The sequence below is a fragment of the Gymnodraco acuticeps genome, unplaced genomic scaffold, assembly GCF_902827175.1.
Source record: "Gymnodraco acuticeps unplaced genomic scaffold, fGymAcu1.1, whole genome shotgun sequence".
NCBI classification, from domain to species: Eukaryota; Metazoa; Chordata; class Actinopteri; order Perciformes; family Bathydraconidae; genus Gymnodraco; species Gymnodraco acuticeps.
In genome coordinates, this window is record NW_022990981.1 from 1,351,927 (window position 1) to 1,424,015 (window position 72,089).

Sequence of the window (72,089 nt, forward strand, 5' to 3'; positions counted from 1 at the left end):
AAAGAGAACCAGCTTCGTAGGACCGGAAAGCCGGAGTTTTCCCTGAATTTAGCAGGCTAAGCGAAAATCCTGCTTCGTAGTATACCCCCAGGTGTGTCGTATGCATGTAAATTGAAGTTAAATAAAAGTGTGAAATGTAAAATAAAGTGTAAGTAGTTTCAAAACAATGTAACAGTGGCAATATATATAGCAGCAGACACACCTTAGTGCAAGTTAGGTGTCAGTATTACAAAACAGTGGCAATATATATATATATAATAACAATAGAAAATCGTTACCACTCTTATTATTGTGGTCTTTAATTTTTTTTATAGTCCTGCCTGAGTTTCTTTATTTTTACCCGGCATCCGTGTGCACTGTGCACGATTCCCAGCTCAAGTAGCTTTTGCGAACATCGCTCAAAACATTTGGAGTTGGGAACTGCTTTCTGTAGAAGCTGCTGCATCCCGTCCTCAGAGTAAATTGCCAGAAGCGCAGACACTTCCTCATCATTCCACCGCTCCGGTGTTGTAGTACGTGTGGTCATAACTGCTTTAAAGTACAAAAAAACTACTCGCTCAGGTGTGGATGTTGTTTTATAGCGAGGACAAAAATGGCTGCCTAACAAAGAAAATTCAGAGTCTAACGGGGCGTGGTTTGCAATTCGCCCAGCCAATAGAAATAGAATAGAAATTGGCACTCTTTTATCACCAGGTTCGTACCACCTCTCTAGCAGGGACTGAAAATGGCCAAAAGAGTTCCCGGCACTTAGTAGTCCCGGCGGTGTGAACGCGACATTATTGGTAGCCTACTAACGGAACTAAAGAACCAAAGTACCAGGGAAAGTCCTGCGGTGTGAATGCGGCTAATGCTTCCTTTATCGCTCCCCAATGGTCATTGGCAGAAACTACAGTCAGCAATTTCAAAATGTATTTGGAACAACAAGCGGCCTCGACTCCAAATGTCCACTACTCAACGGAGGAGGCTTGATGGGGGGCTGGCAGTACCACATTTTAAATTGTATTTCTGGTCCTTTTCATTAAGACTTTTGATTAATTGGTTTGACCCCCAAGCTGTGGTTTCATGGCGGGCTTTAGAAGAGAAGTTAGTCTCCCCATGGAGACTTCAGGACATCATTTACACAAACATATCTATCAAACAATGTCAGCTTAGGTTTGGCCCTCTGATTACTCATGTAATTCAGACTTCGCGAAATGCACAGAAAGTACGCGCTATTCAATGCCCCTAGCATTTCAATTCACCAATATTTAATAACAACCAATTACTCATAGGGCGGAGGCCTATTAATTATTCCCAATGGGGGAGGAAGGGTCTTCACACCTTGGGAGATATTTAAAGTGACAGTGGAGCCCTTCCATCCCTCCAACTGCCTCTTCACCCTCCTGCCTTCAGGGAGGAGGTTCCGCAGCCTGAGGTCGAGCACAACCAGACTGAAAAACAGCTTCGTCCACCAGGCTGTCAGGAGGCTGAACTCTCTCCCTTCTCTCCCCACTGGACTATAACTCCCCACACACTCAGACACTCAATTCCAGCACCAGACACTTGTTTACTCTGCTATGGACAATCTTGCACTAATGTACATTCCCTAAGTATTGAAGTGACTGTTATTTTGTATATATTGATTGTTGTGTTTTATCTTAATGCATATGTGTAAATGTTTCTGTTGGTTGTATATATATAGGATATACATATTTTATACATATTTTTATATTTGTATTATTGTATTTTTGTATTCGGGATTGTTGCAAACGTTATTTCGATCTCTCTGTCTGTACACACAAACTGAAAGATTGACATTAAAGTTGACTTTGACTTGACTTTTGACTTAATACCTTTAGTTACTTTACAGATGTGGATGAATGATGTGAAATATAATCAAGTGTTAAATCAGACTTTAGTTCCACCTGGAGTAAATCCACAAGCTACCCTGCAGTCTACAAAGTCATTCAAACTAGCTGCACCTTTACCAGCTTTGAGAACACTTTCATGATCAATCATTATAAAACATATCATATATATATGATATGTTTTGAAAGCTGAAAGTAGTCATTGTGCAGATTGGTCCATTTCAGAATAATATATATAATATTCTGAAATGGACCAATCTGCACGACTACTTTTACTGTTGCTACTTTCACTATATTTTGATGATAATACTTTTGTACTTTTACATGAGTAACATTTAGGATGCAGGACCTTTACTCGTAACAGAGTATTCCTACACTCTAGTACTTCTACTTTTACTGAAGTACAGGATCTGGTGGGGGGAGTACTCCCCCTCTGCACACTGCCTGTTCCCAGTCTCTCCCAGGTCCCTGGCTCATGATCCCTCTGCTTCCTTTTTCTTCCAGACTTGTCTTTTGCTGTTTGGGTTCTGGCATTGTGTGGGCACATCATGCAGGCCATGCCTTGAGGTGTGAGCTGATGCATATAATATGTGGTATCAATAGAGACTCTGTTGTGCATATTTAAAAAAAGATTCAGAGTGTTTTGTACTTTTTCAGAGTCATGCATGCAGTCAACAGTTTCCAATTCTTCATCAAAATGTATGAAAGAGCTTATTATTGGTTGTCCCTTATCAAATATATCTGCTGCCTCTTTGTCGTACTGAATTCAGCTTAGTTTAGCTTTATCTCATCCCCGACAAAGTGGTGTCACGGTCATGCATGATTCAGGTAGCAATAGAGAAGCTGGCTATTGTAGCAAATAGACAAAATATAGTAGCTCCAGCTGGTGTCGCGGCTCCGTATTCCTTATTCACTGAATGTAGTCTGCAGATGTGATGTCATTGAACATTACCAAACATATGCTGTATTATTGCAGTGGTACCACTCTTTACATTTAACTATCATTTATAACAACCCTTCATTACTCAATAAGTTTCTATAGAGCCATGAAGTGAATATTTAAAGGGATACTTTCACATTTTGGGAAAAAAAGACAAAACAAATATATATATTGCAATAAGATATAAACATTTAAAATGAAAAAACAAATAACAGTTTATCGTTTGTGTCCGATTGTGTTGTAGCATTATTTCCACCATTGTTGCTGCATTTCATCTTGTTTTGCATAATACTTTAAACTTTTTGTAGAGTACATATTGCATATTTTCTGTGTGGCTTTTCACGACTTCTGTAGCTCTTCCTGCTCCTGCAGCATGACTATCTCTTTCTCCACCTCATTCCTCAGCTGGACAACATGCACAAACAGAAGCAAAGGCATTTTATCATTTAAAAGTGTAAACCCTTATGAAACTTTGGATTATAACCTGCATCAGAGAATAATCAGAATCAGACATGCTTGCAGTATCTTTAGATGTAAACAGACTTCAATTAGTAACCTGAGAGTGAATTACATTCCAAAACAGGAAAAACCATGTTATCAAACAAATCAGTAACATTTCACCTATCCACAGTCCTTAGTTTACTTACTTCATCAGGCAATGCCATTTTGAAGCATTGGAATTGAGATGTTACCTTCAGGGTGCTCCAGTTTGCCATAATAGGCTGCTTTGTTACAAATATGATACACTTCTCTACAATGAAGCGATTGTGTTCCAGGAATACCAACCCAGTCTCACAAAAAAACGTGTAATAACTACGTTGGTCCACAGCGTAGGACGTAGTATATCTACAAAAACGCCTCTGAAATAACGGCCCGTCTACACTACAGGCGTCAAAAAATGCTTTCAACGCTTCGCCCATTCATTTGAATGCGGTGACGTAGGATATTTTCAAACTTCGCCGAACTGCATTGTGGGTAGCATGGCAAGCATCGCGAGCGTCTATCGGCGTCAAAAGTTGAACAATGTTCAACTTTTGAGGCTCGATGCTTGCTCGAAGCTGGCGTCAGCCAATCAAATCCCGTTTTTGAAATTCCCGCCAGTACAAGCGCTAGCCAATCAAACCGCGTGCAAGCTGGGAGAGCCAGACCGCAGTTCATTTCCTCATATTCCAAACAAGAAATTACGGTAGCAAATCACCCGGTTCTTTCCGACCAGAACTATTTACCGGGATACAAACCGGAGGAACCAGGCATGGAGGGAGGTGGCAGAGACAGTGGGTGAAACTGGTAGGTTTTCGCCTGTTTGGGGATTTTATATCCAGTTTACTTCGTTTTAACATTGCTATTGCTTTGTATGTCGGGGGCGGGAGATTCATGTGATTGGTTGTTGGTCGCGTTGCTCGCAAAAAATCGCCAAACTTCAGACACGCCAAGCTTCAAGCTTTTTCGATGCCTGTCGTGTAGACGGGCCGTTACAATTTCAGAGGCGTTTTTGTAGATATACTACGTCCTACGTTGTGGACCAACGTAGTTATTACACGTTTTTTTGTGAGACTGGGTTGGGAATACATGCACATGATGAAAAAGTGCATTTAGCATTGATAATATTTGACCCAACATGGGGCTGCTGCAGTGTGTGCTGCTGCTCAGGGACGCTAATGTTTCCCGGGCAACGGCCCGTTTTCCCTTTTTGGCTGACCTGCCCATCTGGAGAGAGCAAGAGTTTTTTTTCTTTTTATGTTGTGGCTGAATCAACATGATAAGCCCACAATTAGTTTGTCAGCGCTGTCATCTGCCCCCAGTCACGTGACTTTGTTTACAATCTGACAGCTGAAAGCAAAGGAAAGCCCTCCGAGTCCGGCCTCATGGCCATGGTGATCATACCAAATGCCTGCCCGGGTCAATCCGTCCCTGGAAATGTCCCCGTTTTTAAGTATGCTTTAAAAACACATAGCAATTAGCAAGGTAAAATAAAATTGTAACGAAGTTGATGTTTCAATGGCGTGGTGCTTGTTCGCAGCAATACAATTATTGTAGCCTTAGCTTTAGCATTTAGCGTTAGCAGCTTAATTCTTCTTCTACTACTTCTTTTACTACTTATTCCTCTCCTTCTTAGTCTATGTAATTGCGCACGAAATGTTGAATGAAGAACTCGTTTCAGTGAACTCATTCCGCATTAGTGATATGTCGCGAGCGAGCGAGCCGATTCTTTTGAACGGCTCGGTACGAACGAGGGGAACCGAGTCGTACTTGGTGAGAGCCGTTCTTGTTATCGTTCAATCGTTGGTCCGCACTCACTGCCTGCCAAAATTCACTCGCCTTTTAAAAAGCTTGATTTTATTCCCCAAACGTATTCTGTGAAGATCCGCCCCTACTCTGATTGGTAGGTTTCAGCACGAAGAGTGAGATGGGGTGGGTCTTAACGGAATACACGAGAGAGAGAATTTCAAAATTCAAAGTAGTACATTCACTGACATGAATGTGATGGATATGGCGCCACCTTGTGTCATGTTTACAGTCCATCATTATCCTGGTGATTATTTCGCAGATAAACCATGGATGTATTACAGTGGCGTTTCTAGGTGTACAAAACTGGGGGGGGCAGAAAGAGGTCGGGGGAGAGAGAGAGAGAGGGGGGGGGGGGGGGACAGAGAGAGGGAGGAGAGAGAGAGAGGGGGGACAGAGAGAGGGGGGGAGGAGAGAGAGAGGGGGAGTGTCAAATTACATACTGAAGACCACAGGAGCAACACTGTGAGCGCATACATTTACGTACACAGCGTGGGGATGTCATAGTAATGCACCTTCATACATGGAGTAAAGGTCACCATCACAAAGTAATTCTTAACAATAACAACAACCGTAATGCTTTAGCATTAAAACACCATAGACTGTAAATATAAGGAAAACACAGACACTCATCATCGAGGTCACAATATCAATCGATCCAGCAGAGGCAAAACACAGAAGATCAACAAAATATATGACATAAATGAACTTACCAAAGCTGAAGGCTCACTTGAAAGAAAAGCGGCACGGCGGTCCTTCCTCTGACAGAATGTGTCTATCACTTTGGGGATGAAGTCCTGTAGTTGCTGGATCAACTGGCTTTCAATTGAAAGCATGGCCAATGCGTTAAGTCGCGGCTGTCCCATGGTGTTGCGAGTGAAAGTCTTTATCCTTTTGAGGGTGGAAAAGTTCCTCTCTGACTCGGATGTCGTCATCGGAGTTGTCCCTATTATTTTGACCAAAATAACAGTCTCAGCAAACGTTTCCTCCAAGTTGTTCTCGTGAATGGATTTCAACAGAGACAGGGCAGTGTTTCCAGTGTGAAGCTCACTGTGGCGGTAGAGCGTGGTCAGCTCAGACTTCAACTTCTCCTTGTTTCCCAACGCAGGCCACAGTTTCACGGCGCAGTCAAGCTCAGGTGTAGGAAATGACAGGACATGCTGTGGGAAGAATGAGCTGTCAACAAGCTTTGCAGCGATCAAATGATCACTCTGTGAGAACCTCTGTTCCACCTGTGAGATGACTGTGTCACAAGCCTCCTTCATCACCGGCGCTGTGCTGCTGACTCGTCGGCCTGGCTCGTCTGTTCCATCATGAGCAGTGGCGGCCAATGCATCAGTTTTCTGCCTCATTTTCTGAACATTTTCCTTGAAACGGCAGAGCGCGCTGTTGATCCCAGGTGCATCGATGCTTCGTTTTTGCAGAGTGTTGTATAGCACATCCACTTCTGGCATAAGCAACGAAAAAAACTCCAGGAGCTGCATAAATGCCCGGTCCCGCAGTTTCTTTGACAGGCCGTATGCCTCACTTATGGTGACTGCATCCCATCCTGGTTGTGCGCGTATATGCTTCATACACTGAAGTAGTGCATCTCGGGTCTCCCAAACCGCGTTCACAGTTCTGCTTTTAAAGTTCCATCTCACAGCCGGTGGCCGTGGGATGCGTCTCTGTGTTGCCTCTGCAAGAGCTGCAACACGTTTTGGAGCACCGGAGAAAAAAGTGGAAAAAGCAGTTAGAACTGCAAAAAACACCTTCAGGATGCTCATCCTTGCTGAACACAGTTGCTGCAGGGTCAGGTTCAGTTGGTGGGCGTAGCAGTGAACAAACTGAGCGTTTGGGTACGTCTCCTTCATCACCGTCTGTACCCCGCGCACGTTACCGCTCATGACTGCCGCCCCGTCATAGGTCTGAGCGATTAGCTTTTCTTTCAGCTTCAGGGGTTCCAGAACAGCCTTGATGCTGTTAGAGAGACCTACACCAGTTTTGTCCTTTACTTCCACAAACTCCAAAAAACGCTCTGTAACTGTGAGGTCAGGCATAATGTATCGCAGCACAATCACCATTTGCGATTTACAGGAGACATCGGTTGTCTCGTCGGCCTGCACGGCAACAAATGATGTGTTGTCCACTTGCTTGGCTATTTCCTCCCTGTACACATCATACATGCAGTCCAAGAGTTCATTCTGTATGGTGCTTGATGTCCCTTTGAAAACAAGCTGAGCTTCGTAGTGCCGTTGAAGCCTGGAATCGCCCTCACACATTGTCTCGAAAATTGACCTGAATATCCCTGGATTCAGAGAGTCCGCCGACTCGTTGTGGCCCCGCAGTGCTGTCTCACATTTCCCACACAGTTTAATACAGGTGATGATCCGACCAAGCACGTACCTGTTTTCTTCCACCTTCCTATTATGAGAATCAATGCCGCGTCTGTAGGCGCTGTCAATCTGAGCTGCAACATTCACCCTTCCAAGTAATCCCAATTTTACGGCATTTTCCAAATGACTGTTGCTGCTCTCATGCTTCATTGTCCTCTCCGAAAGATGCTTTAAGTCCTTGTAACCGGTCCTCGACCAAGTACCTTGATCTTCACCAAAAAGCAGGCAAGGAAAGCAAAAGAGGGAATTCTTCTGGATGCTCGCCGTTAGCCATTTCTTTTTAGCAAACCACTCAGCGTTAAACCCACGTTTAACTTTGCCCGCAGTCTGGACCATTTGGAAATCCGGTGGATGGTGGGCACCGAGGCGCTTTACCTCCAGTTTCTCTCCGAGACTAAGTGTCTCAAATGTGTGCTCCAGTAAATGGTCAACTTCATTCATTTTCTTTCAGTTTTTTACTTCTTTTAATCGCTGGTGATGTTAGCTATATGCTGCTCTCTCGTCTCCTCTTCAAACTACACGTGACGTTTCGCAGCACTGCACACGTGAGTACTTACAGCCAATCAATTCTGAATTATGTGAGATGACGTATGGTGGGGATGGGAGCACTATGCCCCTACGGTCATTATTTTTTTGCCACACACATTAAATAGAAAAATACTCTGAGCATGCGCAGTGTAGTTTTTACAATCACCGTTCACTTAGACCAGTGGTCCCCAAACTAAGGCCCGCGGGCCGGGTACGGCCCGCCTCCACATTTGGCCCGGCCCCCTGAACAATACCAGAGACGCATTATGATTTTTTTATTTTTATTTATTTATTTATTTATTTTTTTTATTTTTTTTTCATTCTGGCCACGCGAATCCCTGTCAAAATGATGTGACCTGCTCTATCGAAATCAGTCGCATTGACCCGAAGACACCTTTTGAGTTGTATACACTGTTGGAAAGAGGAGATTCCTAGCTTTCTAATGATATCAGGATTGTTTTTGTACTTCAAATATTAAGCGAAATATGTCACATTATATAATGACTGTCACCGAGTCATCATTTTGAGAAAAAGGCCTTCAAAGTTGTCTCTTCTCTGGAATCCATCGATCCGATTGATTATTAGCGGAGCAAATGATCAAAATATTACCGAGGGAAGATATCTTCGTTTGGAGGGGAAGCTCGCGAGTGTGTGTGTCTATACGTGTGCGTGCTTGTGTAATTTTGCGTTTGTGTGTATTGTGTTTGTTTCCCGGGGAAAACACTCACGAGAAACACCGGCTGTTGTTATGCCTGCCGTTCTCCGCTTGTAATTATGCCGAAGCTTCAAAGTTGTATTTATCATCTGAATTTGCCGAAACAAGTTTAATATTCTGAAAGCCAAGACTTTGTTTATTTGAAATCAGATGAAAACAAACTGTAACGGACCCTGCAGTGTTATCTATGATTACTATACTCTTACATTCATAATTTCAGCGGAGTGAGGGGGGGGGCGGCGCTGCGGAGGCGCTGCGGAAGAGCAGATTGCGAGTGAGAAATAAATAAATTGGAAATAAAAGTTTCATATTCTGAAAGCCAAGACTTTGTTTGTTTAAAATCAAACAAAACACCCGAACCCCGAAAAAATAGTTTTTTTTTACGTAAATCCACGTTTATTTTGAGAGATTCTGCTCTGATAACTAAGCTAAACTTTTACCTGTTAAGATTGTGCATGGCACAACAGAAAGTTACAGTAATTTTCAATGGACTTTTTTTCTGTGAAGAACCCAGAGAGGGTTATTTGGTTATTATTTATTTCATAAATAGTGTTATTTATTTCATTAATAGTGTTATTATTTATTTCCTGACTTTTTTTCTGTGAAGATCCCGGAAAGGGTTATTAATATTTGGTTATGTGTGGCTTTCTAGAAAACAATAAATGTTTACGTTTAGACACCCATGCGATCGTCACACTTTTTCTGTTACAAACTGACCCGGCCCCCATCAGAGAAGGGAAAAGTGATGTGGCCCTCACAGGAAAAAGTTTGGGGACCCCTGACTTAGACTGTGAGAGGGAGGGGCAGGATCGGGTTTTGTCCCACATGGCTCTAAACAGCTCAAAACGGCACTCTAGACACTAATTAGAAGAACACAGACTAAAACAGAAATGTACAGACGAATCAGATTATTAAACATGACCTTAAAATATATTTTATATGTTTTTTTATTTATTTTTTAGTATTTTTTTGTAATCATTATTTGTAATACTTTCTTCTGACACTAGGTGGGGCTGTGCCCCACCTGCCCCTAATGACCCGCCGCCACTGGATGTATAATAAGAATGAGATAAACCTACTAACCCCGCCCCCTTTAAAAAAAACGGCTCTTTTGAACGGCTCTTTGAAAGGAACAGAGCCATACGATCCGGCTCCCTTCAAAGCAGGGGCGGATCTAGACAAATATTCATGGGGTGGCAAGACGGTGGCAGGAGATTTTGAGGGGTGGCATCCTCTGGCAGAAGTATATGCTGATTTAATCGCAGTCATATCAATCAATGTTAACTCGGAAAGCTACAATATTAATATTTTAACTCAATAACATTAGCTGACATTATTGTGGCACATCAGTAAAGCCTTAAATGGAAATATATGAGGTGGCAGACATAATTGAATGAATTTTAACTGAGCAATAACTGAATGCATTTGTTTCACTCTTAGACCAGCAGGGGTACCAAATGTATGCAGACTGCTGCAATAAGTACATGAATTAACTGTCTCATCGATGTTTGTCTGAATGAATATGATAATATTAACAATCATATTGTTTTTTCATATTATCATTTTCTGTGCTGCAGCACCTCTTTTCACCCTCTGTCTGAAACAAGAGCCCAGTCTGCTCTGATTGGTTAGCTGGCCGGCTCTGTTGTGATTGGTCAACCGCTTAGAGATGTCGCACCCATTAGCCTATCACTTACAATGTGTTAGAGAGCTAGGCAATAGAAGCATGAGTGTTACATAGTGATGTCACTATATTACTGAAGTAAATCAAATAGTCAAAAACCTATAACACACTACAGTGAAGGGAACAGCCTAACAAGAATAATATGACCCCTTTTAAAATGGTAGAGAAAACCTTGACTTTTATAACTTGAATACTTGTTTTTGGCAAATTCCACAATATTTTTAGTTTTCAACCATTTAAATCGGATTTAGAATCACTACTGTCTTTCTCACTTTCCTCTCAGTAAAAAAAGAAAAAAACAGATTTTCGAAATCCCCCAAAAGATATATCCCTTGCTGTTGTGTTTAAAGATTATAGAACTACAAAATAATTAAGTTCAGGATTACCGGACAGTATCGTTTTTACCTTGTAATTTGCCTAAATCTGCTCCCAGCAACTAACAGGCATAAATGGGTCAGTCTAAATAATGTTTCACAGTGTCATTGCACAGGCTCAGCATGAAAACATTAGTCATCACATTTACATAAAACAAGATGAAAACCAGGACAGCAGCTATTTACAACCAGCATATTCTCAGAAAGGCTGTCCTTAAATAAATGTATCTTTCCATATGTGCTGTGAAATACTTTGAGGAAAATCCCAGCTGCTGAGTCATCGAACCAACCTCACAATCACTTACATTAACCATCTGTTACTAGAATAATTCAGGCTTGAATGCCACTCTATCACACTAACTAATGATACAGTGCTTCCTCCATATATCTCACAGCAGGTAAGAGTTTTTCAAGTATGTCAAAAAATCAACAATAATCAGTCAACCCATGTATAGACGCCTGGCCTGGCCTGAAGCCGTTTCAGCCCAAAGGCCATTGAAGAAGATGCATAAGATGGTTACAGATAAGCACTTACACAAGGCAAAACTATGTATAAAACGTGTTGTGCTTTTAGCCATGCAACAGTGAGAACCATTCATGTGTTTATTGGAATGAAGCTCTACATCAAAGAACAGGAAGAAACATCAGGAGATTCTTATACAATATTTGTCTTATTGGAGAAATTCACCAGACTTATATTTTACAACTACTACAACTTTGCTTCTCACTGAACAGCTTCTCTCCCCCTTTAAAAAAAAATATAATAACAATACTAATACACTATTTTAAATGCAGTAGGCTACTTCCTAATACTGGGATAGAGTGCCATAATAATAGATAATTTATTTGGGAGAGCAAACAAAAAAATGCATTAAAAAAGCCTCAGTCTTATTTATTTTATTTTTAAATGGTCCTACTTTAGCTTTGTTTCTAACGTTTTCTATCACCTTATTAATGTAGGACTTTACGGTTAAAAGTGTCTTTAAAAGTTAAATCCGATAAAGGGACATCATACTGAAAAGGTTTGCGTGGTGTGATATCTCTTCATGCTTCTAGCTGTTGACATTTACAGAGTGAACCCACTCCCACACATCCTGAACACGTGTTTTCTACCCATAGTGACTGCAGAGAGCTGGATACAGCTGTTAACCTGTAATACAGGAGTGTCACCATGAGGGGGGGGACTAACATCAGTTATCTATCTGTGAGTCTGCGTTCTAACGTCAACAAAGCAGCTTTAGGAAAGCAATCTGTGAATAATGTTCCTATTTCAAAATCATAACATCTATCATAAAGATGTCTGCAGTGCAGGTTCAACTTGTTCCAGATCCCATACAGTCGTGATATTATCTGTGGTCGGCTCTGTGACAGACGTCATGTGTTACCTTGGCTACTTATTGGCTTGTGATGAATTTAATGGAGCAACAAGCTAAAGAGCAGGTGCTAGAGTAAACAGGGATTAGTGTTGTTATGTTAACCGAAGGTAAACCGGATTAAGGATATAAATTCTTGCAGATGTTTTATAGTTTTATCATTCTGAAGGTTACGTTTGTGGAGAAGGCTTTCATTATATAATACATTCATTGAAATAGAAGTCTTACATATTCCATCTCAGCATTTCTCTGATATTTTCTTGGTGCTGCTGCCTCGGTCACGGCGTCAGCAAGGTTGCTGTTTGTTTGTTCTAATATGGGAATAGATTATTTTTTATCTGCCCACTCAAAGTGCCTCAAGGTAATCAGCATTACATAATCACAGGAAATACCTTATCTGCATCCACTCTCTGTCCTCCAGGCTCAAACAAGTCTCCTCCAAACTACAAGCTCCTCTTCCAGAAAATCCAATATTCCAGGCCTTGATGCCAGTTTTGTTTCTTTTAATATTCTCTGTATAAAGAATGTATATCATTTGCTGTTGTGCTGCATGCATTCTTATGTCTTGTGCAATAACATCTGTCATTTCAAGACACATTGAATCTGTGCTTTCACACATGCCAATTTTGTTTCAATCACAGAAGTCAGTGTTGTCTGCTCTGATGGATGATAATGCACACGTTGCACGTTAATCTGTTATATAACTGAGTGCACATTACCTTTGATGGTGCGTTCCCTCGAGATGCAGTCTAACAGTGTTCTCTGAAAAGATGCCAGCTAGAGAGATCTCCCTTCCCACTGCGAGTCCAGTACAGACACTTTGCAAACATTGCAGGGAAAACATTAGAAATCTCCACATTTCAGGCAGCTCTTTCCAAAACCATAGACAGATTATTAGTGTGATATTTATGCTTTATTGATGCAAATCTCCATCTGAGCATGATGAAGAGGATCGTCTAAGCATGTTCCCTCTGCTCTCCAAATGTTACAAAAACAATGATGAAATACAACATATGCACACAATAGGTTAAACCCTATGGACTGGATGATGCCAGTGGTGCATTCACTTGCTCCTCGGATGGTCCTATTTGCTAAATTACCCGGTAAATAATGAATTACTACAATATTTTAAATAGGATGGAATTATTCATGACTCCATTGTGGTGTTCAAGCTGAAAACACTTCTCATTATGTGTCCTCCTCCTGACACAAGCTGAACTGTGAGACATCATGACCCTGCAGAAACATGTGTCTCATCTCCCAATGACACTTTGAAAGTCAGCCTCAAATGACTTTTGTCATGTGGTTTTAAACCAGCAAGGCCCTACAAAGCTTCCCTGCGGCCAGATTTTCTGGAAATTGAGGTAAGGTATCGGCCATTTGTTAGCTTTAATAGGAGGTTACTTTTTCGGTTTGATTCGCTGGTTGGAGTGGATCCAAATCACAGGGGGTAATACTGTACATGCGTTATTTTTCAATTATGGGAACTATAGTACGCTAGTGGCAGTTCTAGACCAATTTAACTTTGTTTCAGGTTACAGCACAGTATTTGCAGCAACAAACAAATGGTATCATAGACTCCCCCCATAAAAACCCCCATGGCTAGTTGGTCTACCGTTATCACTCTTTTGAGCACTACATACTGTATGTCCCTCTATCTTCACATAAAGCTAAATTACATTTATATATATTGGACAACTGTGATAAAAATGTAGTAAGATCCTAAACATTCATGCATTTAACCATTTCACATTGATAACATGATGTAGTGTTATTACATTTTGAACATCTCCAGCAGCGACAAATCAACAATCATTTGTATTTTTTTATGGTCACTACATCACTGAAAGTCCCATATTCTCCACCACACCCTGAGGGAAATATCGCCCTCTATCGGCTCAATGCTTCACGGTGTTCACCAGCCGCTCATTTGGTCTGTTTAGCAGTTGGTTCTGAAAGGCTGTGTGCAGAACAGTAGCCTAAAGCTATAAGTGGATGTTAAAAGTGTTTACGCCTGGCTGAGATTGACACATCACTTAAGGCAAAAAAAAAGACAAAGTGCACTTTAGAGAATTAATGATGATGAAGCATGTGACTTTAATGCAATGTAATGTCAACACAATTTCATATTTCAATCCAGTTACAGTAACATGGTTTCTCACCATTTATGCTTTGCACTTTAAAGGTCCCATGTCATGGCCATTTCTACTGATCATAATTCCATTGTTGAGGTCTACTAGAATAGATTTATATTGTGCAATTTTCCAAACTCACATTGGTTTCTCATACAGCATCTCTGTATAGTATGTGTATTCACTCTCTGTCCACGGCTTGTTGGAGCTCCTGCCCCCCCCCCCCCCTCCCTGTGAGCCCAGTGTGCTCTGATTGGTCAGCTCGTCCACTCTGTTCTGATAAGTCCACCACCGTTACAGCGGAACATCAGTGATTATGTGTTACAATGGCAACCAGAAAATGACACCAGTAATGACAAACAGATGAGAATGCTGCGTGGGTCTCAGGGGCGGACTGGGACTAAAATTCAGCCCTGGAAACTGACCCAGTCCGGCCACATGAAATGTCAAATGTTAGAAATCCGCTGTTTATTATTTTAAGTTTTACGTCCGATTTGCTCCTTTTTTCCTCTCTGTACACAGCTCCAGTTTGGGCATTGGCCTGTCATCAGATTTAATTTTTAGTTGCTGCTGTAGCGGAAGTTTAGTAAAATTATTTTTGATGAAATACTCCAAATCTCCACCCTCCATAATTGCAATTGCTTCAGTTGCTTGCTACTTTTTAAGGGCGGTGATCACAGTTACGGTACGAACTGAAGTTGATGCGATTTGATTGGATTGTGAGGCATGACGTGAGCCTCATCGGATTGGTCAATCCCTCAATTTCTTTTCACCAAGGGAAGCTAATTTCGGCTAGCCTCCTCTCGCAACAGAGAGTGCAATCTACTGTTTCATCATAACATCTAGAGGGGCGCTGTTTCACTCTTTGTAAAATACTCAATGAGAATGGGGGAGAGATGGGCCGGCAGAATAATTACCGAAACTAAACAAAGTGTTTTTATTTATTTATTAAAATTATAACTACAATCCAAAAAAACAGGGGAAGCCTGGCTTCCCTTGGCCTCCAGGAGAAAACGCCACTGAGTTCAAGGGATAATTCTCACCCACCTCTTGCTCTTGTATGTGCCAGTTGAGCCAACCCAGTCTCATAAAAAAACGTGTAATAACTACGTTGGTCCACAACGTAGGCAACACATCCTCACTCCCAGGTCGGCCTACAGTATGTTGATGTTATGTCAAGTCCTGTGTCGGCTTTTTCCAACGCAAGGGGGGGGGCCTTAGCGTCCATTTTCAACGCAAGGGGGGGGCCCTTAGCGTCCATTTTCAGCTTTCCGGGATGTCCATATGCTTCTATGGACGCTCATGGAAGCACGGCATTCGTTTGTGTCGGCTGCCCTTAAAGGCAATGTGAGCGTCCATTCTCATTGGATAACGGAGAATTGTACACCCGGAAGTAAGTATTCCCCTTACTGTCGATTGAGTTTACAGTGATATCTGCACTACTCATCGACTAAAAAACACCTTATTATCCTTGTTAATTACACAACATTGATTGGTTTAAATTGTGTGCAATGCTTTTGTATTTTTCCCCTTCGATTCGGAGAAACAAATATTTTTTCGGAGTAAAGGATGGCAGAAGACACTACACTACCCAGAATCCCCAGCTATCGTTTGGACTACACCATGTGCTCTGTTTGACGTCACGTGATCTTCAAATTTCTCCCTGCAGAAAAAAAAACATGGCCGAACTTCGTTTTATTCTCGGTGTAAAATGCCTATTTTAAAGTTAGTTTGGCCATTAAAATGCGTTTTGATGTCATTTGATGCGAGAAATATGAGTTGTTATTTCAGATTATGTGTGCAGTGGATGTACATGATCTTTAGTTTGCTAGTTATTACGAAGATTACTTCAGGAAGTTTTCATTGTTACCAAGGTGGTTGCTAGGGACGCTGCTATCGATATTAATTATGTTATGTTGTGTAACTGTTTAATAGTGTTATCTTTATTGCTACCCCCTTCCCCGTCAATGTATAGTGTTGGTCCACAGCGCAAACATATTAGTTTAACAAAATCCGCATCAAAAGATAGCCTACGTTATTTTCCCCTGTGCAATTCCAGTCTCACATCTCACAGCACATCGTCATTAACAAATACCGGAAACAGACCGAAAACATTTTTTAAAAATAAAATAATACTTTATTCCGAGTGTGCTTGCTTTTCTCTTTGAAAGTCATCACATAACGGCATTGTAATACACGGTTCGGCTGCATTAAATATTACATATCTGTCATAGTTCTGTATTTATACAGCCCTGATGAGAAGACTTCTAGACAAACATGAGGAACTGAAAACGTGACGTGGATCATAAATATATCAGCCATTAAACAACATCTTACATTTATTTTCACACAATACGTCTCCTTGCAGTATCAACACTAATTCGGCTGACTTTTATATTTGATCCAATTGGTAGATATGCTGTATTTACACCATAAAGGTGCACAGCTGATATAAAGGGACACCTAGTGGTCAAAGCATGTTATTGAATTTCATTATTTTTATTATTAGATATTAATAGGATCCCTATAAAGTATATTCATTACTCGTTATTCTCTACTAATAGTTAATTGAAGACTGTATATAATGACTATTTTGCACATCCCTTTCAAGATTTCAAGATTTTCTAAGGTTTATTTATTGACATATCATATACACAAACGGTGTAGTTATGCAATGAATGAAAAACTTTGTGTATACCTCCAGCAATGTTAACTATGTTGAAGCACTTATTTTAAATGATATTATACATATGTATTATACTCTTATATAAGATGTATGTAGATAGTATAAGAAATGTGCAGAATATGACAGTTTAATGGTGGAGGTATACACACATATTGATCAGATGTCTTGTAATGCACTGTTGAGGAACCTGCGACCAAAGTTTTTCATCTCCGGCCTTGTCAGGTATTGAACAATCAATAAATAAAGAACAAATAATTATTAAATATAAAACACAGAATTTGTGTGATTATACTAAATGATTTACAAATAAACACCACTGCATATTTACAACTGTTACACATGCTGATGTAACGCAAATGTTTCCAACTTGGGATCAATGATGGCTACTGTCTGTCTGACGGGGTGGACCCGTTCAAATCCAGTTTTGGACAGTCTGCCGTGGTTCCATCCCATTTCAAGTGCTGTTCGAGGCTCGGCACACTCTCCAATCACAGAGCTTGAGGACTATCACAGGGTTTGTCAAGCGAAGCGGAGAGAATACTTACTTCCGGGTGTAATATTCTGTAAAGCAAATGAGCTGCTCCGACCCTCGGTCCTGACGGACTCCGACTTGTGTTTATTAATCAAACAAATAAATAAACACAAGGATAAATGTATGTGTTATTGTTGAGTAAATGGAGAATTGCACAGGGGAAAATAACGTATCTATGCCACAATTTTAGATGCGGATTTTGTTAAACTAATACATTTGCGCTGTGGACTAACACTATACATTGACGGGGAAGGGGGTAGCAATAAAGATAACACCATTAAACAGTTACACAACATAACAGAAATAATATCGATAGCAGCATCCCTAGCAACCACCTTGGTGACAATGAAAACGTTGTATAGACACAATTTCCTGAAGTAATCTTCGTAATAACTAGCAAACTAAAGATCATGTGCATCCACTGCACACATAATATGAAATAACAACTCATATTTCCCGCATCAAATGACATCAAAACGCATTTTAATGGCCAAACTAACTTTAAAATAGGCATTTTACACCGAGAATAAAACGAAGTTCGGCCATGTTTTTTTTTTCTGCAGGGAGAAATTTGAAGATCACCTGATATAGATGCCAGCCATTGGAAATGAATGGTGAAAAAAAACATAGGGATCTTACAATTTCAGAGGCGTTTTTGAGGAAATACTACGTCCTACGTTGTGGACCAACGTAGTTATTACACGTTTTTTTGTGAGACTAGGTTGGTTAAGCTGGTTCTTCCACCAGCTCAACTCTCTGTCCCTCATCATGAACGCAGGAGGCTGGCTGTATATCTGAACTCGCGCCCTCATCATTCTCTTCATCATCTTGCACTTGTTCTAAGCTGCTGCTGATAGTGCTTGTAGCAGCGCTGCTGCCAAAAGGTCTGTCAATTTGCGACATTGATATGCTTCACCTGCTAGTGACTTCACCTTTTTCTCTCTTGCCTTCTCGGCCCCACCTTTTTCTTTTCGTTTTCTTTGATATTTATCCATGTTTTTTCATTCGCCCTGTCTGCCGCGGCGTCTAATCCCTTCACTTCGTGTGGCCGGTCTTTTTTCTTCTTCGTGTGTGATTATTTGACAGATAAGAACCACACAACTGCATTAGCGGCCGCTGTCGCCCTCTGTCGGCCGTCAGCGCAATTTAAATGATGACGTTAAACTTTTTTTTTTTAAAGGGCCGGCCGGCCGTCAACGGCCCTTGACGACCGGCCGTGCTGTGGTTCTCCAGATTCTACAGATGGCCAGTCCGCCCCTGGGTCTGGGTGCCGTGTTGGCGGGACGTTGCGGGGCTTGCTGCTCCGCCCTTTGAGGCTTGAGGAGCGGACAGTGTGAGCTGTATTACTGGTGTCGTTTCCTGGTTGCTGCGTGGGGTCTGCGAGACAGCGAGACACAGAGACACCGCAAAACTCAGCCTGAGCACACACACAGCAAGGCTGTTCGCCACACAGTTCGCCACACTCATAGCCTGAGAAAAGATAAGGCTGAGTGAGTGTGTGTGCCGGCGAAACTGCGCGGGGTAGCGCGGCTGAGAAAAGATAAGGCTGAGTGTGTGTGTGAGGAGCTCCACGGATTGGTCCATTTGGACCTGGGTGGTCACGTCACTATACTCGGGAAGAAAAAAATGGAAAAAGAAAAATCTCCAACGAGGCGTTCTGGGGCAGCATAGACAGGTCTTTTCTGTGTCAGAGTTTTACTCGCTACAGGGTGTACTTTGAGGGTTTGTGACTTTGCAGACCGTTTACATGCATAAAAAGCTACATAACACACAAGGGGCCCGTTAATAACTGGAAAAGCATGACATGGGACCTTTAATGTTGGATTCTGTTTGTAGATTTTCTCAAAATTGAAATTACTTACATCACTAGATCCATTGTTTAAACAACATATTGCTTAGTGAAGACGAATGAAGCAGTTTACTTAGAACAGAATCCGTGTATCTACCGTCCTTTTTTTATTTTTTATTAAACAAGTAAACGGAAGAGCGTCTGAGAGGCCTTTTTGCTTTTTGCCTCACTAAATGGTCTAATGGTCATTGGAGCGAGGGGCGGGGCGAAACACACAGAAGTGATTTCAAAACAAAAGCACTCATTTGCTTGGAACTGTGATAATATTGTAACGATCACCAAGGGAGTCGGAAACAGGCTGCTAGTTATTAGGCTTTAATAACTCTTCTTCTTTGCAGATGATCACAGGTTCAGGAACAGCTTGTGGGATCAACCTCACACTAACACTAACTTCTACACATACCCATATATATAACAGTGTCTACGTTACAACTTCCCGCCCTCCCCCGTCTGCTCCCCCAAACCACAGGCCTGCACCTCAACCAGCATCACTGTGCAGCTCTATGATTGGCAGAGAGACGGGGGATGCCTGAGTGACACCCTCAGCATCCTATACAGGGTCGCTACACTACCCCCCCACTACAAAGTTCCTCGCCCACGAGGAACAAATAAAACTCAGCACAAACACTATAACTACACCTGTACTTTGACTAGGAAGGTCTGGGTGGACTACCATCCCTTCCAGTGAGACCAGGGCGCATTCTTGCCCTCTACAGGAACCGAGGGGTCTCACTATAACTTTACTACCAAACAAAGTCTCTGAAACGACCCGGGGGTCGTGACTGCCTTCTCGGCAGGGGGACTGGGGTCAGGAGGACAGGGGTTGCCGGTTCTGGCCCAGGCGACGAAAAAATGGGGGGACACTCAGTCCCTGATGGGGGACTGCTGCTCTGCTCGCCGGGGGACCTGAGTGGGGGTGTCGAGGGGACGGCTGTGGGCCCCGATGTTCCTTGGGCCTGTGGAGAAGCGACTCCTCTGTACGGAGCCAACCTGTCTCTGTGGAGCACCACTTTTCTCCCCTTTGGTGGCAGCTGCACCCTGTAGACCACTTCCCCCACCCTCTCCAGTACTCTGCAGGGGCCAACCCACTGACTGTCCAGTTTTGGGCACCGGCCTTTCTTCCATTGTGGGCTGTAGACCCAAACCAACTCCCCGGCCCGGAAATGCTGCCCTCTTGTCCTGGTATCATAGTTCCGCTTCTGTCTCACCCCAGCACTTTTCTGCTGATCGCGGGCAAAGGCGTGAGCGGAATCAAGGCGGTCCTGAAGTCTCCTGGCGTACTCAGGCCCTGGAGGAGTGTCCAGGGAACCTGACGGCTGACCAAACGCCAAAACAGCAGGGGTTCGAAGCTCTCTCCCCAACATGAGGAGGGCAGGAGAACAGGCTGAGGACTCCTGGACTGCAGAACGACATGCCATGAGCACAAGGGGCAGATGTTCGTCCCAGTCGCGCTGATGCTGAGACGTGAGGATGGCCAGCTGCTGTCCCATGGTGCGATCGAATCTCTCGACTAGTCAGTCGCTCTGAGGTCGCAAGGGGGAGGTGCGTGTTTTGTGCATGCCCAGTTGTGAGCACATGGAGGCGAACACCCGGGACTCGAAATTTCTCCCCTGGTCACTGTGCAGGGTCTCCGGCACTCCGAACCGGCTGAACATGCCAGCCACCAAGGCATCTGCGACTGTCTCTGCTTCTTGATCAGGGAGAGCATACGCCTCTGGCCATTTTGTGAAATAGTCTATGGCCATGAGAACGTAGCGGTTACCCCTGTTTGACAAAGGTAGAGGCCCCACCACATCAACCGCTACTCTCTCCATCGGGGCCCCCACGGGAAACTGTTGCAGCGGAGCATGGGAACGACCAGGGGGGCCCTTCCGAGCCATACACGGATCACAGGGCACTCCGGCACTGCCCCCAGTAGCAGCCCTGTCGAAGGCGCCGGAGAGTCTTAGTGACGCCAAAGTGCCCAGAGCCTGCCGTTCCATGCCTGGCCTTGAGTACGACCTCTTGCAGACCCCTCGGGACCACCACCTGCCACCTCTTCTCCCCCGTTGCTGGCTCCTTCCACGCCCGCTGTAGTACGCCCTGACACAGACGTAGAGTCTCAAACTGAGACCACAGCCCCTTGGTTGCTTTGGAGAGCACTGCCACTTCCTCCCACGGTGGCCGCTGCTGCGACTCAACCCACTGCAGTACAGGCTGTAGAACGGCGTCCAGCTCTTGCTGTTTGCTTCCACTCTGCCACGTCCACTGTCTGGAGCTCCCGGCAGATAACCTCTTCCACTTGCCGCGCTGCCGCACAGACGATGTCCTCCTCCAGCAGCTCCTTTTCACGAGTCTCTCTCTTCTCGCAGTAGTGGCATCCGCCGGCGGCACACGGGCGGCGGGAGAGAGCGTCTGCATTTGTGTGGCGCACCCCAGCCCGGTGCTCCACCCTGAAGTCGAAAGCTTGGAGCTCTTCTAGCCACCTGGCGACCTGCCCTTCTGGCTCTTTGAACGTCATGAGCCAATGTAATGCAGAGTGATCAGTCCTCACCGTGAACGCCTGCCCACACAGGTAGTACTTAAAGTGTCTGATGCCCAGCACCACTGCCAAAAGTTCACTGCGGGTGACGCAGTATCGTCGCTCTGCTTTGTTGAACGCCCGGCTGAAGTATGCCACCACCCACTCCCCCTCTGGTGTAGTCTGGGAGAGCACTCCGCCTACACCAATGCCGCTAGCGTCTGTGTCCAGGGTGAACGGCAGCCTGGGGTTGGCTGGGGCGAGAACCGGGGATTCACTCAAGGCACGCCGAAGGCTGTCAAACGCTGCTTGACATTGCTCAGACCACAGGAAATCCATGTCCTTCTGCAGCAGCTGGAACAGGGGTGCGGCAGTGCAAGCAAAACCCCGTACAAACTTTCTGTAGTACTAGGCCGGGCCCAGGAAACTCTTCAGCTGTTTCTGGTTGCGAGGATTTGGCCAGCCTGCGAGCGCCTGCACTTTCTCGTGCAGGGTGCCGATGCCCTCACCCCCCACTTTGTGGCCCAGGAAAGGGACCGCTCTCTGCAGGAAATGACACTTATCTGGATGTAGCTTCAAACCAGCGGCTCTGATCCTCTCCAGCACCACTCTTAGAGATCCCAGGGCCACCTCAAACGAGCTGCCATGCACCAGGATGTCGTCCAGGTAAACCAAACACTGCTGGCGGGGAATCCCAGACAGCACCCTGTCCATCAACCGCACAAAGGTGGCCGGGGCATTACACAGCCCAAAACTGAGGACCTTGAACTGCCATAGTCCCCGGCCGGTGCAGAAAGCCGTTTTTGGTCTGGCCTCTGGGGCAAGAGGAACTTGGTAATACCCGCTGCGGAGGTCCAAGGAAGAGAACCACGACGACCCTGCGACCAGGTCCAGAGACTCATCGATGCGGGGAAGGGGGTATGAATCCTTCTTGGTGACCCCGTTCACCGGTCTGTAGTCTGAGCACAGCCGCCAGCCACCTGTCTTCTTCGGGACCATGACTACAGGTGCTGCTGTCGGAGGGCTCGATGATGTCTGCCTGCAGCATGCTCTGCACTGCCTCGTCGCAAGCCTGCTGACGAGCAAGGGGAAGTCGGCGCGGGCGACACCTGATGGGACGCGAGTCCCCTGTATCAATCTCGTGTTCTACCAGATGCGTTCGGCCCACCTCCTCCTCCTTCATGGCGAAACTGCCCTGGAACTCTAGCAGAAGCTGCCCCAATTGCTCTTGCTGCTCGGGATTCAGGCCGCCACAGTTCTTCCTCCACACCTCCAATACTGCAGACTGAGCCTCTTCCACCTCCGTCTGGGGTAACTGGGGGGGGCTGTGATCGGGTGGCACAGTCCGGGGGTGACAGATGGGGAATTGTCCTGAGCGGGCGTCACCGGGGATACGGGAAAGGAGGGAGGGTTTTCTTCAGTTCCTAGGGTACTCACGGTGGGTATGGAGGGTCTCCCCGCCGGCTCAGCAGGGTTGTGGATACGGGTCATAGTAATCACAGGCCCCCCCTGGAAACTCACTGTGCCTGCTTGAAGATCCAGGAGGCAGCCAGACGCCTTCAAAAAGTCCAAGCCCAGAATACACGGGTCCTGTACATCCGCTATCCACACGGGGTGCTGCACTTCAACTCCCCCCACCGACACAGTCAGCATGCCTCTTCCTTTCATAGGCGCCAGCTCTCCTGTGACTGTGCGTAGACGCACCGCTGTCGGCTCTAACATAGTCCCACTGGGCAACACATCTGCTCTCACCAGGGTTACTGTAGAGCAGGGCTTTTCAAACTCCGGACCAAGGTCCGGATCCGGACCGAACTGCAAATAAATCCGGACCGAACCCTGTGTCCCATTATAAAAAATAAAATAAAAAATAATATAAAAATAAAATCTGATTCTGATGTAAATTAAAGTGGACCTATTATGCTATATTGGAAAAAATATATTGTAGGGCCATACCTATACAAATATAGGTCTGTGAAGTTTTTTGCTTAAAATACCAAACAGTTCACCCATTGTAGCCATGCCTCATACTGCTCATACCCCTCTTGTGCAGCCCTGTTAGAGAAACGCGGATTTTGGGTCCTTAGCTTGAAAAAAAAAAAGAGGAGGTGGAGCTAATGCCTGATCAGAATTCTACCGGAGATAAAGTTAAATTCTGTTGTAATAAAACACCATCCTGTTCTTATCCACATCAAGGATTATTTCTGAAACTGTATGGATCTCAAATGCTTTTTCTCTTGCGGGTTTATCACAAGGTGAGTTCCTTTTTTGATTTCCTGCTTTTTAAACACATGTGCTCTGCAGTACAGGTTAGCTCTGAGTGTTAGCGAGGCTTGCTAATGTAAACAAAGACGAGATTACGTCCAAAACACGTTCAAAACGCGTCAGGCATTGTTTCTGATAGCAATTTTCTGTGGGTCCGCTGCCGATTTGACGTCAGATTGGCAGCAAATCTGTATCTGCTCGTTGTACCCCTGTTTTTAAAAGATTTGGGTACGGAGGAAAAGAGAGCGGGTTTTATTTTCTGATGCTGCGTGAGTTCCCCGACGCACCGGTGACACATGTTTATGTATAAAAGACATCACAAAGTGCATTTTGCATGATAGGTCCCCTTTAATGTATATTGTCTTGTGTCTGACGCGTTCTGAGAATGAACGTGCATATATTTACTTGTGTGCGCGAGTGTCACACGCATTTAAGTTAACCACAAGTTTACCTTGACTTTCTAATGCTTCTAATGCCATTTTTGCCGAGGTTCAAGGCATTGGCTACAGACAAACAGTGCCATTTCTGCCACTAGTTCAAGCCATGATACTGTATGTATGTATGTATTGAATGTCTGTGTGTATACAGGGGCGCCGTTTACCGACAGAAGGGGGCCCCCAAATAAAGTAGATTAATCCAATCCAATCCAATCCAACTTTATTTATATAGCACTTTAAAACCTCCTGACTAAAGTACATGCATAGTGCTCCGAAACTGCTTCTTAATTTCAGTTTTGTTGCTCCGCTCCGGGGGTGTGGGGGGGGACTTTACTGGCATTGATCCGGACCATTGACCTTGTATAAAATTCACAAGTGGACCTTTAACAAAAAAGTTTGAGTACCCCTGCTGTAGAGCCTGTGTCCACCAGTGCAGTGCAGGGCACCCCTTCCACATCGACAGGGACATAGCAGGAATCCCCACCACCAGCACGGCCCACCGCGACGACAGGCTCCACGCATGTGCTATCATCTTCTTCAGGAAGCCGTAGAGTCTGGCTCCCCCGGCTGTGCTGTCGGGCTCCTTCCTCGGATGTCTGAGTTGGTGACAATAAAGCTGTGGTTTGGTTGGGGAGTCTTTGGGCTTGGTTCCGCATCTTCTCCTTTATGCGGGCCCCCCGTCGTTTCCCTGGGTCCGGTGTGCCTTGGGGCAGTCTCTGGCCAAATGTCCTGGCTGACCACACCCCCAGCAGACCCTGGTACTTGGTCTGCGTGTTGGCTGCAGAGAAACAGCCCTTATCATTTCAGTCATCTCGGTAACCCATGCAGGCTTCTCCTCCTCCCTGCAGCTCCTCACAGCCGGTGCTGCCGGCCCTCCGTTGCTCCTAGCAGCTCCACTCCACACCTTCTCTCTCTCCACAGCCATCTCCAAGGCCGCCTGCAAGGACTGTGGATGCTGCAGCTGTACCTCGACCCTCAAGTCCGCAGGGCGAAGAGCCCTGATGAATTGATCACGTGCCAGCTCACTCTGCACTCCGGGTGGCATGTGTGCATACGCCCGCCGCGTCAGGCTCTCCACGTCGTTAGCCAATGCACGCAGCGTCTCTCCAAACTCCATACAGCGGTTACTCAACTCGTTCCGGAGCAGCTCTGGCGGGAAACACTGTCCAAACCGCCTCTTCAAAGCCCCCGCTAACGCTTCATAGCTGAGTCGGTCCTCAGGGCTAAGTAGTAGCAGACATGAAAGAGCCTCGTCTGTGAGGCACAAAGCTAGCTGTAGTGCTTTAGTCTCTATTGACCACCCCCCGGCATGTGCAAGTAGTTCAAATTGGGCATGGAAAGCCTCCCAGTCTGCCTTACCCGAGTATTTGGGTGTTTTCACAGACGCGGCGGCTGCTACTGGTTGCTGGGCGCCACCATTGTTGTTTACATCCAGCTTGGAAATGGTGCGAAATGCCGCTGAAGACGGCGACATTCCCGCGTCTCTAGCCATCTTCACCGCCGACTCTCTCAGGCGCTCGCTCGCCTCTCGTGCACTCATGAACTCTCCACTCATGTCCTTCGACCACCCGCATGCTCCATCTTCCTCTCCATCACTACTTTCCTGCTTCACTCCCATCTTGCTGAACTTTTCCATCTCCGCTAGCTTACCGGCTAGCTCCGTGACGCAGTTACGAACTCCCGTCAGGATAGACGTCCTCCGTTCGAAAAGTCACTTCTGACACCAATGTAACGATCACCAAGGGAGTCGGAAACAGGCTGCTAGTTATTAGGCTTTAATAACTCTTCTTCTTTGCAGATGATCACAGGTTCAGGAACAGCTTGCGGGTTCAACCTCACACTAACACTAACTTCTACACATACCCATATATATAACAGTGTCTACGTCACAACTTCCCGCCCTCCCCCGTCTGCTCCCCCAACCACAGGCCCGCACCTCACCCAGCATCACTGTGCAGCTCTATGATTGGCAGAGAGACGGGGGATGCCTGAGTGACACCCTCAGCATCCTATACAGGGTCGCTACAATATTATAAACAAGGGGAATTTAGCGATCAGAATGAAATCGGCCTAAAACTAATGTTATTAAGGGCTGTAAATATAATAAGCCTATGTCTAAAATGGACAACATTGTAAGGAGATTTAAACTGCAGCGATTCTGCGGTCAACTCAGCCGTCTCTCGAGTTTGTTTTTTTAAATCAGCTGCATGCATTGCACTCCCACTTGAATGTTATGCACCCTCTATTAAAAAAAGAGAACAGAGCGAAAAATACAAACAACAAATTGTGTCAGGTGCGCGTGACCTGCTTCGCTGCGCGTGCATCATTTCCAAAGTGCTTCCACAGCAGTGACACACATCTGTGTGGATAATCATGGATATACGAAAATGGTTAAAGCAACCATCACTAAACGCCAGCAACACTGCATCTACTGCAGACAATAGCAACAGGTCAGATGGGGACATCACGTTACCCACCGTCGTGGACACTAGCTTACTCCCGCCTGACTCGCCGCCCTCGCCCCGGAGCAGCAGTCTTCGTCGCCCGAAACAGCCCGCAGGTGCCAGGAGACCTCGGCAAAACAGAGCCTGCCCAGGTATATCTAAACAAGTACCCAACTCGCCTGTACATGTTAAGGTTCGGCAAAAGGTAAGACCCAAATGCAGATTAAAAGGGAAGCGGCTTTCAAAACAAAAGTGAGCTTTAATTAAAAAAAAGCTGATGAACATAAATAACATAGCATGAAACACATAGGTAACACGAGGAAGATACAATACCAAAAACGATCGTGACCAACATGGAGCGAGACAGAAAAAACAATGAACCGACAAGGCACACAGGGGAAGACAAGCCTAAATACAGAGAGGTGTAATCACAGGACAAGAAACAGCTGGGTAAGGGAGGCAGAAACACAAGGGCAACAGGTGAACACAATAGGGGCGTTCACACCAAGTTATTTTCCCACAATAGTTCATGAGAACTCAGTTCATGAGAACTCTTTTAGTTCTGATGAACTAAAGCAGATCGCGTTCACACCGCAATGAGTTCCTGGGGGTGGATTAGGCAAATTAAGCCGCTGACGTCACTTCTTCTTCTACTTTGGGTTTACTGGCAGGCCGCAAACAACTTCACGGCATATACTGCCACCCGAAGTCCCCGGCCGGAAGACCCCGGAGTTGGGGACTGGCTTTCATTAGAAACTGAAGTCTGAAGACTACTGAAGTCTTCCAAGTAAATCGCCAGAACGCCGACACCTACTCAACTCCACCGCTCCCATGTTTTCTTTTGTGTTGCCATAAGTTAGTCTCTCTGCGTTTCTGCGCTGGGCTAATGCTAACAATGCTAATGCAAGGATAATAAAATGGCGGCTTCACAAAACGTTTTTGGAGTTTTACGGGGCGTGGTTTGCATTCCGCCGAGCCAATCAGAAATAGGAACCTTTTTCTCCCACGAAAGTCCCTGCTCTCTAGCAGGGACTGAAAAGGGGGTAAAAATGGTTCTGATTAACTAATTTAGTTCAGGGGTCTTTTTGGTGTGAACGCATATATATCTGAGTTCTGATGAACTATTGTGGGAAAAGTACTCCTAATGAGACAATCAGACACAGGAGGAAAAACATAGGAAGGAAAACAAAAGACAGGGAGAACAGAACAGCAAAACAAAACCCATTACGGGTTTATCACGGCAAGACGTGAACATGTGAAGATGTACCATGCTGGGAGATGTGAAGATGTCACGATTTCATCCCTTCAAATGTGACAGTTACACGGTATTGTTAACATGGCCAAACCAGTGGAGAAATACCCGGAAATGCCAAGCAAATCCTCTACCCCGACGGTCGGTTGTTATTGTCAATATTAATATAATAATGATTTATTTTTTGATAGTCACACTTGATTTAGCCAATTTTCTTGTTGCCCCAGCTGGTCGACACCTCTTTTAGCAGAAACAAAGGCTACATTAATGTATTAAATCGATGTTAATCCATGTGTGTCGTTGTGGAATTAACGGACGTGACGTTGTGCGATTGCGTTGCCAGGCAACAGCTTGCGTTCATGTTAATTTACAAACTCTTCAACTAGAACCGTAGTTATATTTAAAAACATTTTAGAAGGCCTCACGAAATACTTTAATGTAAATTTAAATTTAAATGTGAAGGAATGTGTCAGGAAAAGGTAGGACCCAAATGCAGTATTAACAAAAAGCGAGCTTTAATTTACAAAAGAAAGCCGATGACAAAAGAAAACAAGAGACAATCTTAGCATTACCAAAACAGGGGAGCACGAGTAAATAATCCAGGACCAAAACTCCAAGGACAAACATGGAGCGTGACATGAAGGGAAAGACAAACAATGAACCGACAGGGGAACACAGGAAGAGACAAGACTAAATACAGGGAGGGGTAATCAAGGAACAAGAAACAGCTGGGTAAAGGAGGGAGAAACACAAGGGCAACAGGTGAACACAATCAGACAATTAGACACACCAGGGAAACTAACGACATGGAGGAAAACACAGGGAGAAGGACCAGACAAGACACAAGGAGGAAAACATGAAACTGGGAGAACAGAACAGCTAAATAAACCCAAACCTCGACATACAAAACTAAAAACGTGACATAACATAAGAATCATGACAGAACCCCCCCCTCAAGGGACGGATTCCAGACGTCCATAATAAAGTCCAACATTTCCAAAAGGGTGGGTGCAGGGGGTCTGGAGGACGGGTTTGGGCTGACGGCTCGGAGGCACGGTAGAGGACCAGGAAGGGGTCTCGGGGAGACGGCCCGGGGGCAAGGCAGAGTTCATGGAGGGGATATCGGGCGGACGGCTCGGGGGTAAGGCAGAGTTCGAGGAGGGGTGAAGGCCACAGCGGGCGAACTTAGGGGGCCGGGTATGAGGGCGAAGGCAGCGGCTGGAAGAGTCAGGGGGCCGGGCTCGAGGGTGAAGACCGCGGCTGGGGAACTCAGGGGGCCGGGCTCGAGGGTGAAGGCCGCGGCTGGGGAACTCAGGGGGCCGGGCACAAGGACGGGCAAGAAGGCGGCGACGGGACAGCTCCGGAGGACAGGCAGGAAGGCAGCACCGGGACAGTTCCGGAGGACGGGCAGGAAGACGGCGTAGGCCGCGATGGGACCACTCCATTGTCAGCTGGATCGCCAGAGCACTGGGATTGAGAGCAGGAGCTGGTGGAACCCCTGGCGGGTCAGGTGTAGACGGGACCTTGGACGGAACATGGGCTGGTGTCAGTGGGACCCCGGACGGAGCAAGAGCTGGTGTTGACGGGACCTCCAACATGACAGGACATGGTTTTGGCAGGAAATCCGGCGGAGCAAGTGTCGGCGGAACCCCAACAGGACAGGATATGGTGTTGGCAGGAAATCCGGTGAAACCCCCAACGAAACAGGACATGGAGTTGGCAGGACCCTCAGCGGAACCCCCAACGACACAGGACATGGAGTTGGTAGGACCCCCGGCAGAAGAGTAGTCAGCGGGGCCTCCAACGGCACAGGACATAGGGTTGGCAGGACCCCCGGCAGAAGAGTAGTCGGCGGGACCCCCAACGGGACAGGACATGGAGTTGGCAGGACCTCCGACGAAACAGGTGTCGGCTGGACCCCCAACGGCAACGGACATAGGGTTGGCAGGACCCCCGACAGAAGAGTAGTCGGCGGGACCCCCAACGGGACAGGACATGGAGTTGGCAGGACCCCCAGCGGAACCTCCAACGGCATAAGGCATAGGGTTGGCAGGACCCCCGGCAGAAGAGTAGTCGGCGGGACCCCCAACGGGACAGGACATTGGGTAGGGACTTGAGAGGGGACTCGAGAGGTGACTTGAAAGAGGACTTGAGAGGGAACTCGAGAGGAGACTTGAGAGGTAAATTGAGAGGGAACTCGAGAGATTACTTGAAAGAGGACTCGAGAGGGAACTTGAGAGGAGACTCGAGAGGGGACCTGAGAAGGAACTTGAGCGGGAACTCGAGACGAGACTTGAGAGGTGACTCGAGAAGTGACTCAAGAGGGGACCTGAGAAGGAACTTGAGAGGGGACTCGAGAAGAGACTCGAGAGGGGACTTGAGAAGTGACTCGAAAGGGGACTCGAGAAGGGACTCGAGAGGTGACTCGAGAGGGAACTCGAGAGGAGACTTGAGAGGTGACTTGAGAGGGGACTCGAGAGGCGACTTGAGAGGGAAGTCGAGAGGAGACTCGAGAGGAGACTCGAGAGGGAACTCGAGAGGAGACTTGAGAGGTGACTCGAGAAGTGACTCAAGAGGGGACCTGAGAAGGAACTTGAGAGGGGACTCGAGAAGAGACTCGAGAGGGGACTTGAGAAGTGACTCGAAAGGGGACTCGAGAAGGGACTCGAGAGGTGACTCGAGAGGGAACTCGAGAGGAGACTTGAGAGGTGACTTGAGAGGGGACTCGAGAGGCGACTTGAGAGGGAAGTCGAGAGGAGACTCGAGAGGAGACTCGAGAGGGGACTCGAGAGGAGACTCGAGAGGTGACTTGAGAGGGGACTCGAGAAGAGACACGAGAGGGGACTCGAGAGGTGACTCGAGAGGGAACTCGAGAGGAGACTTGAGAGGTGACTTGAGAGGGGACTCGAGAGGCGACTTGAGAGGGGACTCGAGAAGAGACTCGAGAGGGGACTTGAGAAGGGACTCGAGAAGGGACCTGAGAAGGGACTCGAGAAGGGACCTGAGACGGGACTCGAGAGGAGACTTGACTTGAGAGGGGACTCAAGAAGAGACACAAGAGGGGACTCGAGAGGTGACTTGAGAGGGAAGTCGAGAGGAGACTTGAGAGGAGACTTGAGAGGGGACTCGAGAGGAGACTTGAGAGGTGACTTGAGAGGGGACTCGACAAGAGAAACGAGAGGGGACTCGAGAGGTGACTTGAGAGGGAACTCGAGAGGAGACTTGAGAGGTGACTTGAGAGGGGACTCGAGAGGGGACTTGAGAGGGGACTCGAGAAGAGACTCGAGAGGGGACTTGAGAAGGGACTCGAGAAGGGACCTGAGAAGGAACTTGAGAGGGAACTCGAGAGGAGACTTGAGAGGTCACTCGAGAAGAGACTCAAGAGGGGACCTGAGAAGGAACTTGAGAGGGGACTCGAGAAGAGACTCGAGAGGGGACTTGAGAAGTAACTCGGGAAGGGGACTCGAGAAGGGACTCGAGAGGTGACTTGAGAGGGAAGTCGAGAGGAGACTTGAGAGGGAAGTCGAGAGGAGACTTGAGAGGGGACTCGAGAGGAGACTTGAGAGGGGACTCGAGAGGAGACTTGAGAGGGGGCTCGGGAGGAGACTCGATAGGTGACTTGAGAGGGGACTCGAGAAGAGACAACAGAGGGGACTTGAGAGGTGACTCGAGAGGGAACTCGAGAGGAGACTTGAGAGGTAACTTGAGAGGGGACTCGAGAGGGGACTTGAGAGGGGACTCGAGAAGAGACTCGAGAGGGGACTTGAGAAGGGACTCGAGAAGGGACCTGAGAGGGGACTCGAGAGGAGACTTGACTTGAGAGGGGACTCAAGAAGAGACACGAGAGGGGACTCGAGAGGTGACTTGAGAGGGAAGTCGAGAGGAGACTTGAGAGGAGACTTGAGAGGGGACTCGAGAGGAGACTTGAGAGGTGACTTGAGAGGGGACTCGAGAAGAGAAACGAGAGGGGACTCGAGAGGTGACTTGAGAGGGAACTCGAGAGGAGACTTGAGAGGTGACTTGAGAGGGGACTCGAGAGGGGACTTGAGAGGGGACTCGAGAGGGGACTTGAGAGGGGACTCGAGAAGAGACTCGAGAGGGGACTTGAGAAGGGACTCGAGAAGGGACCTGAGAGGGGACTCGAGAAGGGACTCGAGAGAGGACTTGAGAAGGAACTTGAGAGGGGACTCGAGAGGAGACTTGAGAGGGGACTTGAGTCGGTCGGTACGCCGACAGGACACGGGGAGCTGGCGTAGGCCGGAGAGCCAACAGGAGACGAGGTGCTGGAGTCGGCCGGTACGCCGACAGGACACGGGGAGCTGGCGTCGGCCGGAGAGCCAACAGGCGACAAGGAGCCGGAGTCGGGACCATGACTGCTGGGCCCGGTACTTGAGCTGGAACCATGGCTGGAACTGGAGCTGGAACCATGGCTGTATGGGCCGGTTCTGGAGCAGGGACCATGGCTGCATGGGCCGGTTCTGGAGCCGGAACCATGGCTGTGGGAACCGGAACTGAAGCCTGGATCATGGCTGTGTGGGCCGGTTCTGGAGCCGGAAACATAGCTCTAAGGTCCAGTTCTGGAGCAGGGGCCATGGCTGCTGGGCAAGGAACCGGAACACGGAACCATGGCTGTGTGGGATGGTACTGGAGCACGGTACCATGGCTGTGTGGGCCGGTACTGGTGCATGGATCCATGGCTGTGTGGGCCGGTACTAGAGTACGAGCTGGCTTCCTGACCTTGCGTTTTTTAGAGGTCCTCCGTGGACCTCCAAACGCCAGGCCAGACCCCAAGAAAAGGTCAGAGGCTCGAGACAAGCTTTCAGGGCTGCTTGTAAAAGTTTTAAGCCACTCAGGCAACGAGCTCCTGAGCCAGGGCTTGCGAGCAACCTCCTAGCGTGCCTCCTTCAAAGCATCCTCTTTAGCCCATCTGGATGAGGCTGCCAACCAAGTATAAAAAATGTACTCTAGGGCGTACTTGAGGTGATCCGCCTGTTGAGCCAACGAAAAAGAAACTGCTGAGTCCATTACTGGTCTGTTCATTCTGTCAGGGTGCGTGGAAAAGGTAGGACCCAAATGCAGTATTAACAAAAAGCGAGCTTTAATTTACAAAAGAAAGCCGATGACAAAAGAAAACAAGAGACAAACTTAGCATTACCAAAACAGGGGAGCACGAGTAAATAATCCAGGACCAAAACTTCAAGGACAAACATGGAGCGTGACATGAAGGGAAAGACAAACAATGAACCGACAGGACTAAATACAGGGAGGGGTAATCAAGGAACAACTTGTTTGAGGTGAACACAATCAGACAATTAGACACACCAGGGAAACTAACGACAGGGAGGAAAACACAGGGAGAAGGACCAGACAAGACACAAGGAGGAAAACATGAAACGGGGAATACAGAACAGCAAAATAAGCCCAAACCTAGACATACAAAACTAAAAACGTGACATAACATAAGAATCGTGACAGAATGTGTGTGTATAACAAAATACATCCGTCATAAACAATACCGGAAACAGACGTAGGCAAGATCCTCAGCTCGGTGATTGGATGGTTTAGCCGCAATGCACGTTGGGATATGGTGTTTATGCGATGTGAAATCCGAAAAAATGTTTTTTAAATATTACTTTATTCCGGGTGTGCTTGCTTTTCTCTTTGAAAATCATCACATAACGGCATTGTAATACACGGTTCGGCTGCATTAAATATTACATATCTGCCGTAGTTCTGTATTTATAGAGCCCTGATGAGAAGACTTCTAGACAAACAGGAAGAACTGCCGCCAACACTGAAAACGTGACGTGGATCATAAATATATCAGCAATTAAACAACATCTTACATTTATTTTCACACAATACGTCTCCTTGCAGTATCAACACTAATTCAGCTGACTTTTATATTTGATCCAATTGGTAGATAGGCTGTATTGCCACCATAACGGTGCACAGCTGATATAAAGGGACACCTAGTGGCTAAAGCACGTTATTGAATTTTATTATTTGTATATAATGACTATTTTGCACATCCCTTTCAAGATTTTCTAAGGTGTATTGACATATCATATTATACACCACTAGGGTGTAGTTATGCAATGAATGAAAAACTTGGGTCGCAGGTTCCTCAAAAGTGCATTACAAGACATCTATCAATATGTGTGTACCTCCACCATTAAACTGTCATATTCTGCACATTTCTTATACTATCTACATACATCTTATAAGAGTATAATACATATGTATAATATCAGTTAAAATAAGTGCTTCAACACAGTTAACATTGCAGGAAAGCAATATATTAGACGTTAAGTACTTTGGCTTATATTTATCTGTAGATACCAGAGGTGGGAGTAAGTCCTACATGTGCAAGTCATGAGCAAGTCTCAAGTCTTGACCTACAAGTATCAAGCAAGTCCCAAGTCACTGTGGTGAGAGTCAACCAAGTCAAGTCATTGCTCAGGTCAAGCAAGTCAAGTCAAGTCATTGCTCAGGTCAAGCAAGTCAAGTCATACGACATTCTGATGAATAAGCCCAGTTTCCGCATTTCCGCATCAGTTAAAAGACAGTGGTTATGAAAATGGATTTAACTCACACTATGATCTTCATTACATACAGTTAATCATTTGAAATCTAATTTAGATCGATGACAATCATATTAGATTCATATTAACCCTAGAACTGCAGACAACATAGCTAGGATTCAATCAAAAAGTCTGTTCAAAAAGGCAGAATTCCAGGTAAGAAAATCATATATGGCATTTGTCATTACACATATTTGATTGAAATTTCTGTTAACACTAGAACCGCCAACAGCGTCAGCACCTACATAGATATCATTTTCAAATCATTTAATTTGTTCCTCTTCATCATTTCCTTATAAACTAAGTAGGACGATTTAAAACTCAGTTAATTGGGTTAATTTAGAAATTGCTTCAGTTTATTATCATAACAGATCAAAAAGTTCAGATTCATTTTACAATAAATCAAGGAATTATGCACTTCTACAAACAAAAACAACATGATTAAAACATTTAAACAAACTACTAAAAGTAGATGAACTACATTATTCAAAAGTTTAAAGTAACTTCTGATAATAACACAGGGAAAATAAACGAGGCATCTCTTTTCCTCTCTCTCTCTCCCCCTCTCCTGACAGCCCGTCAGTATCAGGGTTAGTCTAAATGAATCCCTTGGCGGTTCTAGTGTTAATTTACCGTTTTGTCTTCTCTTTGCAATGCTTAATCGATTTGAAACCAAGTCTAACATAGCTTAAACTTAACGTTAGCTTTCTAGCTAACACAACACATGCACGTACCTTTCTCTGTGTTTTTTTTTGTAGTGACGAATGAAGTTGGATGTTGTGGTGGTCGTGTCACTGATCTTTATGCTGCAGACCCTGCATACCGCTGTTCTCTTCTTATTACCGTCATCGAGCCGCTGCCATGTTAACTGAGACTCCTGCCTTCTAGTGGGTTGCCAGGTTTGCGCGCATGGCGCTATAATCACCCTATCACGTTTTTCGAAAAAACTAAACGTAATATCTCACTACAAAAACAAACGCAAATATTTCCTTTTAAACAGTGAAGTCCTTTCAAGTCATCTATCTCAAGCTTAAGTCAAGTCTCAAGTCATGAATACCAAGTCAAAGTCAAGTCTTTTATCAATGGTAGTCAAGCAAGTCTCAAGTCAAAAAATATGCGACTACAGTAGATACCCCCAAAGCTTTTTTCTTATTCAAAAGAAGATCATAACCTAAAGTATTCTTTAATGTTTAAATAAAGCCTTATTAGTTTGTCGGTTTTGCACATCCTCCTATTAATATCTAATAATAAAACTAACAAAATTCAATAACGTGCTTTAACCACTAGGTGCCTTTTTCTATCAGCTGTGCACCGTTATGGTGTAAATACAGCCTATCTACCAATTGGATTAAATATAAAAGTCAGCCGAATTAGTGTTGATACTGCAAGGAGACGTATTGTGTGAAAATAAATGTAAGATGTTGTTTAATTGCTGATATATTTATGATCCACGTCACGTTTTCAGTTTTGGCGGCAGTTTTTCATGTTTGTCTAGAAGTCTTCTCATCAGGGCTCTATAAATAGAGAACTACGGCAGATATGTAATATTTAATTCAGCCGAACAATGCCGTTATGTGATGACTTTCAAAGAGAAAAGCAAGCACTCTTGGAATAAAGTATTATTTTATAACACCTACGTCACTTCCGGGCAAAAATTACGGCCCCGCCCACTTTTGGGGGAAAACAACGCTGTCATTTGAATGGCGGTCAATACAAATTCTGAAGTTTTTGCCAATCCGATCAGAATTTTTTGAAAACAGTGGATTTTTGGATCTTCAAAGAGCCTGATTACGATGGCCAGTCAGGCAAACAATTACATTCAATCATTTGAAATCGACAATTGGTTTCGATATATGGTTAAATTAAAATCAGTAGGCGAGGCTGTCTTTTCTCCAGTTGTTATTCTCATGAGTGAGGCGGAAAATAATAGTTGTATCATGCCAAAAAGCTGCTGTGTCGTTTATTGCACCTCAAACATTAAAACAAATCCAGAGTTACGTTTTTCTGTACTTCCTCTAAGAACAAAGGACAGTAAAAGAAGAGCTCTGTGGCTTCAGGCTCGATCGCCATTCAAATGACAGCGTTATTTCGCCCAAAAGTGGGCGGGGCCGTAAAGTGACGTAGATGTTACTCTCATCTATGAAAATCGATAGCCTACTGCTATATTTAACCATATATCGAGCCCGATCGTCGATTTCCAATGGCTAATGTAGTTGTTTGCCTGAATGGCCATTGTAATCGGGCTCTTTGAAGATCCAAAAATCCACGGTTTTCTTAAATTTCTGATCGGATTGGCAAAAACTTCAGAATTTTTATTGACCGCCGTTCAAATGACAGCGTTGTTTTCCCCCAAAAGTGGGCGGAGCCGTACTTTTTGCCCGGAAGTGACGCATTTGTTACCCTCATGTATTGCGGCTAAACCATCCAATCACCGAGTTGAGGATCTTGCCTACGTATTGTTTATGACGGATGCATTTTGTTATACACACACATTCCTTTACATTTTATTTAAATTTACATTTAAGTATTTTGTGAGGCCTTCTAAAATGTTTTTAAATATAACTACGGTTCTAGTTGAAGAGTTTGTAACGCAAGCTGTTGCCTGGCAACGCAATCGCACAACGTCACGTCCGTTAATTCCACATCCACACTCATGGATTAACATTGATTTAATACATTAATGTAGCCTCTGTTTCTGCTAAAAGAGGTGTCGACCAGCTGGGGCAACAAGAAAATCGGCGAAATCGAGTGTGACTATTAAAAAATAAATCATAATTATATTAATATTGACAATAACAACCGACCGTCGGAGTAGCATTTGCTTGGCATTTCTGGGTATTTCTCCACTGGTTGGGCCATTAACAATACTGTGTAGCTGTCACGTTTGAAGGGACGAAATCGTGACATCTTCACGTCTCCCAGCATGGTAAATTGTCACATGTTCACGTCTTGCCGTGATACTGGGTTGATTCTGCCATGCCTGTAGAAATGTTGGGTCAAAAATAATGCATATAGCACAGATGCTTTCACCACGAATGGCTACAAAACTATCTCATAGTCATATCCCAAGCTTATCAACAAGCTAATGTTGCAGCTGAAATGTTCTCCAGGTCACAAAGTCAACCTCACATGATGATGTGATACCAGTTTTCAAGCACAGTAAATATTCTCTTCCCAGAGTATATGATGGGACCAAAGTGATGATTTAGTACATGGTTTTAATAATACTTTTGCTTTTCAATGTTTGCCATTTCAAACCATGAGCTGGTTTAAATAATATGTGCCTTGATATACAATATGTTCTCATTTGTTTTATCAGTACAGTTTTGAAGCTTTTGGGCTTTTCTTTGCCATAGTCCATTTTGGAATATATGAAATATTTCAGGATTGCACTTTTAACACACTTGAAATGTTCTCACTTGCTTGGTTTCAAAACATAACAAATGCCATAATCTGTTCATTGGGGACCATCAATGCTATTTTTCATTGCTGTTTCCGGCCACTATTGCTCATGTAAACCTGCTACTGCTGCGCCCCCTGTAATCTCAGATGCACCCCAAGTCATTTTGTTCTGGAACCTGGGTTGCGTTCCGATAATCCAAAAATTAGCTCCTAAATTCTAACCCTATCTCCTATTCCTTGACCTCTGAGTGAAACGTCACGGGGTTAAGGGATAGTGGATAGGAGAATTCAAAAGGATTTAGGAGAAGAGACTGCGGTGTTTAGAGAATCCGAATGCACTTTCACTATCCGACATGTTTATGATGCGCCAGCGGACGTCATGAATGTGCGTCTGCTGCTGTGCATGGGGAAACTATGGAAACTACAGTTTTCTATACAGCGGACTACAACATGGATGTTTAAAAAGAACGAGGGACTACTGTAAACTCATCTAGAGACTCTGCATCGTGCTCTGATGCTGTTGCTTTATGCTTTATGAACGTGGACAACAGAGAAACATATTCTTCAGGACCAAAGTTGGAATTGAAATAAAAAAGGAAAGTGAAACTTATGCTCGTCACCCTCTCCCTCCGGTCCACATTAATACAAATGATCCCAATACGTATGATTGTATGAACTATTAAAATATCTTAAAATAAATACAAATGTATTTATTATAAACGTTAGTCCTTAACATCTATCACTGTGTATATCAACATTCAAACATCTTTTAAAAGTTGAACAACCCCACACAGCTCAGTGAAATGTTGACTTTATTTGATAATTTCAGTAAAAACTAAAGTTCATATTTCTCTTTTTGATTATAATACTGATGAACGTTCAAAACAAAGCACTTTGGCAACTTACCACATACGTTTTAAAATGCTTAATAAGCACCGTAACTTTCATGATATCATTTCTCCCATTATCGTTTGTGTCCGTGAACGGCCGACTGTTGAGTGACGGCATATGCTGCGGCTGCAATGCATTGTGGGGCAGCATTTTCTCCTCTCCTTTCGGTTAGGGAGGTCCAGTGGTTCCTAAGCTAAAGGAGGTTATAATAAAGGAAGTTTGAAACCTCCTTTCCTTTCATTTGGAGAATTGGAACGGCACTTATCATGGCTGCCAGTGACGTACTTCCGGGTCATTTCACTTGGTTAGGAAGGTTCCTAAGCTAAATGGACTATTGGAATGGGCCCCGGGCCTGTCTTCATATATATCAACACACTCTCACTCCCTAAGCGTATATATATATAGATATATATATAGATATATATATATCTATATATATATATAAAGACCGACAATTCAAAAATAAAGTAAATATATGAAAGGGCAAAGGCTCTTTAGGGAAATCATATTCTCCTGTTCTTCTATTGCAGATCCGTTTTTGCATTACATTACATTACATGTTACTTGTTAGACGCTTTTATCCAAAGCGACTTACATACTCAATACGGTGGACAATCCCCACTGGAGCACTTTGGGGTGAAGTGTCTCAGGGACACAACGACATGCTGACTGCAGTGGGGTTTGAACCTGTGCTCCCCTGATCCCAACACCAGCACCACTATTCCACTGCGCTTCCCTTTTGCATTTTCATGAACTTAAGGGCATTTATATATGGAATACCATTTAAGCCAAAATTAAATAAATACATAAATAATTAAATAAATACATATATACATATAAATATGCCTATGAAATAAATTCTGAAATAAATAAATGAGGCAATACATATGTATACATGTACATTTAAATACACATTTATTTATTTCAAGAGACTTGTATTTCATAATGAACATTTATTTATTTCAGGGGACTTGTATTTCATAATGCCACATTTATTTATTTCTAGAGGCTTGTATTTCATAATGACACATTTATTTATTTCATTGGGACTTGTATTTCATAATAACACATTTCCATTCCTTATATACAAATGAACGGGGCGTGGTTAGCTCACAGATCCAGACCAAAGCAACAGCACCACAACACTGACTCAATAGCTCTTGTTTCACACTCCAGTACTCTTAAGTGGATTGCAAACTGCCAATAAACCAAACCGGTTCCGGTTCAAGAACCGTTCTTGTGCTTTTCTGGTGCTTAACTGGTTCTTCTCTGGTTCTGCCCCTTTTCCACCAAACCGGTTCCAGAGCCAGTTCCGGGCTAACCTGATTTAGCTCTGGTTCTTCCTGTTTCGGCCGCAGCGGAGCCGGCTCTAAACACCGAAAACCGGTTCTTAACTGACCCCACTTGGCTGCCCGGCAAGAACCAAGAACCACGCTCACGTCGGAAGGGGGCTAGATTAACCTGAGCCATAATAACAGTTTATGACGAGTACGGAAAATGAAAGTAGTAACAAGCAGTAGCGCTGAGCAAAGTGATTAGAACACACAAAGAACACACTTTATAAAGTCAGGCAACACTAACCAGGCTTCGTGTGATTCTGTTTATTTGTACCTTACTTTGACCATCAGTTCACTGTCATTGATCATTGTGGAGACCAGGCAGACGTTTTGTTTTGTATTATAGCAGATCAGATGGAATCAATGCATGGGCTGCACAGGTTGTCATGTCCGACTATCACAAGTAGAATCATAATGAAAAGGTAAAATGTGCCTGCAGAAAACGGCTTATGCCACAATAGGATAGCAACAAGTAGTCAAGATAGTCAGTTTAGCACACACACTATCCACTGAACCACAGCCTCCCAGTATTGTGAACGCTTTTAATGCTTATTAAAAATAGCAGAAAACATGCATTATTCTACTCAGGAGGGGAGTTTGACAGGGGATTACTCAAACGCTTGATTGTACTTGTGGGAGAGTAGTCCAAGTAGTACTGAGTCCAACAGTGCCAATTGTATTAAGAACTTATGGCAAAAATATCATTTTATCTCTCATCAAAGATAGCTAACAACATGCATTATTGTACTCGGGAAGGGAGTTTGACAGAGTATTACTCAACAAGTACACAGTAAAAGTACTTCATTTTATTTGTGGTAGTAGTCTAACAAGTACTGAGTACAAATCATTTTATCTCTCATCAAATATAGCAGAAGTGGCATGATTTTGTTCTCAGGAGGGGACTTTGAGAGAGTATTACCCAAAAAGTACACAGTAAAAGTAGCCTACTTCATTTTATTGTAGCAGTCAAACTAGGACTGAGTCAAACGGTGTCAGTTTTATTAAGAACGTATGGTACAAATGATTTGTATTGCAAATAAAGCAGAAAAAAACATGCATTATTTTACTCTTGTACAGCAATACTCTCGAACGCGAGAGACGGCTGAGTTGACCGCAGTTATGCAACAGCAACCGAAGCTAAACTGACTATCTTGACTACTTGTTGCTATCCTATTGTGGCATAAGCCGTTTTCTACAGGCACATTTTACCTTTTCATTATGATTCTACTTGTGATAGTCGGACATGACAACCTGTGCAGCCCATGCATTGATTCCATCTGATCTGCTATAATACAAAACAAAACGTCTGCCTGCTCTCCACAATGATCAATGACGGAGCGTCCACACAGCAGCGTGCGTTGACGCTTGGAGGTGGGCGTATCTGAAGCTTGGGGAATTTTTGCGAGCAACACGACCAACAACCAATCACATGAATCTCCCGCCCCCGACATACAAAGCAATAGCAATGTTAAAACGAAGTAAACTGGATATAAAATCCCCAAACAGGCGAAAACCTACCAGTTTCACCCACTGTCTCTGCCTCCTCCCTCCATGCCTCGCTCCTCCGGTTTGTATCCCGGTAGATGAACAGAGACTGATCATACAGCACCGGGTGATTCACTACCGCTACAATGAATTTTCCCTCAATTTGTTTGAATATGAGGAAATGACCTGCGCAGTCTCTCCCAGCATACACGCGGTTTGATTGGCTAGCGATTGTACTGGCAGATTTGAATAAACGGGATTTCATTGGCTGACGCCTCCGTCGAGGCGTCAAAAGTTGAACATTGCTCAACTTTTGACGCCAGCTACGCCAGCAACGCTCCACGTCGCTTCCCAAAATGCAGTTCGGCTAAAAGTGACGTCACCCCATTCAAAGTGAATGGGCAGAAGCGTTGGAAGCTTCAACGCACGCCGCTGTGTGGACGGGCCGTGAAGTGAACTGATGGTCAAAGTAAGGTACAAACAGAACCAGAGAAGAACCAGTTAAGCACCAGAAAAGCACAAGAACGGTTCTTGAACGGTTTATTGGCAGTTTGCAAACCACTGAGTACTGGAGTGTGAAACAAGAGCTATTGAGAGTGTTGTGGTGCTGTTGCTTTGGTCTGGATCTGTGAGCTAACCACGCCCCGTTCATTTGCATATAAGGAATTTAAATGTATCATTATGAAATACAAGTCCCCTGAAATAAATAAACGTGTCATTATGAAATAAAAGTCTATTGAAATAAATAAATGTGTATTTAAATGTAAATGTAGGCTATACATATTTATTGCCTAATTTATTTATTTCAGAATTGATTTGATAGGCATATTTATATATATATATATATATATATATATATGTAGCCTACATGTATTTATTTAATTATTTATGTGTTTATTTAATTTTGGCTTGAATGGCATTCCATATTTATAGAGCAAAATAATGAACCGGTGAAATATAAACATTTTCAAAGAAATGTAGTTTGTTATCAAACCATAGCACGCCTGTCAGGCTACACTCCCGCCCCCCTCCTCTCTGTAATTGGTCAGAGCCCCACAAGTGATCCAACATGAGCCTCGCTCCGCTGAAGTCGCCCCGCCGCTCAGCCCTCCGCAGCCCGCCGCTCAGCGCTCCGCCGCCCGTCGCTCAGTGCTCCGCAGCCCGCCTCTGCTCCACAGGACTACCGTGTCCAGAGCGGGGAAATGTGCACGGTTATTCCAGTGGGCGTTGCCTGATACCGTGCTGAAGTGTGCACTGATTTTTTCTTCCTGCAGCTGGTGTGAGATGTTCTGCATTTGCAATGGCAAGAGGTCTGTTTCCATGGGGGATCTTCACCAAGCCTCTGTACATCCAGGTAGGCTTCAGGGAATCCCACTCTGTGACACATCTGTTTACACGAGCGTTACCGGAAGCGACTGATCACTGTTATGCTCTATTCTGATTATCATTTGACCTTCATGCTGCATGTGGATTGCTGGTAATGTGCAGCCATCACTGTAGGTTTTTGTGACTGAATCAGAAAGTCACTTGATGCTCAACAGGAATCAGCCATCCTCTGATCCCGTTGCTGTAGCAACCAGGTCCTGCATCTAAGCCTTGTGTCCATAGAGGATGTTTGAGAGGTTGAACAACTTTATTATCACCTTACATAATGAACTGTTCACTGTGAGAGAACAAGAAACAGCATGCACTTGGAACAAACAAATATGAGCATATTTAATCCTGTAGAGACACGGCACTGAATCTCATCAAGCAGATGCTGAACATTATGTAACAGTTTGATGTGACACATGGGGTCTCAGGATCCATCATTTACACTCCACACAGACAGAGTATTATTAGAAATTCAACTTGGACCTCAATCTCTGTCTGGTTTCAGACAGAGGGTGAAAAGAGGTGCTGCAGCACAGACAGTATGAGAAAGATAAAGAGCTTTTTGAACATTAAAGCATGGAGACATGTCCCAGTAGAGACACTACATACTGATATAATATTGAAAATGAGCAGGATATGTCTTCTTTAATACATTCCTGTATTTTATTCTATTCATTTTTCATATACTCCTTGGTAAAGGGAACGTTGATGTTTTAGAATGTTATATATGTGGCAGGAACTTGTAGGTTATAAGTGTATGGGGTAAGGACTACTTTGGAGAAAAGATTGCTCTGTGTATGATTTTGATCTTTGTGTTTTTAACAACAAACATATCATCCACTGATTTATCCACTCACACATTTATCGTCGGGACATTCGGCCCCACAGTCATTTGTGCCCCTCATTTCGCTCCAACAATGTCTGATCTCTCTGCTGCCGTGTGCTTCCTGCCTGCCCTGGCATGTTAGAGACAAAAACTGTCAAGTGCTATGAACAGAGTGAGAAACAGGCGGTCTCCAGGGACAGCCACCAGCACCGCTCAGCTTTCTAGGCCACCTCAGCCTTCCAGTGACAACTTCAGAAGTGTCATTTAGTGATCCTCAGAGAGAAGCTATTTCCACTGAAATACAAGAAGTGACAAGTTCTGCAAGCCGGAAATGTGTGTCCAGTTCCTATGCAGATATTTCATCTTTATGTTTTATAATTATGCGAGATGAAAAGATGATTGTGTCTCCTATGTCTTCATGTCATGCTTCAGAGTTCGAACATATCGTTTAAAAATGACGAGTAAAAGCATGAACACTTCAGTGTCCATATGTTAAAGCTGGTGCTGAATAGTGACATGTGTTGAGGCTAATTCTCTGCCTTGTTCATTCTGAAACGTGTTCAATGCAATTTAATATTTCAACAAATGAACAAGCCATGCTAGCATCATTCTTTTGTTATTATTCACATGACTATTTAAAGGCTCTTTTCCACTGATGCTGCTGTATTTGTCCCATAGATTACATGTTATATAGTATATGTAGAATTATCTATTTAAAGTAACCCATATATAACATGAATTATTATATCGTATTTTTTCTGCAGAAATGATATGAATGTTACTTTAAAGAAATATGGCAACTAGAAGTAATTAAACATTATGCATTTTGGAATAATTAAAAGTTATGATGATATATTCTCTTGAGGTGAGCATTAACTTTAACTGCTAGTCATAAATAAGATGCACAAACCGCCAATTATCCATTTTTAGTTGGCTCTATGATGAACTACTAATGCAAATATTTGCTGGCATGTTTTTACAAGCAGCAGTACAACAGGTAGAGATATAAACTACTTGGGTATTAGAGTGGACATTTGATACAAAGCCTACGAATATGCAAACATTTTGAGGCTTTGTGAATATATCTCATATCCTATAAACTGAGATATGACTAAATGTATTTTAGAGATAAACCTAAGTATAGCAGACAATGCAGTCGCTCGAACAAGGTTTCCATTGTGTGATTCTGTTAAACCATGGGTATGTTTTATAAATACATTTAATATTATTCTTGTTAAACACTCGCAGAAACAATCAAGTCACTCAGCGATGTAGCGTCACATGACAACATTGCGTGACATTAGTCATATGACATATTGTTGGTAAACAAGCAGCGGTCTCCCAGTAAAAGTCCTGTTCTTGTTTGGTGCCCCCCCCCCTGCCCTCCAACAGTCCGACTCGTCCCCTGTTGAACACCGTTGTTATATTTACAGCATGATGCCAGGCAGAACAAGCGCTGATAAAGTAATGTTCCCATGTGTTAATGTCGCAGTATTGAGTCAGCATGGAAAAGTGAGCGTTGTGTGTGTGTGGGTGGAGGAGGTGGTGTGTGTGACGGGGGTCCTGCTGTCTAGGCTGTGATGAGTCAGATCTTGTAGTGTCAGACAGTTTTGCATTCTTTTTTCCTTTAAAGTCTGTGACAAGTGAGGATGCTACTGACTGCCAGGTAGCCCTTGACATCAATCTTGTATGCACATACTGTAAGGCTGGTATTCATATCTATCAGGCAAATGATGCTGTTTTCACTCCTGCAGCCCATCCTGTTGTTTTTCTGTTTTCACATCTGTCTTTTGGCTCTGCATATCAGCCCATTACCAAGCAACCTCTGAGGGATAGCTTTATAATCATACATTATGGATGAATGGTGTGCAGGCTGCAAAAACCGTGTGTCGAACAGTATTGTGCTGCTCTCGATCCGCTTTGATCTCCTCTCCCCCTCAGTGTTTCTACAGGGTGTATGCATGATCTCTCAGGGTTCAGATGGTTTGAACATGCAGGCTTCCTTACCCAGCAGTGAGGGGGTGCAGAGGAAGCGGTTCAACCAGTTCACGGCACACTGTGTTTTTTCCGCCCACCTCACACACATGGCCACAGCTCCCAGTCAGTCTCTAATTAATAGCTGTCACAGCAGCCACAATCGATATCACCTCATTAGCCATGTTTGTGTAACTCTGGCTTCACAAAGGGTCAATACATAATCCCTGAGATACAAATGCATCGGGCAGAATTGAAATGAAAGCCACAAATGATCAATTAGAGAAAAGCCAACCATACATTGTTTCTCCGCAGAGTGTTATTTCCATGCTTTTTGCTGCTGATGCATTTCACCTACGGACAGATCAATAGGAGGTATACTGGCAGCACTTGTGCGGTCAGTCACTGCAGTCGGGTCAGATTTGTAAATAAACCAATCAATACTTTAAGCAGAAATAGCATTGAGTTAATCATTGATGATTGGATGGTTCCTGCAGGGTGTTTGCAAGATGATTTGTTTGTATATTATAGCTGCATATGTCAATCTGACCTATGTTCTTACAGCAAAATTAGCAGTCAGAAAGAGACATGTTTGATTTCTGTATACGTGATAAAATAAGAAATCCCTTTCTTATTATTTAATTCATTTTAGTGACCAAAGCAGTTGAGATAAACCATGCACTTATCAATACCTTTATATTAGCAAATGATCAAATCACTTTACGAAATATGAAAGTAGTAGCTGATGCACCCTAAAAACAAACCCAACCCAAAAACAACAACAATTAATACTAGTTAGAAGTTATTCAGTCTCGAAATGATCGGGATTGTATGGTGGCCGACAGGTGCAAACGGCCCAAAATATTTCCATTAGGAGAAACATGCTGCAGCTTAAAAAACAATGCAAATAAAAAAGACGAAATATGCCCAAACACATGCTAATGAAGGAACATCTTCACCAACTGGACGAAACATGCGCAGCGTTTACTAAAAGTGCTGCATTAAAGGCGAGCATGGAGAGAAACTATTACAGAGTGACATATGGCTGTCTGAAAGCTTGATTTATGTATTATCTAATATGTGGTGTCAAAGACATTACATTGATTGAATATCCATTTACAGGCAGACACAAATGTAATGGATTGCCAATATGGAAGCCAAAAAAAAAAAACGTATTAGGTTGAGTGTATGGGAAAAGAGCAGAGTGACTGTTCTGGTAAACTGCAAAGTTGGGTTAGAACATCTCTGAGGAAGACGCAGCACCAGAGTGTTACAGGAAGGAAAAGTAGAAGGGGGGGGGGAATAGAGAGACTCACGGCAACACAGAATATTGGAAGTGAAAGGGAGCACAGGGAGTCCATCACTGTCAGGCACTGAGTGCAAGAATCATTAATATCAGGACTGCTAAAAACTCTGTTCACTAATGTTCTCCATTGGAAGGGTGCCATTATTGATCAAGCAGAATGTATTTGTCAGTGTGGGAATTAAAAAGTAAATCAAAAGACAAGGTAATGAGTCTGGAGTCGCTCTGGATGTTGGTGCTGTGCCAGCCCACGAACAGCATTTACTGTTAATGACCGCCCAGCTATCAGCGAGTACATTAATGATGTACTCAGTGACACGGCCACATTTGGAGCTCATTTGTGTTCCACTTATTCGTCTCTTCCCTTATTTATAGGGCAAATAATTTATCAAATAAATAATTACTATGTTGACTTTTTACTCATATTGTTATCTCTACATGCATGTTCCCTTTTATTTATTTAGATCCAAAGATGTGGGCCAAAGTGCTCCACTTTGTCATTTCAAAAGTGACAAAGGAAAGACTTCCTTTTTAGTTTGAAGTACATTTATTGACACATGCGCCATATGATAAAATGTTAAAAGTCTTTGGCGATTAGACCCCGATCCTGATATTGTATATCTTAAAGAGGATATGTAGCCGTGAGCATATGGAAACCCCCCCAGGGTCTAGAGACTGGTGGTGATGTTGAAGATCTGAATTTGATGAGGAGATGGGATGAAGAGGAGGTGTGATGAGGTCTTTGGATCAGCTCTCCTGGCACTGGATGTGATGAAAGGAGGTGATGGTGAGGAGGCCGCAGCATGAACACCTAAAATCACAGCTGACTGCAGGAGAGAAGAGAACCATTTTAAAGTGCGACTGCAGCACGATGATTGGCTGCTGGAGAATGAGGTGAAATGTAAATGGTTAAAGAGAACGACCGTGATGAGCTGATTATATGCAGCTGCGGAGTGAATGAATAGATATACCCAGTCTTCCTGAAAGAACTTGCGCTGAGTTTCATTTACAGAACAGTGCTGCAGATTGAAATACTAGTTGTAGTCCCTTGATGTTAAAAGTAAAAATCACAACAAGTCAAATCAAAAGCTGAGAGTCTCACAGGCTGAGGAAAGAAGCTGTTCAGGTAAAAGACAAGCTGGTAACTTTGCTTTTCTACAATCTCCTCTTTTTTCTCATGTTTTAGAGTCTAAGTGACTTTTGGGGACAAACATTTTGATAGCTGACAGCTGCTAAACGGGCTGTAAAGTAAACCTTCGAGCAATTCCACACCGTCAATGTACAATCACTACAAGTGCATGTATTTGCCCCCGAGAAGTGTAAAGAGCTCTCACTCGATACTGGACTGAACATTGTGGTCCCCATTAGTTACTTGCACACAAAAACACATTTAAAAAGGTGTTTCCAAAACACAAGTGGAACCAAAGTAAGGCATGTCTCTCTCTCCCCCTTCCTGTCTACTCAGCTATACTCAAGCAATATTACGCCAACTATTATAAATGAAAAACAAACACATGGGAAACTGGGTTCTAAGTTGAATATACCAAATGAGCCTGTAATACTCTTTGTGCTTTTGTTACGTGGTCAGACAAGACTCAAAATGAATGTTAATGGGAGGTGTGTGGCGCAGTGGGCTAGTGCGTTGGTGTTCGGATCAGGGGGGCACAGGTTCAAACCCCACTGCAGTCAGCATGTTGTTGTGTCCCTGGGCAAGACACTTCACCCCAAATTGCTCCTGTGGGGATTGCCCACAGTATTGAGTATGGAAGTCGCTTTGGATAAAAGCGTCTAACATGTAATGTAAAAATTTTGCTGCATGGATTGATTGATAAGTTTATTAACAGCTTGTATATTGGGTACAGTGCATGGTGTCATGTTTGCCGGATAATAACTTTTGCTATAGCAACTCAATAAGGTGATAATATGTCCATATTAGTGCAGTGATGTTATCTTCAAAGTGTGGGAGAAAACACATTTGGCACTTTGTTATTATTATTTTGTGGACAGTAATATATTGTGCAGCTCCCCAGACAGAATACTGCTTCTAAGAATGTTCCGGTTAAAAAAAGAAAAGAAGAAATGTCATGGTAAAGGCGAAAGAAGCATGACGCAAACACTATTATAAATCTCCTTGATATGTAAAACCAATTTGAACAGGCTGCCTCAGATCACCAGATCAACACCAGATCACCAGGCCTTTGCACAATCCTAAGAGTCCACTTTCAAACACTTTTTTTAAACAGCATAGCTCTTCCATTTTCAAATGCAGATATTGTGCACATATTTTAATTTGTCATGTTATTTTTGTATTACTTTTCGTTGTAAAAATGGATATCTTTTGCAATAGTTTTAATGATATTTATATATTTGCTTTTACTTTACATTTTTATTTATCTTACTATATTTAAATATGTACCATTATATACCAAGGCAAATTCATTTCCAAAAACATCAAACTACAGATCATTTATTGAGTAGGAATCTGATTCAGTTATCCATTTAAAACTGATGAACAGCCAAACCTTCACATTGGCCCATCAAATCGTGATTTTCGGTGATATTAATGTTTGTGTCCAACAGACCAAGTTCTCCTACCTGCACATGAAGTACCTGTTCTTCTCGTGGCTGGCAGTGTTTGTGGGGAGCTGGATCGTGTATGTGGAGTACTCGTCCTACACAGAGCTGTGTCGAGGGCACGACTGCAAAAACTCAATAGTGAGCATTTTATTTCTCATTTAATGTGCATCGACCTCACCTATCCAGGCCTCGTCCTACATGTGTCCTATAATCTTCTCTCCTGATATTGTTCTATTTCCAGTTTACCAATATTTCCATTGTATTTTCAGTGTGACAGATACAGGAAGGGAGTCATTGACGGCTCGGCCTGCAGCAGTCTGTGTGACAAAGACACGCTCTACCTGGGGAAGTGCTTCACCATGAAGCCCAAAAGCCAGGTCCGTTTTTTATATTTCAATAAATCAAACACTCCTCTACAGACTGCTTGTTGTTCAAGGGATTGTTTGGATATTTGAAGTGCGGTTGTTCTGTCGGATGAATGTGCATCGGTAGGTTCTCGTTCTTCTCCCATATGAAATGTCTGTATTCTCACTGTAATGCAATATTATGAAATATAAAGACTTTGGCCTCACTCCCTCTTCCTCGTCTTGAAGTTGTCATGCATTAGAACCCTGCTGTTGACTGTGCCCTGCTTCAACAAATTGGTGTTCAAGTTTGCTTATAGTGTAAAACGTTTTAAAATGTGCTAAATGTTAATAACGATTAAAATACAGCATGAACAATTAGGGCTGTCACAAAGCCCGACATCACAATCTATAGGAAATACACTGACTAGCACCTCATACGACCTTCAAACAATGAGTATATTCATTTGACCTGACACATTTCTTTAAGGTGTACTCTGGGACCTGGGGAGACCTGGAGGGAGTCATTAAGTGCCAGATGGAGGAGGCTCCTCATTATGATTTGGGAAATGCGATGCAGCACAGGAAGGAGTCTGCGGCCTTCAACCAGCCCACCAAGGGGACATCTGTGGAGAGGTTCAGAGAGATGATCCTCAACCACCTAAAGGTCAGGAAGCCTCCATCTAACAAAAATACAATCCAACATGGAGTGTGATTAAAAATTGTTTTAAAACGTTTATTTCTTGTCAGTCTAAAGTGGGGGATCAGGCCAACCTTGCAGACCTGGCAACACAAGTCCTGTCCATAACAGACGCCAACAAAGACGGTCACATCTCGCTGCCTGAGGCCCGCTCCACCTGGGCTCTGCTGCAGCTCAACGAGTTCCTGTTAGCGCTGGTCCTGCAGGACAGAGAGCACACGCCCAAGCTGCTGGGCTTCTGTGGAGACCTGTATGTGATGGAGAAGGTCCCGTACTCGCCCCTGTACGGGATCAGTCTGCCCTGGGTCATGGAGGTGTGGATCCCGGCCGGTGTGCGCCGCAGCATGGACCAATGGTTCACCCCCTCCTGGCCTCACAGGGCAAAGATCTCCATCGGACTGCTGGAGCTGGTGGAGGACGTCTTCCACGGAACGTTCGGCAGCTTCCTCATGTGCGACGTGAGCGCCACCAGGTTCGGATACAATGAGCGTCATGACCTGAAGGTGATGGACGCAAGGTACATTGTTCCTGAAGCCATCTTCCAAGAAAACATTAGACAGCAACGATGCGATGTGGATGAGGATTGTCTCTACGGGGCAGACTGCCTCACTTCCTGTGACCTCACCAAGCACCGCTGCACCCCCGAGGTCACCAGGCCCAATTTAGCCAAAGCCTGCGAGGCCCTGAAGGACTACACTCTGAGGGGGGCCCCGGCTGATGTGAGGGAGGAGCTGGAGAAGCAGCTGTACGCCTGCATCGCTCTGAAGGGTTCCTCAGAACAGATGGAGATTGAGCACTCACTAATTCTGAACAATCTCAAGACTTTGCTTTGGAAGAAAATCTCTCATACGAAAGACTCCTAGGCGCTGAGAGGCACGACAACCATACCTAAATGTTTTTAAATATTGTACAATTTTTACGTACGTTTAGGATTCACCTTATATCCCTTTGACATGTGTAACTGATGGAAAACCCTGACGCTGTCAGGCATGGTGACTTTATTAAATCAAACTAGTAATCTTTGTCAGTACTGGAGCAACATTTGCACATTTTTGAAACCGGGAAATCAATACATTTGACAAATGCAACACCTGGATAGTGAGATCTTGCTTAACCTCTTTGCAGTGCAGTCTTTCAGTTTGAGAGCACTTTAAACTGGTATTCCACTTGTCTTTGCACGAGCTTACCCAAGTTCTAAAAGTTATGTCAGTTGCAGAAACTATTTTATTGACAATCATTAAACTATGGATGCCTAAAGGAGACTACATTAAAATCTACAATTTTATTCCAACCCAGATTTAAGAGAAAAGTTATGAGATGAAATGTTCAAAGTGGTATCCTACTATATATACACACAGTACGTATAAGATCTGAAAAGACTGTCACCAAATGTTCGATTCAGGCAAGTAACACTTGTTAAAATGATATTCACTCAACCGGTTGGTTGGAATTGGATGCCGAGTTTAGTTGCACTCATTTATGAATCCCTTTATGTGATTTTATAGCAAGCTAATCAGTCTATAAACCATAGTGTTGGTTAAACAACACTACTGTAAAGATTTCCCTTTAAAGGGCATCAAGAAGCTGCTGTAGTTTACAGAAAGGACACCAGAGGGTTGGATTCTTTTTCAATAGATTTATTAGACAAATCTTGATGTGTGGAACGGAGCAGACTCCTCATTCTGGATCCTCCTGTGCCTGAGCGCGGAGGAAGCTGGCCTTCTTCTGGGCGACACGGTCTTTCCTCTGGGCCAGGGAGAGCTTGGCACGGTTCCACCTGTCATAACAGAGGCACCATTAGCATTTACTAAGTGTTTTCCAGGTGTCTTAAACGTTTCAAATAGCCAACACTTGGCACATGTGAATATTTCATCCACATTTTAACAGTGTTTCTCCAAATGTCAGCATTTCTCACCTCTTCTTCTTGACATCCTTGACAGGCTTCTTTTCGTGGACTGGGTTTTCACGAATGGCAGCTTGAGCCTTTTTGTACATTTCCTCGATCTGAAAGACATTTCTAGTCAAATGCTTGTCCAAGTGTTTACTGCACAGAATTCAATCTTTACACATACTAGCTTTCTTAAACCTTTCACACAAATTCTGTACACTAATATTTAAGCTCAATGTATATGGAAATATGTTTTTTGCAAATGTCTGTTTATTGAATAATAAGACCTGTATTGTGATTGGTGGATTTATACACCAACAAGTCCACAACTTTTTAATGTGATGATATCTTTCGCTGTCATTCTGATCCCGTTTATCAGAATGTATATTCTATTGCAAAATGTAGGAAGAAGCCACTCCTCAGTAAGAGGTTCAATGGCTGAAGTGAAAGCTAGTTTAAATGTCCAAAATGTATGAAATAAAGAGTGGCATTGACCGTACTAAATTCATAAGGGTTTGTTGCTTATTTTGCCGAGTCAAAGGCTGAAATTCCTGCCATGACTCAGATCTTTCTTATGAGGAATTACTAATGATAAATAGCTCTTCAACCATGAGGTAATAAGTTCACACATCACATTTCTCCCAACTCAATAGCACCCCCTACCTGCTGAATAAGTACATTGTGGACAGGCAGTTTAATAACAGTGCATGAAAAGGACTTACCGCATCAGGGGCGACTCCGTTCTTGATGAAGCGGGAGAACTGCTTTTTGTAGGCGTCCTCGTCTTCCTCCATCAGGTAGCTCATGTACTCGGACACGTTGACTCCCATGATGTGCTTGCGGTGAACCTCTGCGTTGAACTCCTTGCTCTCTGTGTCGTAACCAGGGAAGCGCTTGGTGCTGGAGAGAAAAACAAAACAGTTCAAGCACAGCTAAATCGACTTAAGGTTTGCAAGAAAAATTACAAGACATCCAATTAGAACCTCCGGACTTAATATCATGACATAAGTCAAGGCACAATGAACGCATCACTGCTTTATGGCTCGTATCGGTCATCATTTCTTACTTGTGTATCATCAAAACTAAGTGTAAGGTCAAAACACTTCAATATCACAATGTTGTATTATACCGTATCGTTTTTCAAAAACAGCAAACAGTGGAAAAGTAGTGCCGTTTGGTGTTATTGTAACGGAACAACGCATTGCGCCGTAAACAATGTAACATGTTAGTATGGCCGGACATTAAAACTCCATCTAAATGTGTATTCTGACGTATCACACCCTTTATTATAACGGGCTGTCAAACTGCCATTTTCAACTTATGAATGCAAACAAACAGCATCGACCGCATTTAAACTAGTCTGCGAGTGTAAACCGAAAGCCCACAAGCTGATCCAGAGGCATACTATAGTCTGTACAGATGGCCTGAAACAGTGTTCAAACAGGAAACTGACCTTCCTATATAGACATTTTAACTGCTATTCAGTTTACTGTAACACCTGAGAGAAATCATAGAGTATTTTCTCTCTTTAGATTTACACTTTTAATGTCTTGGCAGAACCGTCAGTATCAGAATGTCAACATGACATTTCATTGTAAACTGTCCAATAGGTTACAACAGATTTTGCAAACATAAGTGAAGTGTTTTTAAAATCTCAGATAAAGTCTTGCATTTGCCTTTGCTAGAAGAACTGACAGGATGTGTGGCCTGATGGAGCTGAAGGCCTCTACACAACAAGTCACTTTTAATTTAAACATTTCATCCAGTCATTCAACTGCACCCCAGATCAAACATTCACTGCGCAAATACTTTCCATTGTCAACGTCTTCACTATCCCCATCCCTAAGAGCGATGCCTGTTCTCCTAGTCTTCTGAAATCACTAGTTTTGACCCCATTGCTGTGTCTGATTGGGGAATTCAAGCTCATCTGACTTTTTTTTAATAAATACATTACATGTGAGTTTAAGCAGTTCGTAGGCAGGGGGAAACCAACCATAGTGAAAAAGCAGTCTGAAAACATGTCAGAATTATATTAAATAATCTATAAAGCCAGCATATCTCCATCAAATAAAACAAATCTTATTCAGGAACAAAACCTCATTCCACATTGCCAAGCAAAACAATCATGTGACAGGAAGTTACCTGTGGGGGATGGACAGACCTCCATCCACGGCCCCCTTCACGGCACCGAACACCTTGTTGCCTGTAGTGGTTCTTGCGAGCCCAGCGTCCAGGTAGCAGGTGAACGCGCTTGGCTGACCATCGATGCTCTCCACGTTGAACTCATCGCCTGTCACCTCCACCTGGCCTTCATACACCTTATCCAGGCCAAACTTGTTCAGAAGCTGAGGACAGAAATCAGTCAAGATAAACATCTGGTTCAGCAGACAACTTCTATTTATGTACTAATCAAAACACATCTTCTCTTCCTGGTGCCAATTATTAGATGTAATAGAGTGGAGGAATAAGTTCTTGAAACTAAAATGTGTTTTTGGTTCGAAGCCAGGAATAAGGTCTGTGGTTAAGACAAGCTGAAGTGAATGTCAGTAAATACACCACAGGTGAATGTGGCTTCCATGAGTCATACAATGGTGGCTAACAACAAGTAACTGAATAGACTACTAAAGGTCCTCACAGCAACACGAGACAGCTTGGTTTAGAGGATGTGCAGCCATGCGTCTGTGATGTGGTTTGTTCATAGTCCAACATTAGCTTTCTTGGCGATTTCATGAACACTACAATAAATCACAAAGTAATGTTAATATTGTGATGCCAACTTCCGGGTTGGCCTACAAAAATACATCATCACTGCACCACTATGACTGAACTCCCTCTAAGAGCTCATCTGGCTAAGTCTCCCTACAACATTTGGAGGTGACTATGATGCAGAGAACCAGCATGTATAACATGTTAATACTTACTCGGCGGGCCAGCAGCAGACCAGTGCAGTAGGATGCTGCGTAGTTTGTCAGACCAACAGCAATGCCGTATTTTGGGAGCTCGTGTGAGTAGGCAGCACAGACGATCATGTCACCCTCAATCTTTGCATAGGCGATCTGCAACACAATCACAAGTAAACATGAATTTAGGGCACACTTGAACATGTGGATTGCAAAGGTCTTGACCATTGTTCTACACAACACAGGGGATGTTCTATATAACCTTTGTTGGGTGATCTCTTCCCCAGAACTGGCAATGAACAATATTTGAAAACTATTTTACACCACTGATGATCGTATGGTGCAAGTATAACTTTTCAAAGAGAACTGAATTGTTAACCCTTCACAGACATTGGAACATTAACAAAAAACATGATCTCTTGAGCTCTGTTAAAAGAAATGTCCACACAATGCTTGAGTCCTAAAATTGTAATAGAAACCACACTAGTCTCACTACAGGTTGATGATATCCTTTTGTAAACACAACGGAGTAGAAAACTGATAGCCATGTTTATAAATCTTGCATTAAGTTAACACATAACTTTCAGGTTATCCATAGAACTTAGATTAGGCCATACTATAATTGTAACTCATGTAATGTTGCAGCATTCAAACAGCATTTTATAAAAAGCCTTATTGATTCGACAATGCATGTTGCTCTCAAGTTTAAGTGAAAAGCTATTAGCATGGTCTTTCATAGAACTATAGGTATTGGAGTCAATACAAGCATGTACCCATCTACAAACATAGCCCTGTTGCTTTGAAATACAAACTGGGTGATCTTAGCACGTGCTCACCTGGCAGCAGATGTCCCTGTTAGAGAAACGGACAATCAACCTGTACTTGGGGGTGTTGTACTTGTTCTTATCTTGTACAACCAGGCGCTTGCGGGCAAAGAAGTCGGTCTTTCCCTCTGGAAGTAAAACATACACATTAGCATACAATACCCAACATTAGTAGGAGGAAATGTAACTGTCATATGGGGTCTTACCTCTCCTCCTCCTGAATTTGACCTGGTACCTCTTGAAGTAGGACTTGTTCTTTACCACTTTTACAAAACCCTGCAAGAAGACATGCATTGATTTAGTATCAGGGACTAACCAAGCAGTCACAACAGGTAACTTTACGTCAGTTTAGTGCATTACTTTGTCCACAGTAGCTGGCTGTCACTGTCATTTGGGTTCCGTTAGACCTGGCTAACATTAGCTAGCTTGGCCAATGAAAGTGAACGAGCGGTTAGCACAAACAGCATTGTTCGCGATAAGCAAAGGGAAAATAGTTAGCTATATAAAATGGAAATACAGGGGGTTTAAACTTAAGGGTCTAACTGGTCACAACATTGGGAAAATAAGACAAGTAAAATACAGGGAAAAGGAAGCAGTGGGCTTGTGAGGGAAGCCATTAGGCCACGTTTAAGCAGACCCGGGTGAGCGTTAGCATGACTTAATCTATCTTCATCTGAACACCAGAAGCATGTTTCAAAATATCTGACACCACACAGCACATCATGTATGTCTTAGGTATGCATGAAGACACATATTGGGACGAATTACAAACCATTTTTGCAGTATTTTTGTCTCCTTATGAAGGAGCCCGGAGCCAGAGACTGGGGCTTGACTCCACTGCACTGGAAAAAGGAAGACGAGCGTGCGCATGCTCCGTAAATAGCGTGTCACAGGATGAGTCGTAGACACGCCATGCTGCACAGGATTTACAACTCTGCCCCTAGCGAGCTGGAGCGGTCCTTACACTAATGAAAGCAGTCAACAGCCACAGTCAACAGTTACTCTGATTCGCATTATGGTAGCTGTAAGGTGAGTGATCTGCACAAAAATACTCTTAACTCGCTGAAATCTTGACTGATTTACAATCGGTTTGGTTTATTATAAACATTATTAGCATGGCTATGATACAAGATGCTTGGACATGTTGAAATTGCAGCTTTTCTTTGTGTATGTGGTTGTATTTATTAGCTGGCTAATAACAAGAGGCTGTGAGTGAGACCTAGTATTACAAAGTTGACCCAGCAACTTTACACCAGTGGGAGAGGCAGAATTGCTCTTTCTTTCCAACATAACTTAAGTTACACATGATTTCTTCCAAGTGGTTTGGCTTGTTAAAAACATCTTGCATTATGATATAGGAATTTGCTGGCTTTGTGTTTACAGAAGTACCTGACTATGCCGGACTTTTGTGCAGCCTACGGATGCTCCAATCGCCGCTGTCTGCAAACAAGAACCCGTGGGATCACCTTTCACCTGTAAGATATGACAATATTATGACTAAAATTAAGATAATCGTTAATTACTTAGTGGATGTATGTACATTACAAGTCCTGCTACACAGGATCAGTGGGGCTATGTGAGATAATAGTATTGCAAGATTGTTGTTGACCCAGCCTCTTTAGAATATGTTGCTACCATTTCTTTACACAATTATTTAATGTTTCTTTTGGACACCATTTTTATTACTCTTAGTGTGGTTGTCTTATTCTTAAAGTATACATACATACATACATACATACATACATACATACATACATACATACCAAAAATATGATAATTTCGGTGTGTATTTTTGTCCTTACCCTTAATGTTAAAGGAAAGAAGGGAGGAAAATGTTGACAATAATTTATATATCTGGCTACCTTTCTCATGTTTTTAAGGTTTCCCAAAACCGAAGAGAGGAGGAGGCAGTGGGAACTCGCCCTAAGAAGGGACGGTTTTGTTTCCTGTGACAGGACACTGTTCTGCAGTGAGCACTTCAGGAGTGAGGAATTTGACCGGACAGGGCAGACTGATTGATTGTTGGTGTGCCATGTGTCACCGTGTGTCTTATTGGTTTTGTGTTATACTGTATTTTATTGTGTGCAGCTGGTCCTTATCTCCAAGACACATTTAAAACAAATAACCTTGAACCTTGAAGCCCCATCTCTCCCCACCTGCTCCTGCTTCCTACATCCCCTCCACACCACACCAAGTTGTTCTTCTTAATAATAATAATAATACATTTATTTTGGGGGGCCGCCTTTCATAACACCCAAGGACACCTTACAGGGGCATAGGGGCAATATAGGGAACAATTTAAACAGTGGATTTTGTGATATATCAGCCGGGGTGAGACAAGACAAACCACAAATGGACTACAGAAGGACACAAAAGGACACATGGTACAGTTTACATTATTCTTGGTCTTTTTTCAATAACATATTTCAAAGGTTCTGGATTTGTTTACAAATCTAGAAACTAAATACAAAACTAGGATGATATGAAGATCTCATGTCAAAAATAATTGTGATAAATTAGACAGAACTGGCCTATCTGTGAGCACATTTTATGTTGGTTTGGTTCTTCTGATAAAGGTGTGAATATCTAAATAATATACCAACATATGCTATTGTCATTAGTTGTGTCCCTGTTCTTCAAGCTAAGGCATTGCTAAATTAACAACTCTTGGCTTACAGAGTGGTAACATGAGACCGATTTTTATATATAAAATATAAATGTATTTTAATTTTATAATTTATTTTAAATATTAACAATATAATAAAATAAATGGAAATATATACACCGGCAACTATGTAATATAAATACCTTGTGTGTGTGTGTGTGTGTGTGTGTGTGTGTGTGTGTGTGTGTGTGTGTGTGTGTGTGTGTGTGTGTGTGTGTGTGTGTGTGTGTGTGTGTGTGTGTGTGTGTGTATAGCTATTGCTTTATCTGATTAATGTTATTTTCATATGAAAGTCCATGATTATAAGTATGCAGTATCATAACTACATATTTGATGTTTATAAAAAACCAAACCGTTTGAAAATTGGTTGAAAATTGAGCAAGCTATGGTTATTTAAATAGTAAACCATAATGTTATGAATGAGAGAACTGCCTGTGGCAAGATGGCGGCCAAGTGGCAACGTCGGTCTCCATTGGCCAGCAGCGCGGGTGAGTCATCTAGTGTTTATATATATCTATGGTGATAACTGCCCGTGACTAAGGTGACGCCATCGAAGACAGAGAAAATGTTTACTTTTTGAGAACTAGAAGTGTGCTGAGGTAATTTGACAAATTGTACACATACCCATTTTTAAGCAGTAATACAGCTGCCAAACAAATGTATTGAATAACAAGTCAAAGACAGCCTTCTCAAATTGTAGTTCAGAAGAGATGTAAAGTGTCATGACACCTAAGGCCATATACGTTGACCCAATCACACATGTGTACACATAGGCAGAGACTGCCATGCCATATGCTCCCACCTGCTCGGGAGGGCCAAGCAATCTTGAGCAATTGAGGGTTTGCCCAAGGACACTTCAGCATGTTGATTAGGAGGGCTGGTAATCGAACGCTCAGAATCAGAATCAGAATCAAAATACCTTTATTAGTCCCACAGAGGGGAAACGTACATTGTTACAGCAGAAAAAAGCCAAAGACAGCTTAATGTTACCTGAGTAGCATGCATAAAATATATATATTAAAGATACAAAAAAAAGAAAAGAAAACTGATTGATGACCACTTTACCTCCTGAGCAACAGCTGCCCCAAAAAGCCACACTCAAGTAAGTACTTGTACTACATTGTAGTACATTGGTAAATGTCGCCTAGTTACATTCCAACATTGCTGGTCAAGGTCTCGCATTTTAGTCACATTACCATGTTTAAATTATTATTTTTTTTTTTCTGTTTGAAATAATATGGGCAGAATTGCTGGGGAGTTTTCAATGCCATTCAACACTTCCACCTTTTACATTATGTTATTGGGTTTTTGAATTTTTAGTAAGTAATAGAGGTGTTGTTTTTGCATTGTTCGGTTTTCATGGGAACTTGTTGGACATGTTACAGTTAAACATAAGTATAAATTAAAGATATTAATTATGGCAACATTTCGTTTGGATGTTTCAGTTTCAGGGTCCTGCACTTGAGCAAGTTGGCTCACACTGGCATGGCTTATATTAGTCTTCATTAATATAATTTGAAACGATAAGTAACACTGTTCTTAAAAACTATGAGAAACGAATACAGCTCATTCCTGCGATTGTTACAAAAATACAATAATACTTTGAAACAATCCTGGCTGTTGATCAACACATTTTTCTACTAATAGTCAAATTCATGCAGAGATGATAAAGCGATGGCTAGACTACTGTAATGGTTAGGCTAAAACTCTAGTGGCTGACAATGTATAATGTCTAACATTAATAGTATACATCTGTATCTCATCTCTCATTGAGTGATTTTTCATTCACCTCCTATATCCTTGTTTCATTTTTCTTGATTTCTTACAAAAAAAGCTTGTATCACTGACTCTTTGAAATGAACTCGCCTTCTTAGCAGGCATTTCACTCACCTGTGTTGATGATGAATACAATGAGGTAGGATGCAAGATATCTTTCAGATCAGCCCATATATTTGAAAAGTCCAAATCAAATTCCTATCAGAATTAAATACACCAATCATACCTGAGTTGCAGATTAAATCAGCAACATTGATGCACATTGTTGCTACATTTTGCAAATGAAAACAGATATAATATTTGTGTTGATAGTGCAGCAGATAGTTATATTGGTGATATTCAAAGATTGTATTCACGTCTACTGTATGTCTGCTGTTGTAACCATCCTAAATCATGTTAGGCAGAGGTGGGAGAAGTACTCAGATATTGTACTATAATGTAGGAATATTCTGTTCTGCAATTAAAATGTTACTCAAGTAAAAGTACAAAGGTATGAGCATCAACATATACTTAAAGTAGGAAAAGCAAAAGTACGTATTATGCAAATTAGTCAATTTCAGAATATATATATATATATGATGTTTTTTATAATGATTGATCATGAAAGTGTTCTCAAAGCTGGTGAAGGTGCAGCTAGTTTGAATGACTTTGTATACTGCAGGGTAGCTGGTGGATTTACTCCAGGTGGAACTAAAGTCTGATTTAACACTTGATTAGATTTCACATTACATTACATTTCATTTAGCTGACACTTTTATCCAAAGCGACTTATAATTACCAATTACAGGGACATTCTCCCTGGAGTAACTGGGCTAAGTGCCTTACTCAAAGGCACACTAGTGGTGGTGTTCCAGGTGGGATTTGAACTCACAACCTTCCTATCTTCAGCCCACCTCACTATCCATTAGACCACCACTACCCTTTCAATTTCAATTTGTCATGATCCATAAGAGCATTGGTTATCTTAAAAAGGAGTTTTATCATTAAAACATTTGTTAAGTTTTAGAGACACACTCTAAGGTGTAATGTCAATATAACGCAATTGAAGTGTAAACTGGGCTAAATAAAGTGACTTTGTAGTCTGATTACATCATCAAGGTTGCATATAATCTGTTACTACCCCGCCCTTACCTGATGGAATTAAAGGTGTATATAGCATGATGTATCTGGGCATATGGGTGTGACTGCAAGCAAAAATCATCAAAATTCTTCTTCTCGCCTACAAAGCCCTTAATGGGCAGACGCCATCTTACCTTAAAGAACTCATTATACCCTACTGTCCTACTAGGGCATTGCGTTCCAAGAATGCAGGGTTGTTGGTTGTTCCTAGAGTCTCTAAAAGTACAATGGGAGCCAGAGCCTTTTCTTATCAAGCTCCACATTTGTGGAATCAGCTTCCAGTTTGTGTTCGGGCGGCAGACACCCTATCCGTTTTTAAGAGTGCGCTTAAGACCTTCCTTTTTGATAAAGCTTATAGTTAGGGCTGATTAGATTCAGCCCCTAGTTTTGCTGATATAGGCTTAGTTTGTCGGGGGACATCTTACTTCTTCCTTCTCTCTGTCTATACCTGTGTACTCTCATGTTCCGATTAACCCAGCTTCCCCAAATGTCTTTCTTTTTGGTGTCTATATACGCTGGGATCCGGAGTCATGGATGATCCTGCGCTCCTCTGTCCTGGATCGTGAGCCCTGGATCTTGAGTCGTGGCTGTGGTCCTGGATCATAGGTCCTGGATGGATATCCTCGTGGATTCATCTTCCTATTATACACACATGCATTTCCAAACATTTGGACTACCTATGTTGCAAATGTATTATCTTTTCAATTTACACACGGCATCTATTGCACGTCTGTCCGTCCTGGGAGAGGGATCCCTCCTCTGTTGCTCTCCCTGAGGTTTCTCCCATTTTCCCTTTAAACTGTGGGTTTTCTCCAGAAGTGTTTCCTTGTACGATGTGAGGGTCTAAGGACAGAGGGTGTCGTATTGTCATACTGATATTTTGTACAAACTGTAAAGTCCACTGAGACAAATGTAACATTTGTGATATTGGGCTATATAAATAAACATTGATTGATTGATTGATTGATCAAGGTGAAATAAATCCTGAAAAAGTAACTTGTCCTTTTACAGTTAACATTTATCTGCATTCATGTTCAGTCCATTTGATTCCTTTTAGGTGCTTAGTTTACGCCTTGCAGGCTGAGATGTGCTTATTGTGACACTGCGACAGTCACATACAGTGGCCATGGTGTTGCCATGTCTCCCACCACGTCAGTTGCTTTTCAGCTACCTCTATGAACAGAGGAGTGTCCAACAAGCGACAAAAGATATGCGTCACTGCTCCTTATGTGAAACCTGAAGAGTAGGTTTTAGGACTGTGTGGTATGTGAGTGAAGGCAGTCTGCTCCGTCACATTTTCATCAGAACACCTTTGCCTCAATGTTTACCTCATCATGAGTTTCTGTTGATATCTCTCGCTCAGTGAAAGTCAGCTGTGTGAACCTACCAAACCGAGCAAAGCAGCTCTAAGCCAGTTTATAGTTTTATTAAAGGCCTGGATACTTCAAGTTTTAGTTTGACCTTTATTTTTGAAAGAGCTAACCACAGAGTAAAGGTGGAGCTTTTCTAGATAGATTAATGGTATTTTCGGATTCTACGAGCACTGAGACCACGGTGTTCAGACTTCCAGAAAGAATTGTTTCTCTCAGCGATGAACCTGAGGTAAGTTATTAAAGATCAGATATTAGATAAGTGTTACTACACCTATAGAGCTACAGGAAGCCTGAGAAAATGTTCCTTGACTCAAGTCTTAATAATGTGCTGGATGAAACACACAAGATTGTACATTGTAAGAACTTCAATTGGCCTGTTAATGTCTCAAGTGCAGTTATATGTAAACAGAGATGTGTTTTGGGTATTGGGTGCTAAGATGCTTCCTTTTACTCTTTCTGAACAAATGGTCTTAATCCACAGATCTTTTGTTTTGCTATGGAATAAACACAACAGATTGAGGACATTAACTTGTCTAAGTCAAAGTCAACGTTATTGTCCATTTCTGGTGTGTAGGGGAGATTGAAACGACCTTTCTCACCTCTCATCGAACTGATAAGATACAACTTTATTTGACATCAGTGACTAACAGAATAGCAGAAAAAGTAAGATTATTTTAATAAGCAAACTAATAGGAAAGTTGTATTGGACATAAGATTTAATAGTGACAAAAAGTAGTATTGCACATGATACTGAAAGGTATTATTGCACATGTTATTGAAAAGTATATGTCATTCCATCTACGATCGATTCATTCATCTGGTCATGTTTTTTTAATCAATCTATTCCATAAAATGGAAAAAGAGGTGAAAGCCAGCAGAGTAAAAGGTCAGACAGGGAAGTGCAGGTGGATTTAGTTTGGATCTTTGTGTGAAGAACCTGTGGCAGCTCCAGCCTCCAGGGGCTGCTGTTGCTTGAAGTCAGGGGTGTCCAAACTACGGCCTGGGAGCCAACTGCGGCCCTTGGTCCATTTTGTATTGCCTACCACCTAAAACTTGTGCTTGTCTTAAACTTCTTAAATATATATATATATATATATATATATATATATATATATATATATATATATATATATGTGTTTATATTTTTCTGCATGTGGCCCTCAGTGAAAAATGTTTGGACACCTTTACTATAAGTAAAATATATGCTGTCATGTCCTCTGGATAACCCACAGCAAATTCACTTTCATATACTTTGATTGTTTAAGCTATTTTAAAGGTACACACATTCCATGGTTCTATCTCAGCAAGAGAACATATTTGTTGTTTAGCTATTATAATAATAATATTAATAATAATAATAATATAATAACGTTAATAATTGTAATGCATTACTATTAATTAGACAAAACAAACATTGTGAAAGTGTCACTTTGGTCTTTGGGTAATTATGACAGCATTTCTTATGTTTATCACTAAACACATTAAAACACTAAACCAATAAATTACTAAAATAATGGGGAAAATCCTCAGCAGAATAATCATTTTACTTAAGGATATTCTGTCTCTGCTTCCACCCCTGACCCAATCCTAAACACCTCTTTTTGTTTAAACTATAACTCCATTTACACATGGAATGGAAATAAGTAGTTTTGAAGTGCAGTTGGTATCGTGAACACTTGGTGGCAGTGTTTTGTCAGGTTTGAGCAGTAAGCGCTTGCGCAGTGCGATGTAAACATTTGGTAGGCCGCCGCGGTCTCTCTGCTCTGCAGACTGTGTACACGTATTATACGCTGCATGGGCTGGACCGGAGAGTCAATGGGAACTAGCTAGCTAACCCAACACTGGCTAGCTTTCTAGTAGAAAAACCTAGCTATGCTAACTTGGGAAAATATAGCTAATGTATTCCGATAAAGTGTTAGGAAGCCGGTCTTTTTCTTTTAAAAGTGGGACTATAAGTTTGTGCATGGGAAGCAGAGGACAGTTGGTGCGGCTGGTGAAAAACATTTCAAGGTAAAGGCTGTCCTTGTTTTCTCGGGCTATGACTAAGTACTGGAATAACCACTTACTCATAAAACGAAGCGAAGTTATCTCTGTATCAGTCCAAGTGTATGGCATGACATTTCATTTATAAAGAAGACTGTTTCAAAACGTAACTTTTGAATTTGTTTTCTCGGAATATCAGCTTGTTTACACTGGTTGTCAGTTCTGTCATTGAAAGCTTAGCTATGTGTTGTACAACTAGTTAATTGGCTGGCTCCGGGCTCCAGCTATCGCCTGGTTTTCCTGCTTGGCGATGTCAAATGACTCTATCGATGTAACTTTGTAATCCTACTCTTACCCTCGTCGAGCTAGCCGACGTTAGAGCCTTCTGGAAGAGGACAGTATACTGTTGCATTTGATACTAGATCTCCATTTCAGCTCACAACACCAGCGAGCCAAATAAGGAGCAGAGACTTCTCTAATGCATCGGCCCTGTCTGCTGTAAACTAAACATGTTTTTCATAGGTGCTAGCATGATGTGAAGCATTTAAACCTCTCAGCAGGCTGTATTCAAGCCAAGGATATGACTCCAACTTCGGGAAAGTTACTTACAAGTGACAACAACGCGGCTTTGTGTACAATAACCCCGCAATATAACTCTTACAACTGCAGAAAGTACTTATTTCTCGACTGTCATAAATAATGACAGTAAACAGCGGCAGGTCTGACAAACATAAGCGGGATGGATAAGGAGTTAAAGAGAGAACATGGAACGCTCAGTGTAGGCCGATGATGTTCTGGAATAGTGTTTCTTGATGATCATGACTGTAATACTGTAACTCACAGCATGTTGGGCCATCCAATGGGGAACATTGGAGGTGGTATCATCAGAGCTAAATGGCTCTCCTAAAACAAATCCTAATGTTTAATGGGCTGAGTGAGAAGTGTAGAACCTTATTGTGCTGTGACTTATGTCTGTATTAAGCAATCAAGTAGAACATTTCACAGTCTTGCCAAACAGATATTCTCAAGTAAAATGCTAGTGCTTTTTAAATGTAGCTCATCATTTGATGGCATTCTGTTTCACTACACTTGTGCAACTGCATTCAAACCTGGATGAATTGAGTTAAATGCATTTCTGTTCTCAGAATGTATAGTGATTCAATTAGCAGGGTTTTGTATGGGTTTAAAGGAGTTTCCTGGTCCCAGATGCTTCTTTATTATCCTCACTTTTCAAGGTGTCAATTCCAAACCTTCTGTAAGACTAGAGATGTCTATGCAGTTAAAACGGAAACCTCCAGAACCTCAGGATTGGCATGCATGACCCAAGGGAGTTATGCATCTTTTGGGACAAATAACAGGACAGATGATGTACTTTTCAGCAGTACATATTTGTATTATTCACAAATAGTTTCAGAATGGAACAATAAATACATAAGAAACACTTTGAGAAGCTGTCGTAATACCTGTCAAATTGACTGAGCTTTTTTAGTATTACCACTTATGGGCATACTGCTAAGAGATAGAAGGAGTCCGTTGAAGAACAGTCTCTGGTTTAGACAATGGAGATAACACACACAGCTTCACACAATGATAAGTGGTTGGTGTTACCATAGCTTTCTCTCCAACAAAACACACTAGCAAATGCTGACATTTATGTGTTATTGATTGAAAAATACAATTCACAACACATTACTTTAAGGCTACTTTTTTGCAGTGCAAGTTTTGCAGGCAAATTGTAAAATAAAAGCTAGTGGTTGTAGCCCTCACTATGTGACAGCCTAAGAATAACCTTTAGAAAGACCATTGAAATGCTGATTGTACACTTGGAAAAATGGAGCTTCTCCCGGTATGTGGAGTGAAAGGCCTTTCTTCTACCCAAGTGTTAGTGTGTCATTGAAGGACAGTCAGGCCTGTGTTTTAATTCCCTCTCACTCAGCAAGTGGGCAGCATGTTTCCCTGAAGATAGTCATGCTCTTTCCTGCTGGGACAGACATGTTTCTGCTTATTCATCGCCTAGAAATGGCACGTGATGAAAGAGAAGTAAAAGTGAGAACATTCATTATTGTATGACTGTTATTAACACCTTTTAGACTTCTACATGTGTCCTGGCTTCAAAGTTGATTCACATGTTTTTGCTTGGTTCTGCACGTTGAGATATATGTGAGGTGCTGTGCATTTTGAATAAGGAAGAAAATGCCAATCCCAATTGTCTCGAAACTGTATCGCCGAGGCTTTCTTCTTGCCTCGCTGTGGGTTCCATTAGCTATGCACACTGCATCTCAGGGCCCCTTTGAGTTCTTTGGCAAACAAAAGCTGAACAAAAATCTCTGTATCAACAATTGATAGGGAAACCTTGCTTCAGTTGGCTGGACTTGATAGAAGGAATGTTTTCTAAAACCACCTGGACATAGACACATCCCTCAAATCATAGCCTTCCCTGCCCTGTCCTGACAGATTTGGATCTGCTCATACTTTGCTTCCCTCTGGTTTTTCTTGTCTGCTAAAAACTGCAGTAAGACACGGTGTTGTTTATCTTCAGGAAATCAACAAATAAGGTTAATTAGGTTCATCATTGATCAGAGTGAAAAGTGCAAGGCAAGGTGGAGGCCTTACCTCTGCTGGGTTCAGCATGGTGTTTAGTCCTCCTCAGGGTCCTCTTTTCTCTCCCCTGTTAGTCCTGCATGGCAGCCCACATTGGGAGTCACTCTGTGAAGAGACCTCCGGCCCTTCCATTTCCCCTGTGCTTTCAAAGAGACACATTACAGATACAATGCTGGCTGGCTCAGTGGTGCAGAGCAGAGCTGGGTAGAGAGGGGAGTCTTTTTATGCACCAACTGTTTTTCTATTGTTTGCACATTACTTACATTACTGATTATGTTCACAAAGAATATGTAGTTCATTTTTTATATTCATTTAAGATTGAATGATTTCATAAATGATCTCTAACTGGATCAGCGGGACTTTAAAGGTGGGGTAGGTCATTTTGGAGAAACCAGCTGGAGTGCGCTAGAATTTGAAAATACACAGCCGGAACAAATCTGCCACTTCCTTACAGAGCCCCTCCTCCAACACACAGGAACGCACACATGACCAATGAGGGCACGAGATAAGTTTGTGCCCAGATGGAAGGCTGACAGGCAGGTAGGCCGTCCAGTTACTTTAGCCGGGCCGGCTCAGATGATTGGTCGTGCTTTTTACAGCACCATTTATTTATGGATTTATTGTCAAAGCACTTAAGATATTCATTGCTATCGGGATGTTAAAGGTGGGGTAGGTAAGTTTCAGAAACCGGCTCGAGTGCACTAAAATGTGAAAGTACACAGCCGAAAAGAATCCGCCCCTTCCTTCAGACTTCCTTACAGAGCACCTCCTCCAACACACATGAACGCGCACATGACGTCAGCAGACTGGTGAAAGTGGCCGCCTGTTCCTGGCGAGTCATTAAAGTACTGCTGCAATGCACGCCCAATGAGGGCACGAGATACATTTGTGCGTGCACGAGATGGAAGGCTGACAGACAGGGCGGCAAACCAATCCGTTTAGCCGGCCCGGCTAAACGGATTGGATGTACTTTTTACAGTATTACGGCTTCTACAGATGACATTTTTTAATGGATTTGTTGTCAAAGCACTTCAGATATTCATTGCTATCGGGATGTTAAGAGCATTCCATGGAATATAACAAAAAGTGTATCTCGAGCCGGTTTCTCAAACTTACCCCACCTTTAAGGAAGATAACATTTCCCTCTTTAGTTATTTAGTACTTGTTAATGAAGTCACACTCTTCTGTGATATAAGCAAATGAACTATTGAAGTGGTCTATAGTTTAGTTTTCTGCTGTTGAAGTGGTATGTGCTGATCACCATCTGAGTCACTTTGCACTGCACACACCCGCTGATGATCTGTCTTCGTGCAGAAGCGCCATACGTCTGTTACTGCTGTGGATCCTGTTATTATGTGTAATTACAGTCATGTGGGTAAATGCAACTTGCATTTTCAGAATCATCATGGTTGTGGTATCGTTGGTGTGAGCAGTGTGCTGGGTTGTATGGGAGACGAGTCAAATCTGTTTTTCCCTCACGTTACCAGAGACATGTAAACAGATTTGGTCTGTAATATGGACAAATCATTTGTTAGATTGTTTAATTATATGTATAACACGGTGATCCACAAGGTCTTAGGAAGTCAAACTGAAACTGTCAAGAAAACCGATCTGCAGATTTGTATTGTCATATTTCTTCCTTCATTATTGATAAGTCTTGTAATACAGATCATTGAAGTGAGGTAAGGGTTCTTATTTTCACACATCTATCTGCATGTACACTCGTGCACCTGTTCCGCAGAGCAGCAGCATCTACAGGATGTGGATCTGTTAGCTGTTCTGTCATATTGTTGATTGAAGGTCAGTAAATACGCCCCCCCCCCCCCCACAGTGAAAGCTCTGGAACAGGGTGTTACTATGAAAACAGTAACAATGTGGTGTACCCCCACTTCCTGTTTCCATGTGGTACAATGTGTAATGTTACATACAGAAGCTTTCATGATGCATACATTCAAATGTTCTGACTATATTTGCCATGCAGTGTATTCATAATTAGAGATGCACAATATATATATTGGGTTGATAAATCATCATAAGGGGAAACTTATATTATAAATGATGTATTACACTAACAAACTAATTTATTACTGGAAAATAATACAATGCCAAATTGCTTTTGTTGGCTTAACAAGTGCAGCTTCTAACAGCAATTGTGGGTTAGCAACTTTACAGTTGGTTTGCGGGTCTGCCAATAAACACAGAGAAGAAGAAGACAAGCACAGTACACGCTACAGAGGAGATGTTCACTTGGAGTTTTACTTGATAAAACAAATGAACATTTAAAGAGCTTTCTTTGTTTTTGTTGTGTTCGCAATAGTGATGTCACTCAGATTGATTTGGTCAGACCTATGAGATATCAAAAGTCTTTCTTTGCTCACTACATCTTAGCCTTTCTGTCCCTCAGGAGGGGGTGCATAACTACAGGCTTTGAACTCAGTGGTCTTATAGCATTGGTCATGAGAAGCTGGTATTTATTGGTTATCACCTGTAAACAGATTGATGATAATATTCAGAATTGTAATGTTGCCTATATTGCAGTAGATGGATCATATTGATGACTACAGTCCTCATTGGTATATAACCTAGGACGCCACACTTATCGATTATATTTCATAGCCACTAGGCTTCCAGGGAACCTTGTAGACTGTTACTTGTTTGATTCAAAGACAAATATCATATCGTTATTTGTTTCGGTTGCCGAGACATGCTCTCTCTAAAGGGAAATCAAATCATCTCTAGAAATATTCATCAACTAAAAACCTGATCCTGGCTTTTTGTGCTACGGGAGACACAGCATTTCTCATATATGTTCAAATGTGTGATTGTAGCTTTCATTCAGTGTACAAAAAATAGTATTGCTTTCTTTTTAAGTAATAGTTTATTTAAAGTGAATCAACTATAATATTGCTCGAGCTTTCACCTCTGCTGTGTGGTATCAGTGTGTGTGTACAGGAGGGGAACAAACCTCAGCCATCATACTTTCAGTGTATGGCACATTCCTCTCACCACATTCACCACACACTTTCCTTCACCTCTCCTTCTCTGCTATCTTTGTTCCTCTGTAGACCTGATACTCGCAGACAAATCACTCATCATTTAGTGCCAAGTAAGATGCATGGTATGATTGGTTTCCTGCCTGGTACAACCCAGACTTCCTGTTGGGTTGAAACCAAAGAAACATTTGCTTTACTCAGGTGCGATAGGAATTTCAGAATCCCGTTTTCTGCTTTGTGTGGAGGTCTACTTCCTGTTTTACCATGACTTCACAGGAGACGTTTCTAAGTCCTATCTTTAGTGGAGCACTTTGACCCCTCCTGACAGTGTGATCAGCATGACTACAGTCTGTCATTTAATAGGTTGAAGGTTCACAAGAGTGGATTACCATGGAATATTTCTTTTTGTGGTGTTCTCTAGACGAGTGCATACTTGATTTCCTCATGGAGTATGTTGGCTGCTGAAAGATTGTGGATGATTTGGAATAGCAGGTATGAGTACAGAAGATTTGCTGCATGAAATGGTCAGGCTGTTGGTTGTGAACCAGGTGGCACATCCTCTCTGAAGTCTCTCTCTTTGAGGTCAGTAGATTGGCAATCATTGTTGAGCTCCAACCACGTTTACTGTTAGCCATGATTCTTGCATTTGTCAGTTGTATACAACACAATATACAAACGTAATGAATGTGTTACATGTCAGGAATAGGGGCTGCAATGAACAATTATGTTCATCATTGTTTGAATTGCTGATTATATTCTCCATTAGCTGTTTGGTCTGTACATTGTCAGGAAAAAGTCAGACATTTTAATTTCACTCAAGGTCCAAGGTGATTTCTTTAAATCTTCTTGTTTTGTCAGTCCAATTTCTTCTGCAGTGTGCAGCTGAAGACATGTGTCCATCAAACAGCTTATAGCATCTTACATCTGAAATAGAACAAATTGTCATTCAATTAA

General features: G+C 42.9%; 3 protein-coding genes, 1 long non-coding RNA gene and 1 pseudogene across 11 annotated transcripts in view; 3 read left to right on the top strand and 2 right to left on the bottom strand.

Annotated features, from left to right (window-relative positions):
- Positions 1-3,126: 3,126 nt before the first annotated feature.
- LOC117559011 lies at positions 3,127-26,156 on the bottom strand (annotated as a pseudogene).
- Positions 26,157-42,983: 16,827 nt separating this feature from the next.
- Positions 42,984-52,395, top strand: LOC117559038 (divergent protein kinase domain 1A-like). Of its 2 annotated transcripts, XM_034235662.1 has the most exons (5): positions 42,984-43,269; positions 49,973-50,107; positions 50,239-50,346; positions 50,804-50,980; positions 51,064-52,395. In XM_034235662.1, the coding sequence occupies exons 1-5, from the start codon at positions 43,216-43,218 to the stop codon at positions 51,874-51,876; spliced, it is 1,287 nt and encodes a 428-aa protein (XP_034091553.1). In that variant the 5' UTR covers positions 42,984-43,215; the 3' UTR covers positions 51,877-52,395. The 2 variants fall into 2 exon arrangements, with proteins under 2 accessions (XP_034091553.1, XP_034091552.1); XM_034235661.1 differs by lacking the exon at positions 42,984-43,269 and having other exon boundaries at positions 49,123-50,107.
- A 239-nt stretch (positions 52,396-52,634) lies between these two features.
- LOC117559040 (60S ribosomal protein L5) lies at positions 52,635-57,529 on the bottom strand. Its single transcript, XM_034235667.1, has 8 exons — positions 57,398-57,529; positions 56,832-56,901; positions 56,638-56,753; positions 55,823-55,957; positions 55,044-55,246; positions 53,624-53,801; positions 52,929-53,017; positions 52,635-52,790 (listed from the first exon to the last, which is right to left on the bottom strand). The coding sequence occupies exons 1-8, from the start codon at positions 57,398-57,400 to the stop codon at positions 52,691-52,693; spliced, it is 894 nt and encodes a 297-aa protein (XP_034091558.1). The 5' UTR covers positions 57,401-57,529; the 3' UTR covers positions 52,635-52,690.
- LOC117559041 lies at positions 57,460-58,757 on the top strand. Its single transcript, XR_004570913.1, has 3 exons — positions 57,460-57,654; positions 58,009-58,100; positions 58,506-58,757. It is a non-coding gene; the product is annotated as an uncharacterized LOC117559041 (long non-coding RNA).
- A 4,754-nt stretch (positions 58,758-63,511) lies between these two features.
- Positions 63,512-72,089, top strand: part of evi5b (ecotropic viral integration site 5b) — a 42,075-nt gene continuing 33,497 nt past the window's right edge. For 2 of the 7 annotated variants that reach the window (XM_034235652.1, XM_034235653.1), the window contains exon 1: positions 63,512-63,787. In XM_034235652.1, coding sequence (XP_034091543.1) covers positions 63,704-63,787 — 84 coding nt within the window. In that variant the 5' untranslated portion in view covers positions 63,512-63,703. Of the gene's footprint in view, positions 63,788-65,316; positions 65,569-71,523; positions 71,628-71,692; positions 71,718-72,089 lie in introns of those variants that run through there. The other 5 variants (XM_034235658.1, XM_034235654.1, XM_034235659.1 and 2 more) reach the window with 5 other exon arrangements.

Bases quoted from the DNA above. Each gene is read 5' to 3' on its own strand.
- LOC117559040 (XM_034235667.1), bottom strand. The intron at 55,958-56,637 runs GTGAGCACGTGC...ATTGTGTTGCAG, and splicing joins ACAGGGACATCTGCTGCCAG to ATCGCCTATGCAAAGATTGA. The intron at 53,802-55,043 runs GTAACTTCCTGT...TTTTCTCTCCAG, and splicing joins GGTCTGTCCATCCCCCACAG to CACCAAGCGCTTCCCTGGTT.
- LOC117559038 (XM_034235661.1), top strand. From the start codon at position 49,901: ATGAACAGCCAAACCTTCACATTGGCCCATCAAATCGTGATTTTCGGT. The intron at 50,108-50,238 runs GTGAGCATTTTA...TTGTATTTTCAG, and splicing joins ACGACTGCAAAAACTCAATA to TGTGACAGATACAGGAAGGG. The intron at 50,981-51,063 runs GTCAGGAAGCCT...ATTTCTTGTCAG, and splicing joins TGATCCTCAACCACCTAAAG to TCTAAAGTGGGGGATCAGGC.